At 39.6% G+C, this 72,089-nt stretch overlaps 3 protein-coding genes across 3 annotated transcripts; all 3 read right to left on the minus strand.

Annotated features, from left to right (window-relative positions):
* Positions 1-14,625: 14,625 nt before the first annotated feature.
* LOC129250700 (uncharacterized) lies at positions 14,626-16,032 on the minus strand. Its single transcript, XM_054890303.1, has one exon. It carries the CDS (start codon positions 16,030-16,032, stop codon positions 14,626-14,628), a length of 1,407 nt encoding a protein of 468 aa, XP_054746278.1.
* Positions 16,033-16,967: 935 nt separating this feature from the next.
* On the minus strand, positions 16,968-18,968 carry LOC129250701 (uncharacterized). The gene has a single exon (XM_054890304.1). It carries the CDS (start codon positions 18,966-18,968, stop codon positions 16,968-16,970), a length of 2,001 nt encoding a protein of 666 aa, XP_054746279.1.
* A 38-nt stretch (positions 18,969-19,006) lies between these two features.
* Positions 19,007-19,921, minus strand: LOC129250702 (uncharacterized). The gene has a single exon (XM_054890305.1). The coding sequence runs from the start codon at positions 19,919-19,921 to the stop codon at positions 19,007-19,009; it is 915 nt and encodes a 304-aa protein (XP_054746280.1).
* Positions 19,922-72,089: the final 52,168 nt, after the last annotated feature.

Genomic DNA, 72,089 nt, shown 5'->3' on the forward strand with positions numbered 1-72,089 from the left:
ACGGAAAGGAGTTACCTGTATGCCGCTATGTCTGAATTTGGTATCCCCGCAAAACTAATACGGCTATGTAAGATGACGTTGCTCAACACCAGCAGCGCCGTCAGAATTGGGAAGGACCTCTCCGAGCCGTTTGATACCAAACGAGGTTTCAGACAGGGTGACTCGCTGTCGTGTGACTTCTTTAACCTAATGTTGGAGAGCATCGTACGAGCCGCAGAACTTAATCGCTCAGGCACAATTTTTTATAAGAGCGTACAATTGCTGGCGTATTCCGATGATATTGCCATCATCGGCCTTAACAATCGCGCTGTTAGTTCTGTCTTCTCCAAACTGGATAAAGAGGCAAAGCGAATGGGTTTGGTGGTGAACGAGGACAAAACGAAGTACCTCCTGTCTTCAAACAAACAGTCGGCGCACTCGCGTATCGGCACCCACGTCACTGTTGACAGTTATAATTTTGAGGTTGTAAAAGACTTCGTGTATTTAGGAACCAGCATTAACACCGATAACAATGTCAGCCTTGAAATCCAACGTAGAATCTCTTTTGCCAACAAGTGCTACTTTGGACTAAGTAGGCAATTGAGCAGTAAAGTCCTCTCTCGACGAACAAAAGTAACACTCTACAAGACTCTCATCATGCCCGTCCTAACGTATGGCGCAGAAGCTTGGACGATGACAACATCCGATGAAGCGACGCTTGGAGTGTTCGAGAGAAAGATTCTGCGTAAGATTTTTGGACCTTTGCACGTTGGCAACAGGGAATATCGCAGACGATGGAACGATGAGCTATATGAGCTTTACGACGACATAGGCATAGCGCAGCGAATAAAGATCCAGCGGCTTCGTTGGCTGGGTCATGTCGATGCGGTACCAGCTGGTGGTAGCAGAGGAAGAGGAAGGCCTCCTCTGCGTTGGAAAGATCAGGTGGAGAAGGACTTGGCTTCACTTGGTGTGTCCAATTGGCGCCGGTTAGCACGAGAAAGAAACGACTGGCGCGCTTTGTTAATCTCGGCCAAAATCGCGTAAGCGGTTATCGCGCCAATTAAGAAGAAGAAGAGGTATTAAGGGGGTTGTGAAGCTTAGAAAATGTGATTATATGATGTTTCTCAATATTACGAAATAGGCGGTTCATAAGGCACCAGGAAAATAAATTATTCAACTCAGATTGTAGGACAGCTGAATCATTAGAATTTCTTACATAGACTTTTAGATCATCAGCATAGAGAAGAAAATTAGCAAAGAAAAAACACGAACAAATATCATTAATAAACAATACAAATAAGAAAGGTCCTAAAATATTACACTGACGCTCACCAGAGGTGGCAACGAACTGCTTCGAAGAAACTCCATCGATAACTACAGTACTGCATCTCTTTATCAGATAGGATCGAATCCAATCAAGGAAAGTTGAATGAAATCTGAGACATGCCAATTTAGCTGCTAAAATCGTACGAGAGATTTTATCAAAGGCTTTAGAGAAATCCGTGTATATCGCGACAGTTTGGCAACCATTCGGAAAGCCTGCGTGGCAATCTTCCGAAAAAACGGATAAGTTAGATAACGTAAATCTAGGAACTACAAAACTATGCTGTCTAGGACTAATCAGACGTTTTACACTAAAATATAACTTGCCTTTCACAACACATTCAAAAAGTTTAGATACAGCAGATAACTTGGAAATTGGTCTGTAATTTGCAATATCGCTTTTATTACCGCTTTTGTAAATTGGAGAGATTGAAGTGAAGAGGATATAGAAGTCCTCGCAAGTGGGGAAAGTAACTGATCCCCAATCACTTGGGAGTGACCAGGACGATTCTTCTGCATGCGGTTCAAGCAACTCACAACTTGCGGGATTAACCCAAGTATGCTCTGGGTAGCTTCCGAACACCCGTTCGGGAGTGAACTAACGTGCGTTGTTGTTCTTAATTGGCGCGATAATCGCTTACGCGATTTGCCCGAGTTTAACAAAGCGCGCAGTCGTTTCTTTCTCGTGCTAACCGGCGCCAATTGGACACACCAAGTGAAGCCAAGTCCTTCTCCACCTGATTTTTCCAACGCAGAGGAGGCCTTTCTTCTCCTCTGCTACCACCAGCTGGTACCGCATCGAATACTTTCAAAGCCGGAGCGCTTGTATCCATTCGGACGACATGTCCCAGCCAGCGTAGCCGCTGGATCTTTATTCGCTGCGCTATGTCTATGTCGTCGTAAAGCTCATCGTTCAATCGCCTGCGATATTCGCCGTTGCCAACGTGCAAAGGTCCAAAAATTCAACGGGGAATATCTCTTGCCATCAAGTGCTATTTTGGACTAAGTAGATAATTTAGTAGTAAAGTCTTATCTCCACGAACAAAACTAACCCTTTATAAGGCTCTCGATATGCCTGTCCTAACGTATGGCGCAGAAGATTGGACGATGCCAACATCCGATGACACTTCACTTGGAATATTTGACGGCGGGTATCGTACTATATGGAAAAATGAACTGTATGAGCCTTACGACGATGTAGACGCAGGGCGGCCGATAAAGATTGAGTAGGTTCGTTGGCTGGATCATGTCGTCCGAATAGAAGCAAACGCCCTTGCTCTGAAAGTATTCGATGCGGTACCTGTTGGTGGTAGTAGAGGAAGAGGAAGGCCTCCTCTGCGTTGGAAAGATCAGGTAGAGAAGGACTTGGCCTTGCGTGGTGTGCCCAATTGGCGCCGGTTAGCACGAGAAAGAAACGACTGGCGCGCTTTGTTAAACTCGGCCAAAATTGCGAAAGCGGCTATCGCGCCAATAAAGAAGAAGAAGAAGTGAGCTTCCAATCGTCGATATATATTCCTTCAGCCAAGGATTATTAGTTTAAGAGGATTATTAGATGAGAGCAGTATTTAAACTTTAATAATCCCTCAATGACATCATCATCTTATAGAATAAGCGAACCGAAGTCAACTATAGAAGACAATTTCTTCAAGAAATTATGGCGATTGGCTGCCAAATTTTCTTCCTGGATATCTTCATCAGACACGAAGTTAGATCACTTACAGAGCAGCAGTTACGTCCCTATAAAAAACAGTATTAGGAATACAAGAAGCTTTTTTAATCGATTTAATATTTCGCCAAAAATTTCATAAAAGCGGGCTTCTTTAGTTAACTTTAACTTCTTAAAAAACTTATGCCTTAAATTTTTATGTTGTTTGAGTTCTTTGTGCACCGAAAAGTCTTATAATTTACACGCTTACGGATTGGAAAATGTTTAGAACATACTTGTAGATCTAGCGTTAAAATATTAAATATCTTAAGCATTTTGCAACTACAATGTTGTCTAAAGACACTTCCCAATCGATTTCACGTAAAGCGTTATGAAGAGTTTGTAAATCACATCCGGCAAAATTAAAGGAAGGATGAGCGCTGTCACGCGACAGCCTTGGTGGTATCACATTGGGCCTACAGCAGGCCTAGGTGTGTCAGCCACTACAGTGGGAACCACCAACCTACGTACCTATACGGGCGGATCCAAATTGACTAGTGGAGTAGGCGCTGCGGTATACTGTCCAGAGTTAGATATAACCGTATGAGTTTCCAAATTCTCTCTTCTTCTTCTTCTTCTTCTTCTTAATTGGCGCGAAAATCACTTACGCGTTTTATACCGAGTTCAACAAAGCGCGCCAGTCGTTTCTTTCTCGTGCTAACCGGCGCCAATTTGACACGCCAAGTGAAGCCAAGTCCTTCCCCACCTGATCTTTCCGACGCAGAGGAGGCCTTCCTCTTCCTCTATTACTCGTACCACCAACTGGTACCGCATCGAATACTTGCAGAGCCGGAGCGTTTGTATCCATTCGGACGACATGACCCATCCAGCGTAGGCGCTGGATCTTTATTCGCTGCGCTGTGTCTATGTCGTCGTAAAGCTCATACAGTTCATCGTTCAATCGCCTGCGATATTCGCGGTTGCCACCGTGCAAAAATTTTGCGCAGAAACTTTCTCTCAAACACTTCAAGCGTCGCTTCATCGGATGTTGTCAACGTCCACGCTTCTACGTAATACGTTAGGACGAGCATGATGAGAGTCTTGTAGAGTGTTAATTTTGTTCGTCGAGAGAGGACTTTACTACTCAAGTGCCTACTTAATCCAAAATAGCACTTGTTGGAAAGAGAGATTCTACGTTGGATTTCAAGGCTGTATTCCGGGCTGATGTTTTCACAGTTGTGTAGGCAACAGACCTAGCCCGTGTTTTTACTGAGACCAATTCGAAGGTTAACTTTTACATACCTATGTAGATAGTCAGGCATCCATTAAAGCAATCACATCGTTTAGTATAACGTCCAAGATCGTTCTTCAGAGCAAGGAGGCAAAAAAAACGTTGCTAAATTTCTTATGGGTTGCAGGCCATCCAGGACAAGATGGGAGAGTGAGTCTACTTGCAGGAATGCAAAGATCATATCAAGGGAAACTGTAGAACATCTCTTTTGCGTACATCCTGGGTTATTTAAAAGACGCTTAAAATATTTGAGTTTGACAGATTGGAAGACATATAAGCAGTGGGTTGGATATGTCGCCTTAAATTCGCAATAGAAGCAGCCACCATGCGGGTGTACTATTTTAAAACGCTTAACCAACGAACTACATCTAGTATAGGTATGAACCGAACCGATATAGGCCTGTTTGCAAGTCAACCAGGTCATCCTAACGTTACATTGTTCCATTGGGTACTGGTAGCTTCCTGAAAAGAATACGGATTTTCACGAAACTAGTTTACTAGAAAAATTTACAAATGTCGAAAATGAAATATTTTATATATTAGTTGCGAAGAATCGCAAAATTTTTCGAAGTTCATTTGACGCCCTTTTGAGTAAGTATTAAATTAGTATATTCGATTGAATGTGGTTCTTCAATTGATTAAAAGTGCACAAAAACATATGTACATATATAGTCCCAAAGTCAGAATCTTACTCTGAAACAGGAGTGCGACTTATTTGAATTTTATTGTACATTCATTCAGCCTCTGCATGCCAAACATTTAATATTGAAGAAATCACTGAAGCTTCTGCCAGTTGTATTAAGGAACAGTAATACGCATTCAATGGATGGATGGTTCCATATGAGGAAGTCCACGCAAGTGGGGAAATATCCTGATCGCCATTCACTTGGGAGTGGTCAGGACAATTCTTCTACATAAGGTTCAAACAGATCACAACTTCGGGGACTATCTTAAGTATCCTCTAGGTAGCTTCTCAACACCCGTTCGGGCTTCGGACCCGCCACTTAAAAATTCCCTCCAATGAAAACGAGGCCTCGGATGAGAAATTCTTATATTGATGATGACCCCTGCAAACGAACTGAGGACTACGATTTGAAGCCATGCACCCGGAATGTCCGTTCCCTTAATGGGGAAGGTGCCTCTGCCTGGCTGGCTGATGTCGTCGTGAGAGTAAAGGCTGACATCACTGCCATTTACTACAGCTGCCTCATAAAGGAATGCAAATTTGATATTATATTCAAAGTGGGAGAGAAACTTCGTCGCTAAGTACTGTCGCTCACTCCGGTGGACGAAGCGAGATTTTTCAACATCTCTTTCATTTACGCCCACGCCCCGACAGAAGAGAAGAACGATGCCACCAAAGATTTCTTCTATGAGCGCCTGGAACGATCCTATGAGCACTGCCCCCGCCACGACATAAAAATCGTGTTAGGATGGACAAGGAGGGAATTTTTGGTCCCACAGTCGCGAAATTCAGTCTGCACAATGAAACATCTAGTAACGGACAAATTTCAGCATAAAAAGATCCACCAAGCTACATGGATTTCTCCTGATCGAAAATGCGTAACCAGATCGATCATTTTGCGTTATATGGATGTGTTTTAGATGTACGTCCTATCCAAGGACCCAAATCGACTTGGATCATTACCTAGTTGCAGCGAAACTACGCACACGCCTCTGTGCAGCAAAAAACGTACGTCTACCTACGCAAAGAATGTTCAACATCATCGACTCTCACTCCTGCTCTGAGAGAGAAGTGCCCAACAATCCAGCTTTCACGAGCAATAGAGCATCATATCTCGTTCTTTACGTAACGCCGCTGAATCGAATTCCGGTGACCCCGAAAAAACAGTGGGTACGACGAGAAATGTCATGCTGGTGCAGAAAGAACTGGATGCTGCCTATAGAGCCACGCTCGATCGGCCGCGATGCGAGCCATGTAGGACAGCTACAGCGATTTAGCAAGGAAGAAAGACGTATCGTCAGAAACAAAACACGAGAGGCCAAAGTACGTGAGGGTGAGTAGCTTGAGATACTGGCCAAGTTCGGCAGCTTACAAAAATTTAAGAACGGGGCGTTGTCCTGTAAGAATAAATACGGCGATCTTTTGACTGGCGTTCAGAGCGTACTTAAATTATGGAGGGAACACTTTTCGAACTTGTTACATAGTGACAGCTGCGCATGTCACAGAGAATGTGAAGATCCCGATAAGGTGCATGCACCAGCTCCTATGCGAAATATGTTTGGATGAAAGCATGCCTGCCGATTGGAATTTAAGTGTGCTCTACGCAATCCATAAGAAGGGTGATCCTGCAATGTGTGCGATTTGTTAAGCTCGGTCAAAATCGCGTAAGCGGTTATCGTGCCACTTAAGAAGAAAAATAATAATGTACATTCCAATAGGGACCAAAGCCGCAAATCATTAAATTAAAATTTTTAGTTAGTGCATAATGAATATTTATAATATTGCACATTTATATTCTTAAATAATAAAATTTACGTATCATATAATTATAAACTGTCTCATAGTAAGGATCTAAAAAGTTGCATAAGTAAAGTAAAGTAAATAATTTTGTTGATGCTTCATAATCCATAATTTTTGGGCACAATGTTATGCTTATGAATGTGCGCTGGATTCCTTGGGCATGTTTTGCGAATCGTAATATTTTTCCTGTGCCAAGTGCACGCAGACGTTTATGCAACATATGTATATGAATTCGCATATTTGTACTTTATATGCCTATTTCATCTTGCTGCGTGCCTGTGCGTAAGTTTTTTATGCATATATAAAGGTGTATACGCGTTGGTTTTTGCGTACTTATCTGAAGCATTTCTTTATGAAGGACTAATTTGATTTGGTTGCAGGAATTTAATAAAATTGTACAGGGTCCGGCACTAGAAGTGTAACCAATTAAAAATGCCATAAATTTAGTTTAGACCACCTTTTGCCTTGATTATGGCCTTGAGACAGTCCAGAAATGAATCGCAAGCTGTCCGAATGTGATGTGCAGGTATTTGGGCCCACTCGCGGCAATGGCTTCTTTCAGCGCTTCGAGACAGGTGAATCTTAAGATCGGATCTTCCTCTCCAAAAAGGCCCAAAGAGAATAATCCATCGAATTTACATCTAGTGAATTTGAAAGTCATTGTGTGGACGATATGAAGTTCGGAATGTTGTTTTTAGCCATTCTTGGTTCATTCGAGTTTTGTGAGACGGTGACGAGTCCTGTTGAAACGTCCATGGTCTGCCATCGAAATGTTTGTCTGCCCACGGCTTCAAAGCAACCTCCAGATTACTTTCTCGATAATACTTATTTCACATTTACCTTGACGCCAGACTAGATGGAAACGATTGGAGGGCGCCCATCTGCGGTAACAGTGGGCTAAATCATTACTTGTGTCGGGTGCTGTCTCTTGGTGGCCAATCGATGACTCAAATTCTCGTATGAACGATCGGTCAAATAAACCCTATCATTTTGGGAATTTACGAATTGCTCAGTTTGAAAAATTTTCTTATCAGAAAACATAATGGTGGGAAATAGACCGCTTTCGGCCAAACGAAGGAACTCCTTCGCTCTCTCAAGTCTGACTTGTTGCTGCTTTGGTGTGAGATCTGGGGTGTAAAGCAGATCACCTCCGCGTGGTGAACCCTGGGTAGCGCCAAATGATCTGCGGCCTGAATGGCCTTTCTGACAACCTGAACGGTGACGACCCCTGCATTCGTCTTTGGACTAATCTTACTTTTTTTTACTGACCCCTGTGCTGGTGGTTGCGGCATTATGTCACTTGAGTATGTTAGGGTGATACTTAACAGAAATGACTGGTGGGCTAATGCCGTGACCGCCCCCGTTCCGTTAAAACCCTGACAGTCCTCGGAGTACGTTCCAAACCCGTCGCCATTGGGTTGGCGGTGTAGGTGCGGTTGAGATGACACCCGTCTTTGCTCCAGTCTGGCTCTGAACGCATGCCTCATGAAGGCATACGTCAACCCTCTCATGGCCTCCCTGCCGCGGCGTAGAAAACCCTGGGACCTTTAAGGGACGACTACACTTTACGGGCTTTGGATAGAGGCTTCGAGTGGGGACCCACTTAAAATAAAACATGGATACCAATACTACAATAATACAACAAGCACAACAACAGAACAAACACCAAAAACTTCAGGTGGTAGCGGGTACTCGGAGCCGAGTTCTAAAACCATCCCGAGTCCCAGTCGCCTCCCCGCAAATTCTCGCGGGGTACAACCCCGAGGGCTGAGGCTTTTAGTGGCAGCAAAATGTCGGAATCGACTTATGGGGTAGAACACAAGGGAGACCCTGAGGGGAGGTCGGAACCGCCTTCCAGCAAAAACATGGTGGTCACAAGCCAAGGGTAGGTAGAGGACTGCAGGGGAACCGTCTGCGTTTCCTAACGGAGGGGGTCCTCCCTCAGTTTTCCGGGGGTTTCGGGGTTTTCTATTTGTTACCCCCTGTTAAGCTTAAACGGCAGGCAGGGCAAAGCAAACGGTCCTTCTCCGACCTTCGTCTTGCTACCAAAATCCTTGAGCGCTACGGCGACCAAAATGTCTGCCCAAATAATTTAGCGAAGTCGCTAAACAGGAAAGCTACATCACTCTTGGAGTCATCGACAGCGGTAGGGAGGACGGCGCCATTTCCAGGGAGGAATGGAAGATAGTAGCGTCCGCCGTTTCCGCCGTCTTCATGAAGGTGGTAAGGGAAAACCCTGAGGAAGGCGGTGTGCGCCGGCGCATTGTCGTGATGAAGGGTCCAATTGTTGACGAGGTCGCACGAAGGAGCACTTCTTTGTAAAATGCCGCGTTTACAGTGCTTCCTGGAGGTACAAACTCCTTGTGAACGGTGCTTTGAGAGTCGAAAAAGATGATCAGCATGGTTTTGACCTTGGATTTCGACATGCGTGCCTTCTTGAGTCGTGGCGACTGGCTCGTGTGCCACTCCGCACTCTCTCTTTTGCCCTCAGGATCGTACTCAAAGCACCAGGTCTCATCTCCTCTCGCGCGGAGCAATGTTGACTGCACTGCTGTTGCCAGCGAACTGGGAACGGTTTCTAGTGGAAGGGGAAGGTCCAACGATCATTTTCCCCACCAGCCGATTCGGTCGATCGCTTGGCAGACGCTCCGCGCGGACTTTTCAATCAAACCCTGTAGTTCTGATCCAGGAGCCGTGGTTGAGCAGCAGCGGTATTTCTGGACTCATGACGAGAAGATATAAACTGATGGCATATAGCGGGCTAGATAAACCAAGATCTTGTCTGCTCATCAGGAAGGAACTTAATGCATTTATTTTGTCTAATTTTAGCAATGAAGACATTGTGACTGTAAGCCTGGAGGGCCCTGCGGGAAAGCTGTGGCTGATATCAGCCTATATGGCGCATGAGGACGAGGTGGAGCCACCTCCGATGATGCTGTGGGAAGCTCTGGCTGAAGCGAAGCGCAGGAAAACCGGCGTTATTGTAGGGACGGACTCCCACCACACCTGTTAGGGAAGTACCAACATAAGTACTAGAGGTGAATCACTTTTTGATTTTATTTTAAACGAAGACTGGTTTATTTGGAACAGGGGTAAGGACCCCACTTTCATTACTGCAACCAGGGAAGAGGTGTGGGATATTACTCTGGCCTCCTTCTCACTGTTAAACCGCATTTCCGATTGGAGGGTGATTAACACCCACTTCTTCTCGGATCACAGGTATATTCAATTTTCTCTCATTGAAACCCCCGCTTGGCTTGGGCCATTGGCTCCTTCGGGACCTTCAAGTCACCTGGTCCTGATGGCATCATACCTGCCCAACTGCAGAAATCTGTGGAGGTGTCATGCCGCCGGGATCTTAGAGGGCTGTGAGGGTTGTGTTAATACCCAAGACTGGCAAGAGCTCACATGTCTCCCCTTAGAATTTTAGGCCAATCAGCCTCTCATCACCCTTGAGAGGCTGATTGACCTACATATAAGAAGCAAAATTCCTCGGGGGCGTTTGTCGCACACCCAACATGCTTACTGTAAAGGCAGATCAGTGGAATCTGCCCTGCACACAATTGTTAATGATATTAAGAAATCCCTGTATCAGAAAGAAATAGCAGCTGGCACCTTTCTCGACATTGAGGGGGCTTTTAATAATGTTCTCCCGGAGGCAATCACTAAGTCTCTGGGCAGGCTGGGGGTTGGAGCCGACCTTTCCAGGTTCATCTACAGAATGCTTAGAGACAGAACAGTCGTGGCGGCTCTCTCCGCCGGCAGGTAAGTAGGGGCACGCCGCAAGGCGGTGTTCTCTCACCATTTCTCTGGATTGATAACAATCAATGACTTGCTGGAGGAGCTGGTGAGGAGGGGCTGTAGGGTGATTGCCTACGCGGATGATATGGCATTAATTGTTAGAGGAAAGTTTATAGATACCCTGTACAATTTAATGCAGGTATATCTGAGTGTTGTTCGAAGTGCAGCAGACTGCGGTCTATCGGTGAATCCTCTTAAGACGGAGCTCGTCCTTTGTTAATGTTGTTAATGTTAAATGTGGTACCTATAGACATCGCAGGCAGAATTGCCGCTGTACGTACCGCAATCAGACTGCGGGGCTTGGGCTATAAGCTCAATCTCGCATATATGCACTCACGCATCCTCAGAAAATTTGAGTTCATCCCCCCGTCGACGGATCAGTGTGTGCCCTCGCTAAGTCCAACCGGAACTTTCTCCACCCATATTCCATCACTTGCGTACTGGGCCTGGTTAACCTATTCACGGATGGCTTGAAGGTGGACGGTAGGGTTGTAGCAGGAGTATTCTGCAAAGAGCTCCCCATCAAACTCAAATTCACTTTACCGGATCACTGCAATGTGTTCCAAGCAGAGATGGACGCAATCAAAGAAGCAGCTGACTGGCTACTTACTTGCGTAATAACTTTTAAGGCGGTAAATATTTACTCCGATAGTCAAGCGGCAATTAGAACCCTAAGCTTTATTATGGTGCATTTGAAACTGGTCAGAGAATGCCTGGTCTCTCTCTCTATTGCATCGAAACTCGTCGATATAAAGATAATTTGGGTACCTGGTCACAGTAACATTGCTGAAAACTGCGACGCCGACGAGCTGGCCAGACAAGGGACTTGTGAGGTGGTGTGCTCGCGAAAGGAGAGGAGGCGTTCGAGGGATATTCTGAGGATGACAAAATCTCATCTCTCAAATTTCGTGGGCATCCTCACGGGGCACTATCCGCGGGGTAGACATGCCGTGAGACTCGGAATTACCTCGAGTCCCTTTTGCCATGGATGTATGGAGGATGAGGTGGAGTCATCTCAGCACCTGCTCCTCAGCTGCCCAGCTCTCGTGGGACTAAGATGCAAGCATCTTGGTTCCCACTTCTTTTCTGCGCCTGCTGATATACGAGGTATTGAAAACAAAAGTCTGATGAACTTCATCAGCAACATAAAGAGGTTAACACACCCGCAGACTAGTCCCCGTTCGTAGTCCACAAACACTCAACCTTCCCCATACCTTTCCCTTTCGTCCTCTTTTTCCCTTCTCCCCTTTTCCCCCTCTTGCAATGGTATCACAAAGGATGAACCAAACTTCTTCGTCCAAGTGGGCCCACTCTCTGGGAAACCATCACTACCTAACCTAACCTAACCCTGTGTGAGATCATGCGCCTTTTGGATCTTGTAAAGCTTAACTTTGCGATAATTTTTCAGTATACGGCGGATGCTACGGTCAGATATTCTCAGTTTTTTCGCCATTTGATTGGGACTTCGTCGGCGATTTCGCTCAAGACGTTTCTTCACTTTTTTAGCCATTTCACGTGACGTTGCGGTTTTTTGACAACCACCTCCATGAGGTTTCGCGATGCTACCAGTATCATTGTAACGAGTAATGGTGCGATAAACAAACACTTTATTTACTTTAAGGCGCTAGAGCTCACGAAAAATCGTTCGTTGTGATTTTCCAGCCAAATATTATATCATTCAATCACACTACTACGTTTGGAATCCATTACTGTTTTTCTTTCTTCGCGTTTACTCCCAGCGAAGAGCTTCCGCGCGCTTGTAAACAATAGTCATTTAGTCAACTAGCAGGCAGCTGATGCCCGTGCCTCTTCCCACCTCTCGACCAATTTGTTGATGCTGTTCCACCAAAAATCGTCTGGTCTGGCGTCAAAGAAGTTGTTGAGCCAGTTTTTAAGGGCGTCTTTGTTATCGAAGGTAACGCCCTTCATATAGTTTGACAGGGAGCGGAAAAGGTAGTAATCGATCGGTGCAAGGTCCGGATGCGGAAGGTCCTCGCATTCGAGCTCTAGAGGTGCGCCATTTTTGAACTTTGCAAACCATTTGCGTGCTGTAGACTCTCCTATGATACCTTCTCCATACACGTCGCAAATGTCCCAGGCCGCTTCGGCAGGTTTTTTACCTCGAAGAAAAGCAAAGAAGAGCAGGTTTCGAAAATGCTGATTTTCACCCTATGGTATTCCATTTGTAAGCCTCAAAACTAGTAAAAAATTTAATAACTCAAAAATAAATCTAACATAGTTTTGTAGAGCAGAAAGAGTTTTATCGAATGAATATTTACCCTTTGTCAAACAGCAAAGAAATCGTTTTAGTATAAAAGATATTATAAAAACGCTCTGAACTTATTCCCCAACCCAGTATAGACATAACAAACCTTCCCTATATGGTCTCTTAATATGTCCTCTAGCACTCTATCAAAGATTGCTGGAGAGTTTTTCAATTTAAAAGGAAGGCACGTGGATTCATATTTACTATAATATTTTTGACCGACTTCCCAATGGAAGCCGCTTCTCAAGTCAAGGACAGACAAATACTTGTTACTTCACATCTGCGAGATTACCTCGTTGATTTCTGGGATGGGGTATCTATCTGCCATTTTCAAAGTAGTAAATTTGCTGTAGTCTATAATTTCTGTTTTTCTTTTGTCGTGATGCATCTAGTTTTTTGGGTACAACTCACAAGGGTGAGTTGTAAGGTGAACGGGATGGTCTAATGATTCCATCTTTTAATAATTTGTTTATTTCAGTTTTAACAAAATCTCTCATTGCCAAACAGGTAGGGGTAGTATTTAGTGTATACAGGGTCCTCAATAGAATTTGCAAGAAATGGCTCGTCATTAGGTATCTTTTTGTGACATGGCAGGGTTGGATGTAATTTTTGAGTGACCCAGTATCGATAAGCATTTTAAAGATTTTACCGTTCTTCGTTTTGCATTGTATGTAAGGCAACGTAAAGGCAAGTGAATTTTCTTCAGCGTATGTCTGATTGTCCGTTTTGTTCAGCTGTCAATGCGGCTTCATACTTCTGAGGTTCTTCTTGTTCATAGTATTGATTGGTGTTATACTGTGGGCACTGCTGATAGTCTTGGCTATTCATTTGCGCTCTGTTTATATAGTGAACCGGTCTTGAATGTGAGGACCTATCGACATCCATGGGTTCTGGACAAGGGAGCTGAGGTTGGTAGTTGCAGTAATTATTTATAGGAGCCTGAGGGCGGTGATAATTCGGAACGTTTTGTGCTTGCTCGTGAAGTCTTGGCAACTGGGGATAAAATTCGTTACCATGCGTTTACGTGGTAATGACGATAAAACCCCAACATTTGGGTGGGGTAAGTAAATGTATAGATTCTGCACCAACTTCCATGCATCTAAGTTTGTTTAGAAAAAGGGAGAGATGGGAATGAATGCATTGGTAGAACTCTTGAATAGTGATGTTTCCCAGCCCTAAATAGGTCATTTGTTACTCCAGGGTACCTAAATCTCGCTTATCACCGTAATGGAGTGTTAGGCATCTTGAAATAGCCTTTCAGTTGAATGGTGTGTTATAGGCTTCACGGGCATTGCCCACTACTTTATTCCTTATAACATTAAGGATGCCATATATTTCGGCGTCTCTTTGAGGGGTTCATAGATCAGGAGAATCCGATCTACGCTCTTTTTCCAAAAGTTATCGAGTTCTGTTATATTGCTTAGATCATTTGCGTCAATATACACGATAGTTATGTTAGAAAAGTTAGCATTTGGATTAAGGGCTGTGTTTGAGGAGGAGCTGGTTTGCACCACCTTTGTACGCAATAAGCTTCGAAATAAAAAAGACAAGCGCTAACGATTTCTCCACAACTTTATTACTTGGCGATCGCGTTAGAAGTGACCTTCTAATTTGTCGCAATATAATTTTATGCTATGCTTAGGTATGTTGGTACATACTCATGTATATGTACAATATATAAAAAGAAGTAAAAGGAAATACAAAGAATTTTGGTACATTACAGTTGCAGTTATGATCACGCCATTTAGTGATGCAAATAATTAAAAATACCAATTAGTGATGCAAATACCGAAGATGCCAACAAGTGCTGCTGTGAATACCGAAGATGCCATTTAGTGCTGCTGCGAACATCCTCCCCCCGTTGGAAGGTGTAATTTTCCAACCGCTTCAGTTTCAATAGGGAGCACAGCAATTCTTCCCACAGCTCGCTTGACTAATCCATTGGCAGTGTAGATGATGGCGATACGAGCCACACCATCGGTGCCGCGAATTAAACTCTCCATGCGTCCTAGTCGCCATTTTAGTGGTGGAAGGTTTTCTTCTTTCAAAATGACCATATTTCCAACTTGAACAATCCCAGTTGATTTTCGCCACTTAACTCGTTCTTGCAGCAGTGAGAGATAAGAACTGCTCCACCTTTTCCAAAATACCTGCTGCATATGACAAACACGCTGCCATCGGCTTAAGCGACTGATATCGAGGCCGGTTACGTCTGGTTCAACGACGGATGTAAATGGCGCACCTATGAGAAAATGAGCCGGCGTGAGCACGTTGAGATCATCTGGATTCTCTGAAATTGGACAAAGTGGACGAGAGTTAACTATTGCTCCGATTTCACATACAAGAGTACGAAGCTCTTCGAATGTCAGGATTGAGAGGCCAACAGTGCGGAGAAAGTGAAATTTCGCTGACTTAACAGCCGCCTCCCATAATCCACCAAAATGTGGTGAACGAGGCGGAATAAATTTCCAAGAGATGCCTTCCAAGTTGCATTGATTAGTGACTTCAGTGTTATGGGAATTGCTTGAGAACAATTGACTTAACTCTTGCAACTCGTTTTTAGCGCCAACGAAGTTCGTTGCATTGTCCGACCAAATGGTGTGCGGTTTGCCTCTTGTGCAAATAAATCTTTTCAAAGCTGCCAAAAACGATGATGTTGAAAGGTCCTGAGTAAGCTCCAGATGACAAGCCTTCGTGCTGAAGCAGACAAAAACGCATATGTAGCATTTGATGGGTGGCCTGGTGCGAACTTCCGACTTGTAGTAAAATGGTCCACAATAGTCGATGCCAGTGGTGAAAAATGTTCTGTTAGCCTGAACCCTGTCGGCTGGAAGGCTTCCCATGATGTGCTCATAGATGATTGGTTTCAAACGGAAGCAACGAATGCATTTACTTATAACGCTAGCAACAGTCTTGCGTCCGCCAATTGGCCAATATTTCTGCCGAATTGAAGCCAGTACGCTCTGCGGTCCAGCGTGTAGATATTTGCGATGAAAGTGGTCAATTATTGCGTTTGTGACCGGATGATGTTTTGGCAACAAAGGTGGATGTTTTGCTTCAAAGTCCAATAAAGAATTTTGCAGACGTCCTCCAACACGAAGAAGCCCAAATGAGTCGATAAACGGATTTAATGAGTGTAGCTTACTTGACGAATTAAGTTTCTTGTCAAATCTTAGCGCCTTGAGCTCAGCTGCAAAATGAATTTGTTGAATGTTACGGATTAGCAAATGTGTACCCATTTTAATATTCAGCGGAGTCAACGGTTGGCCATCAACGCGAGTACGGTGCGGTTGGCAAAAGTAGTAAATGTAGGCAAAGATGCGCTGCAACCTTTCAAAGGAGTTGTGGTACTTGCAATCGAGTGTTATGTCTCGTAGTTGAGAAGCAACTAAGACCTTACGTCGCCGTTCGGGTAAATCAGTTAACAAATCCAGGAGATTAGGCCAATCAGATTGCCTTCTTGATAAAAATTGTGGACCACTTCTCCAAAGTTCAGAATTTAGTAATTCTTTGTGAGTGCACCCCCTCGAAAGAATGTCTGCCGGATTCAAAGAAGTAGGCACATGATGCCAAGTCATACCTTTGGTTAGTGTTTGTATCTGGCTAACTCTATTTGACACAAAAATGTTGAAATTTGATGGTTGTTCGCGAAGCCATGATAGAGTGACCATTGAGTCTGACCAGCAGTGAACGGTGTGAGAATGTGGAAAATCTAGTGAAATGGGTGCCACCAATTCCGCAAGCAGCAAGGCTGCCGACAGTTCTAATTTAGGAATAGTTAAACTCTTCAGGGCGAGACTCTCGACTTTGCACAAAGTAAGCATGATTTTAAAATACCATCACACTCCGAACGAATGTATACACATGCACCAAACGCCGCCAAGCTTGCGTCGCAGAATGCGTGTATCTCCCAACTAGAATTAGGCGTCAATACAAAGCGAGGAAATTTAAAGCTGCTTACTAGACCAAGGTGTACGCAAATGTCGTTCCAGGTTGTTTGCAACAACTGAGGCAAGCTTTCGTCCCACTGCAGTTTTTCCTTCCAAAGGATTTGCATGAAAATTTTTGCTTTCGTAATGACTGGCGAAACCAAGCCAAGCGGATCATAAATTTTAGCAATATATGAAAGTATCGTGCGTTTTGTCGTGCGTGCGTTATTACCAATAGGCGAAAATTAAAATAAGAAGTTATCAGTTTTAGGGTCCCAGATGAGGCCAAGAGTCTTTGCAACATCACTTCCATCGTGGAATTTAAGAAGGTTCTCGCAATCTGAATCAAGAACACCTTGCAGCGCGCCATCCTCGTTTGAGCACCACTTGCGAATGTTGAATCCTCCACGCTGAAGTAAACCTTTAACCTGACGTCTGATCTCAACCACTTCTTCTATAGTATCTCCGCCTGAAATGAGATCGTCAACATAAAAGTCTCTCCTAACGATTTTTGCACCTATTGGAAATGACCCTTCTTCATCGTACGAAAGTTGATGCATAGCTCGTATTGCAAGAAAGGCGGCAGATTTTGTTCCGTATGTTACAGTATCTAACTTGTATACCTTTACCTCATCGAGTGGGTTCTCGCGCCATAGAATACATTGCAGATATTCGTCTGGAGATGTCATACGTACGCATCGGTACATTTTGCATATATCTCCGCACAGAGCGAATTTACGAAAACGAAATTGTAAGAGAGTTTTGAACAGCTTTGCTTGAATAGTTGGACCCGCTAGCAAAAGGTCATTCAACGAGTAGCCTGTTGTTGTTTTTGCGAAGCCATCGAATACGACGCGAAGTTTTGTCGTTGTACTGTCAAACTTTTGCACGCAATGGTGCGGTAGAAAAAATGTTTTTGTTGTTGGCCCAGGTGTTGCCAGTGACATGTGGTTCAGCGATATGTACTCACTCATAAAATGAATATATTGAGTTCTTAAGTTATGATTATTTTCCAATTTTCGCTCTAAGCTTTTAAATCTGCGAAGAGCACGATTGTATGAGTCGCCAAGATCGCTAAAACCTGTTTTTGTTGGCAAACGCACTGAATACTCTCCCGAAGTAAGTCGAGAGAAATATTTCTTGAAATGCTGCTCGCACCAGTCATCTTCTTTAGATGGAGGGGGAGTAGAGTCGAAGCAATTCTCTATTTCCCAGAATCGTTTTACGATATCGTTCAATGAGTTATTATGTTGATGTTCAAATACGTTTTTGCTGCAGGCAGCGAGTGAGGATGATTGTTTGTTGGTATATGAAACGCCACCAGCGACAACCCAGCCCAGTCGAGTTTTTTGCAGTAATGGCAAATTACTAGCAATGCGTATTTGGCCAACGCACATCAAATCAAAAAACAAACCCGCGCCGATGAGCAAGTCAATGCGCTGGGGTTTAAAGAATAATGGATCTGCTAGATTAATGTTTGAAGGTATTATCCATTCCGAAGAAAGGCTGAAGTTAGGTCGATAATCTGTAATACTAGGTGTGACCACAGCAGTGAACGAAGTGTTGTAGCCTTTATCTTGCGACTGTGCGAAAACGTCAATCTCTTTGTCGGCAACAAAGTTTGATTCGCCGATACCGGAAATCAAAATTGCAGATTGTTTGAATGGAAGTTGCAGCATATTTGCCAAGCGAGCGGTTACAAAATTTATTTGAGAGGCCGAGTCGAGAATAGCACGACATGGAACGAAGTCACCTGAACGATTTTTGACTGAAAGTATAGCTGTAGCAAGCAACACATTACTATTGGCGCCCGAATTTGGGGCTTGAGCGACTGTACTTGAAGTTAACGATGAAATGAGTGTTTGCTGTGAAGGGGCTGTAGCCTCAATTGTTGGTAGGTTTGAAGACGGGGATATAGACGAGGTATGCGGGTTCATATGGAGAAGCGAATTGTGTTTGCCTGGGCAATGACGACAATGCCCAGACTTACACCGTTGTAAACTATGACCCTTGCGTAGGCAATTTAAGCAAAGTTGCAATCGCTTAGCTTCTTTGTAGCGCAAATTCGGCGACAAATTTAAAAATTTTAAACAGCTATTTATGTAATGTTCTTTCGAATCGCAAAATATGCAAAAGCTAGAGCTACTTGAGGATGCTACCAAAGCGTTTCTCATACCTTTATTTGCATTCGAATGTTTACCGATCTGGTTGCTAAGTGTTTGCGTAGCACCTTCCAAATTTTCCATAATTCGGCACCGCTTCTCCAGAAATGAGGTCATTGAATTCAAAGTTGGCAGTGTCGGCATGGGAAGTCCTCCTCCCACTTCTCCTGCGTCTTCTGATCGAACTTTCTAGTAACGAGATGTATGAGCAAACCATCCGATATTTGTTCTGGTGTTGCCATGGTGTTAAGTGCACGAAGATGGGAATTAAAATTGTCGCACAATTCGCGCAAACGATTGGCTGAACCTTTATCAACACTCTTCAAGTCGATAATCGCCCTAATGTGAGCCTGAAAAATAAGTAATTTATTATCAAATCGATTTTTTAATAGGGCAATGGCTTTGTCATAATTCTCCTCAACCGGTTCTAGCGAGCAAATTGTTTCCAAAGCGGCTCCTTGTAGACTAGCGCGTAAATGTTGGAGTTTCTCCACTTTGCTTAACTCGAGGTCCTTGTCAATAACGCTACTGAACATGGCAAAAAAATTAGGCCAGTCAATGTACGCTCCACTAAATTTTGGTATTTTCAGCTCAGGGAGGCGAGACCTTCTTTGCGATGAGAATAACGTTGGCGGCGATTCTTCCAATGCCAAATGCCTAGCAGTCGATGAATGCCTTACGTTTGTCTTCCGATGCGAATTGAGCTGACGCGACAGCTTTGCTTTGACTTCTAGGTACACGTCGAAAAATTCTGCTCGGCCTACTCCATCTAGTTCGCGTGGATCAGCTTCTTCGAGAATAGAATGCACGTGGTCAAAGTTGTCGTGAATGCTTTCAACGTACTCCATGTGGACAGAAAGTTCAGCTTCATCAAGTTCATCAAGACGATGCGACGACAATGTTTTGTTTAACGCAATTAATTGGTGCTTAATCGACGCACTTTTCCTTTTATTAAACGAAATTGAATCGGAGGTGTTGCTCGTTGCATCGGATGATGTGTTGTCGATACCCCTTTTCGATTTGCTGCCTTTGGGCATTTTGGCAATACGATTAAATGTGTGCAGCACGACAGATGCGAAAAAATAGGAGTAGCTGTATTATCAGCAGATACCTCCGTTATGCGGTTATGTACTGGCGAACGAATTAAAATGATTTACAGTTTCAATAACTGCACTCAAATTTTTGCTTGCACGCAAGTGAGAAAAATTTTATGTAGTTAAAACTCGAATACTTATAACGCGAAAAGACTTGCACGCAATGAGCAAAATTTTATTTAGTTAAAACTCGAATAGTTATAACGCGAAAAGACTTCTAACCCGATCACGTCGGGGTCACCAATGTTTGAGGAGGAGCTGGTTTGCACCACCTGTGTACGCAATAAGCTTCGAAATAAAAAAGACAAGCGCTAACGATTTCTCCACAACTTTATTACTTGGCGATCGCGTTAGAAGTGACCTTCTAATTTGTCGCAATATAATTTTGAAGTGAAACTTCTTTTGTCTCGAAGGATGAAACGCTGTGAGGAGTAAAACCATAGCGTTTCATCTACATGTGACGCTACGCCAGCGCCATCTGTTAAAAGCGTGGCGTGGATGAAACGCTGTGAGGAGTAAAACTACGCTAAACTACGTAAAACTCACGCTATGCCAGCGCCATCTGTTAAAAGACTGGCGTGGCGTGTCGTCGTGAATGTAATGCGGTCGTTTATTATTGCATTCTTATCGAATGTAATTTGTAAATATGACATTTGATTGACGGCCGCCGTAGCCGAGTGGGTTGGTGCGTGATCACCATTCGGAATTCACAGAGAGGTCGTTGGTTCGAATCTCGGTGAAAGCAAAATTAATGAAAACATTTTTCTAATAGCGGTCGCCCCTCGGCAGGCAATGGCAAACCTCCGAGTGTATTTCTGCCATGAAAAAAATCTGCTCATAAACATATCATAAAACAAAATGAAATAAATGTATAAAAAAAAAAAAAAAAATTTTTCTTGTGATTCGAACCAAGGATTTCGGATCGGAAGCCCACATTGCTAGCCGCTGGGCTATCGCGCTGTGCTGTCGCCGCAAAATAATGTATCATAAATCTGTTTACCATACCAAAGACCATACACTTTGCGAACGCATTTCGGTGGAAACAGTTGACAGTTATCCCAAACACAATATTATATTCGTAACGCGAGGCGCGTCATAGAGTGTGTGTGTAGTTTTGAGCAAATCTTACAAACATATTTTGTTTTGTTGATTGATTTCTGTTAAATATGGCATCAAATCAACAAAAACGGAAACCGAAAACAGGTGCTGAACGGCAACGTGAGTATTTGGAGCGTAAAAAATTAAGAGCTACTGTTGAACACCGTGACAGTGAATCCTCCGGTTGTACGATAAGTGATAATTTGTAGTACCAACAACAAGATGCGGAACTACCATTGATGCAGTATTTCATCGATACCTTGATAGATTAGAATGTAGATCATTTTTTACGTATTTCAGTTACCATAAAGCCCTTGTTTCATTTTTGGAAAACGAATCCAATAATGATAATGACAATGCCGAGAACCAAATGTAATTGAGTACAATAAATTCATTTCTTTTTATATTAAAATAAATAAATAATTCTGTTTAATAAAATTCCATTCCATGCTTTCCATGACTTCTGCATGCATTATATTGAAATAATAGTTAAATTATTGATTTGTTGATAAAAGAAGTTTCACTTCAATCGTGCGGGTTCCGTGAACTACCACACACTTTCTTTTTTATGCTATGCTTAGGTATGTTGGTACATACTCATGTATATGTACAATATATAAAAAGAAGTAAAAGGAAATACAAAGAATTTTGGTACATTACAGTTGCAGTTATGATCACGCCATTTAGTGATGCAAATAATTAAAAATACCAATTAGTGATGCAAATACCGAAGATGCCAACAAGTGCTGCTGTGAATACCGAAGATGCCATTTAGTGCTGCTGCGAACAGGCTGCTTGTACTAAGTTTGGTCCTTGCTGTCGAAAAATGTTACTGACAAGTCCCGTCACTGAATTGATCAGTTTATCCTTGTTAAATGGAATAAAACAGTTGGTTGAGGGAGTGGGTTGGATACAGAAAGCGAGGGTGCGTCTGACCCAGGTGAGTGTGCAATAAGCACAGAGGGTCCGATAAGGTTATTCTGGTTTGGCATTACTTAAAAAAAAATATGTTAATTGAAAATTTTTATTCCATGTATATTTTTCCTTTATATTATAATTCTTTGGAGGCTCCCGTGGATTGTGAATATTCGTCGTTATAAGCTAGAGGGTACCACCGAAGGTGGTGAATTGCAGCTTCGAATTATAAAAATAATATTATTATTAAAGATATTATTATTAAATGATAAAAAATATTCCTATATTACTGAGCTTTCTTACTTTAAAATTTTTTGGTTACAACTTATTTCACTATTTTTCAAATCCTTAAGTAAGTTGTTGAGGGTTAATTTATAAAAAATAATATTATTTTATGGGCTTTGCAACCCAGATATTATTATTAAATGATAAAAGATGTTCCTATATTACTGAGCTTTCTTAATTAAATTTTTTGCTTACAACTTCCTTTCACTATTTTTTAAATCCTTAAGCGAGTTTTTTTTAATTAAATTTGTATATTTGCTTTTCAAATAATTCAAGAACTCAAATAACTTTCTATATTTTTTCGGTAACACTTGTTCAATTAATTTTATAACTTCCTTAGTTTTAATAATTCTTAATCCTATCCGTACTGTTAAGCACTTCCCGGTGGGGGTGGATCCTCTTTGCTTTCTTTTGCTACTGGGGCACCTCCAAGTTACACTATTGGAAGCGCACGTTCTTCTTATCGGAATCCAACGCTGGACCGGTCCCGATTCGCGTCCTTGTAGCTTATTATTTGTTATTGCACTTTCGCACAACGCTTTGAGCACTATTTTTACGTGAATTTGTCTTTATTAATTTTAATCCAACTTAAACTTAATTACAATTCTTACTTCAACTTAAAATTATACATGTTATTGGCCACAGTCACGTTGCACTTGCATGTGCCCACTTTATTAGTTATTGGTGACTTCGAGTTTAGGCAATTCCTGCTGATTGCTGTTTACTTGAATTTGTTAACTGCTCATGAAGCGTTCTTTTCTCTTCTAAAATTGTCGTCAAAGCGGGATTGTCCCTTATCAATTTCTGTTCCTTGTTACAACAGCCGTTAAACTTAAGTTTGTCTACCTCCTCTTTCAGAAAAATTTGCACCCAAATTCTTTATACTAAAATCTCTTAATTCCTTCTGAGCCCCTTCTAAAGAATGGTTAAATTTTAAGGGCCGATGTTGAATGTGAACCAGACCTAAATGTCAAGTTTTTTTCTGCATTCCTTTTGACATTTTTCAATTTCAGACTAGCTGGGAACCATGGAAAGATACACAATCGAGCAACGCGTTAAAGTTATTCAGGCTTATTGTAAAAACGGGCGTTCAAAAAATGCATATCGCGCACTTCGTGAAGAAAATCATCTTCAGTGATGAGGCACATTTTCACCTCAATGGATTTGTCAATAAGCAGAATTGCCGCATTTGGGCGAATGATAATTCAAGAGTGATTGCCGAAAAACCAATGCACCCACAAAGAGTGACTGTTTGGTGCGGTTTATGGGCTGGCGGCATCATTGGGCCGTATTTCTTCCAAAATGAGGCCGGTCAGGCAGTTACTGTGAATAGTGTTCGCTATCGTGAGATGATAACGAACTTTTTATGGCCCGAATTGAAAGATATGGATGTGGACGATATGTGGTTTCAACATGGCTCAGCCAATGGTTACTGGCGCTCGCCCTTCTAACATAATCACTGCCGCGGGTAGTACCCACCCCGGAAGCATATAAGTGCTTCAGGAAGGTACTAACGTACCAAGCGTTCACAGTTCAGGATCCTAGAGAGACTGAAGGATAGCAAATAGGGGAGGAACAGTCAGACTCCAAGGCGTGAGCTGAAGCCTTCATAGATAACTCCATATGCCGATGATATTGTACAGGATGGGCCATATAGCGTTTGCTTTTTGAACCACCTATTTTTTTGAGAATGGTAACACAATTGATATGTCAAATGTATTCATAATTTACTTAAAAGCTTGACATTTACGAAATGGGACGCTATACGCTTGAACAAAATTGGGAAATATTGAAAACCTATTTCCAAAGTGGTGAGTCTTCTTCTTCTTTTCTGATTTTTACATCGGTGGCTAAGTCAATAAGCAAAATTGTCGGATTTGGGGCTCAGAAAATCCACACGTTACTGTAGAGAAGCAAATGCATACACAACGAGTCACTGTTTGGTGCGGTTTTTGGTCTGGCGGCATCATCGGGCCATTTTTTTTCGAAAAATAGCGAGGAGCCGCGGTTACAGCAAATGGCGAGCGTTACCGTGATATCCTCAACGAGTTTTTGTTTCCAAAAATTGAAGAGAATAACATGGACGATATTTTGTTTCAACAGGATGGTGCAACTTGTCACACTGCCAAAGTTACACTCGAACTTTTGGCTACCGTTTTTGAAAACCGAATAATCAGCCGAAATTCCGATATCAATTGGCCGCCTCGGAGCTGTGATTTAAGCCCGTTGGACTATTTTTTGTGGGGAGCCGTTAAGGACAAATGCTATGCAAATCATCCAGAGACGATTGATGCTTTAAAACACGAAATCGAAGTTGCCATTCATAAAATTGGAGACCAAACAATCGAAAAAGTGCTTAAAAATTGTGTTGATCGAATGGCCTACTGTAAAGCCAGTCGTGGCAGTAATTTGAACGATATTATTTTTCATTCATAAATGACAATGTTCAATTTTCAAAATAAAATAAAAGTTTGAAAAAATATTATATTGACTAGTTTTTTTTTATAGCCGATTCAAAAATCAAATTTTACATGGCCCACCCTATAGTAGTAGCTATATCGGGTAAGCACCTTCCAAAACTGTGTGATCTTCAACAAAGATCTCTCAAGAAACTATCACTTTGATGCAAAAGTCGAGGACTAGGAGTAAGTCCGGAAAAAACGGATCTGATACTGTACAGCAGGAAACATAAAACACCTGCTCTTAAACAAATATTCCTAGGGGGAAAACCCCTTATAGTAACAGAAAGGGCTAAATAACTAGGACTTGTACTGGATAGGAATCTAAATTGGGGGCTCACAGTTGCAGATAGAGTACGCAAAGCTACGACGGTATTGTACTCCTGCGGAATGCTAATTGGGATAAAATGGGAGTTGAAACCCAGAATGATGCACTGGTTTTACACAGCGGTAGTTAGACCAATTCTCTACTACGGTATTACAATATGGTTGAATGACTTTGAGAAAGTCGTGAACATTAAAAGAGTTTAGAAGGTCCAAAGACTCACATCTGTTCTTATAACCGGTGCAATGTCAACCACACAATCAAAAGTATTATATGCGAAATAAAACTTCCTTCCGGTAGACCTACAGACAGGATACATTGCGCGCAGTGCGGCAATGAGGCTGAGTACTTCGAGTAAATGGTCAAACACAGACTACAGCCACGGTAAAATTCTGGATGGTATATTCCGCCTGCACAACGTTCATGACCCATCCAGTCCATCCATGTATACACAGATGGCTCAAAGCTCGAGGGCAGGGTGGGCGGAGGTGTATATTCGGAACATCTGGGGATCTCCTTCGGTTTTCGGCTTCCCGACTACTGTAGTGTCTTTCAGGCTGTACTGATCGCAATAATGAAAGCCGTGATAGAGCCTGGAGATGATATCGACATCAAAAGCAATCGACAACCTCCAAGGTAGCCATGAAATGCCGCACATATCTTAAGAAGATGGCTGAGTCATTTCACCTAAAGGTAACATGGGCTCGTGGCCATTGTGATATTGAGGGTAGATGCCGAGCCGATGAACTAGTGAGTAGATAGACAATGATAAAGGCATACCCTTAGCACACTGATTTCAGTTATAACCGAGCATTGCCTAATCGGCAGGCACGCCCACGATGGGTGTGCAAACACATGACTCCTGCAGAAGTTGTCTAGATGAAGAAGAGAAAGAGACAATCCCACACCTTTTGTGCCACTGTCCTGCTCTAGTTATCCAGACGTAGACTCACCATTTTGGGTAGACAATCGTTTAATGACTAGGAAGACCTCAGCGAAAGTTGGAATCCGGCAAATGATTCTATTTATGGTTCGCTCTCTTTGTTTTGTTTTTCGTGGCTAGTTTGCAGCACAGCCTTTTGTAATTGGTAGCACTGACACTACCTAAATATGAAGTTATATAATATAAATTAAAAAAGCTTTTGTTTTAGGGATAAATTTTCTGGTAGATTAAGTTTTTGTTGGAGAAATTTTAATGCTAAACCATTAGGCATAAACTTTTACTGTAAACTATTATATTTGTAAACTGCTACAAAATAACAACGCCAAATTAAAAATGTTATTCGTGGTTTTTTATACATATGTGCATCAGTGATTACAGCATGTCGGCAAAAAATACACCAAGCTACGTGACTGTCCCCTGATCGAAAAACGCGGAAGCAGATCGATCATGTTGTGATAGATAGCAGGTAGTGTTTTACCTTTACGCCTATGCAAAATGACGTAGCTCAATGCCAACAGTGCCGTCAGAGTCGGGAAGGACCTCTCCGAGCCGCTTGATACCAAACGGGGTTTCAGACAGGGTGATTTTCATATCATCGGCCTTAAAAACCGCGCTGTTAGTTCTGCCGTTTTCAAACTGGATAAAGAGGCAAAGTGAATGATTCTGGTGGTAAACGAGGGCAAAACGAAGTACCTACTGTCATCAAACAATCAGTTGGCGCACCGGCGTATCGGCAGCCACGCCACTGTTGACAGTTTTGATTTCGAGGTTGTAAAAGACTTCGTTTATTTCATCTATCAGGCTTAAATTTCTACGTAGAATCTCTGTTGCCAACAAGTGCTACTTTGGACTAAGTTGAGTAATAAAGTCCTCTTTCGATGGACAAAACGAACACTTATAAGGCTGTCATAATGCTTGTCCTAACGTAAAGCGCAGAAGCTTGGGCAATATCAGATTAGATTGCGAACAAGATTCTGCGGAAGATTTTTGGACCTTTGTACGTTAGCAAAGGCGAGTATCGCCGGCGATGGAACGATGAGCTGTATGAGCTTTACGACGACATAGACATAGTGCAGTGAATAAAGATCCAGCGGCTAGCCAACGTAATCATCAATTGCCGGCATCAAAAAGTAGTTTATCATGGCGCGATAGCGTTCATCATTTACTGTTACATTGGCGCTAGCCTCGCCTTTGAAGAAATATGAGCCGATGATTTCTCCACCCCATAGGCCGTAGGGATGTAATGGCTGTTCTTGAATGGATTAAGAGTGCTCTTCAGCCCAAATACTTCAATTTTGCTTATTGACGTAGCCATTAAGCCAAATGGGCCTCATCGCTGAACCACCATAAGTTGGCTTAAGCGCGCGATGAACACTTTTCACAGAGCGTTGATTTTCGTAATACAATTGTACGATTTGTAAACGTTTTTGAGGCGTAGGGTTCTACATGATGAAATGCCAATGACTACGAAAAAAAATTATGTATGATATTTAATTTGACAGTAGTCATGCGTGATTTGCCAAAAAACCTCTATTGGAAAAAGTACCTCCAATCTGACCACCCTTTATGAGCTTGCGCATCTTCACCTCCAACGTTCTAGTTGTAATGTTGGTATCCTATCCAAAATAAAATATGCACGTTAGTGCAAGATTAGGAATAAACACGTTTTTAAATGAAATTCTTTGCGACTTTGTCCAATAATGTAATACACATAATAATGCCTTCTTCTTTCTGATGAGTTTAGACCATTCCTTTCTTGCGCTGTAGCAATGCAGCAAAATAATAGTTTCCACCCTCGTCCAGCGCTTTCTTGCTTTTTTCTTAAAGGTAAAATAAATCCATATAATTCACATAATTTTAATAGAATTTGCAAAATACAAAAAAATACATACATCTCCTCCGTTGCCATTTCGTTTATTATACACATACGGTCTATAAAGCAGACTGCAAAAAGTCGGAGAAAACCAAAACTTAGAAGCACCAATTTTTTCATCTTGAAAAACTATATTACGCCGATTTAAAAAAAAATGTTTATTCATTTTACTGGCGGTGCATAAAGCATGTCTTTTAAGCATATTACATTTTGTGCAATAATATGAATACATAATAATATAAATACAATAGCTCCACTTCTAACTAGAGTAATTTGGATTTCATGAAATGGATTTTACAGAAATCGGCATTGAATTCTATAGAGCTACTGTTGAACACCGTGACAGTGAATCCTCCGGTTGTACGATAAGTGATAATTTGTAGTACCAACAACAAGATGCGGAACTACCATTGATGCAGTATTTCATCGATACCTTGATAGATTAGAATGTAGATCATTTTTTACGTATTTCAGTTACCATAAAGCCCTTGTTTCATTTTTGGAAAACGAATCCAATAATGATAATGACAATGCCGAGAACCAAATGTAATTGAGTACAATAAATTCATTTCTTTTTATATTAAAATAAATAAATAATTCTGTTTAATAAAATTCCATTCCATGCTTTCCATGACTTCTGCATGCATTATATTGAAATAATAGTTAAATTATTGATTTGTTGATAAAAGAAGTTTCACTTCAATCGTGCGGGTTCCGTGAACTACCACACACTTTCTTTTTTATGCTATGCTTAGGTATGTTGGTACATACTCATGTATATGTACAATATATAAAAAGAAGTAAAAGGAAATACAAAGAATTTTGGTACATTACAGTTGCAGTTATGATCACGCCATTTAGTGATGCAAATAATTAAAAATACCAATTAGTGATGCAAATACCGAAGATGCCAACAAGTGCTGCTGTGAATACCGAAGATGCCATTTAGTGCTGCTGCGAACAGGCTGCTTGTACTAAGTTTGGTCCTTGCTGTCGAAAAATGTTACTGACAAGTCCCGTCACTGAATTGATCAGTTTATCCTTGTTAAATGGAATAAAACAGTTGGTTGAGGGAGTGGGTTGGATACAGAAAGCGAGGGTGCGTCTGACCCAGGTGAGTGTGCAATAAGCACAGAGGGTCCGATAAGGTTATTCTGGTTTGGCATTACTTAAAAAAAAATATGTTAATTGAAAATTTTTATTCCATGTATATTTTTCCTTTATATTATAATTCTTTGGAGGCTCCCGTGGATTGTGAATATTCGTCGTTATAAGCTAGAGGGTACCACCGAAGGTGGTGAATTGCAGCTTCGAATTATAAAAATAATATTATTATTAAAGATATTATTATTAAATGATAAAAAATATTCCTATATTACTGAGCTTTCTTACTTTAAAATTTTTTGGTTACAACTTATTTCACTATTTTTCAAATCCTTAAGTAAGTTGTTGAGGGTTAATTTATAAAAAATAATATTATTTTATGGGCTTTGCAACCCAGATATTATTATTAAATGATAAAAGATGTTCCTATATTACTGAGCTTTCTTAATTAAATTTTTTGCTTACAACTTCCTTTCACTATTTTTTAAATCCTTAAGCGAGTTTTTTTTAATTAAATTTGTATATTTGCTTTTCAAATAATTCAAGAACTCAAATAACTTTCTATATTTTTTCGGTAACACTTGTTCAATTAATTTTATAACTTCCTTAGTTTTAATAATTCTTAATCCTATCCGTACTGTTAAGCACTTCCCGGTGGGGGTGGATCCTCTTTGCTTTCTTTTGCTACTGGGTCACCTCCAAGTTACACTATTGGAAGCGCACGTTCTTCTTATCGGAATCCAACGCTGGACCGGTCCCGATTCGCGTCCTTGTAGCTTATTATTTGTTATTGCACTTTCGCACAACGCTTTGAGCACTATTTTTACGTGAATTTGTCTTTATTAATTTTAATCCAACTTAAACTTAATTACAATTCTTACTTCAACTTAAAATTATACATGTTATTGGCCACAGTCACGTTGCACTTGCATGTGCCCACTTTATTAGTTATTGGTGACTTCGAGTTTAGGCAATTCCTGCTGATTGCTGTTTACTTGAATTTGTTAACTGCTCATGAAGCGTTCTTTTCTCTTCTAAAATTGTCGTCAAAGCGGGATTGTCCCTTATCAATTTCTGTTCCTTGTTACAACAGCCGTTAAACTTAAGTTTGTCTACCTCCTCTTTCAGAAAAATTTGCACCCAAATTCTTTATACTAAAATCTCTTAATTCCTTCTGAGCCCCTTCTAAAGAATGGTTAAATTTTAAGGGCCGATGTTGAATGTGAACCAGACCTAAATGTCAAGTTTTTTTCTGCATTCCTTTTGACATTTTTCAATTTCAAACTAGCTGGGAACCATGGAAAGATACACAATCGAGCAACGCGTTAAAGTTATTCAGGCTTATTGTAAAAACGGGCGTTCAAAAAATGCATATCGCGCACTTCGTGAAGAAAATCATCTTCAGTGATGAGGCACATTTTCACCTCAATGGATTTGTCAATAAGCAGAATTGCCGCATTTGGGCGAATGATAATTCAAGAGTGATTGCCGAAAAACCAATGCACCCACAAAGAGTGACTGTTTGGTGCGGTTTATGGGCTGGCGGCATCATTGGGCCGTATTTCTTCCAAAATGAGGCCGGTCAGGCAGTTACTGTGAATAGTGTTCGCTATCGTGAGATGATAACGAACTTTTTATGGCCCGAATTGAAAGATATGGATGTGGACGATATGTGGTTTCAACATGGCTCAGCCAATGGTTACTGGCGCTCGCCCTTCTAACATAATCACTGCCGCGGGTAGTACCCACCCCGGAAGCATATAAGTGCTTCAGGAAGGTACTAACGTACCAAGCGTTCACAGTTCAGGATCCTAGAGAGACTGAAGGATAGCAAATAGGGGAGGAACAGTCAGACTCCAAGGCGTGAGCTGAAGCCTTCATAGATAACTCCATATGCCGATGATATTGTACAGGATGGGCCATATAGCGTTTGCTTTTTGAACCACCTATTTTTTTGAGAATGGTAACACAATTGATATGTCAAATGTATTCATAATTTACTTAAAAGCTTGACATTTACGAAATGGGACGCTATACGCTTGAACAAAATTGGGAAATATTGAAAACCTATTTCCAAAGTGGTGAGTCTTCTTCTTCTTTTCTGATTTTTACATCGGTGGCTAAGTCAATAAGCAAAATTGTCGGATTTGGGGCTCAGAAAATCCACACGTTACTGTAGAGAAGCAAATGCATACACAACGAGTCACTGTTTGGTGCGGTTTTTGGTCTGGCGGCATCATCGGGCCATTTTTTTTCGAAAAATAGCGAGGAGCCGCGGTTACAGCAAATGGCGAGCGTTACCGTGATATCCTCAACGAGTTTTTGTTTCCAAAAATTGAAGAGAATAACATGGACGATATTTTGTTTCAACAGGATGGTGCAACTTGTCACACTGCCAAAGTTACACTCGAACTTTTGGCTACCGTTTTTGAAAACCGAATAATCAGCCGAAATTCCGATATCAATTGGCCGCCTCGGAGCTGTGATTTAAGCCCGTTGGACTATTTTTTGTGGGGAGCCGTTAAGGACAAATGCTATGCAAATCATCCAGAGACGATTGATGCTTTAAAACACGAAATCGAAGTTGCCATTCATAAAATTGGAGACCAAACAATCGAAAAAGTGCTTAAAAATTGTGTTGATCGAATGGCCTACTGTAAAGCCAGTCGTGGCAGTAATTTGAACGATATTATTTTTCATTCATAAATGACAATGTTCAATTTTCAAAATAAAATAAAAGTTTGAAAAAATATTATATTGACTAGTTTTTTTTTATAGCCGATTCAAAAATCAAATTTTACATGGCCCACCCTATAGTAGTAGCTATATCGGGTAAGCACCTTCCAAAACTGTGTGATCTTCAACAAAGATCTCTCAAGAAACTATCACTTTGATGCAAAAGTCGAGGACTAGGAGTAAGTCCGGAAAAAAACGGATCTGATACTGTACAGCAGGAAACATAAAACACCTGCTCTTAAACAAATATTCCTAGGGGGAAAACCCCTTATAGTAACAGAAAGGGCTAAATAACTAGGACTTGTACTGGATAGGAATCTAAATTGGGGGCTCACAGTTGCAGATAGAGTACGCAAAGCTACGACGGTATTGTACTCCTGCGGAATGCTAATTGGGATAAAATGGGAGTTGAAACCCAGAATGATGCACTGGTTTTACACAGCGGTAGTTAGACCAATTCTCTACTACGGTATTACAATATGGTTGAATGACTTTGAGAAAGTCGTGAACATTAAAAGAGTTTAGAAGGTCCAAAGACTCACATCTGTTCTTATAACCGGTGCAATGTCAACCACACAATCAAAAGTATTATATGCGAAATAAAACTTCCTTCCGGTAGACCTACAGACAGGATACATTGCGCGCAGTGCGGCAATGAGGCTGAGTACTTCGAGTAAATGGTCAAACACAGACTACAGCCACGGTAAAATTCTGGATGGTATATTCCGCCTGCACAACGTTCATGACCCATCCAGTCCATCCATGTATACACAGATGGCTCAAAGCTCGAGGGCAGGGTGGGCGGAGGTGTATATTCGGAACATCTGGGGATCTCCTTCGGTTTTCGGCTTCCCGACTACTGTAGTGTCTTTCAGGCTGTACTGATCGCAATAATGAAAGCCGTGATAGAGCCTGGAGATGATATCGACATCAAAAGCAATCGACAACCTCCAAGGTAGCCATGAAATGCCGCACATATCTTAAGAAGATGGCTGAGTCATTTCACCTAAAGGTAACATGGGCTCGTGGCCATTGTGATATTGAGGGTAGATGCGGAGCCGATGAACTAGTGAGTAGATAGACAATGATAAAGGCATACCCTTAGCACACTGATTTCAGTTATAACCGAGCATTGCCTAATCGGCAGGCACGCCCACGATGGGTGTGCAAACACATGACTCCTGCAGAAGTTGTCTAGATGAAGAAGAGAAAGAGACAATCCCACACCTTTTGTGCCACTGTCCTGCTCTAGTTATCCAGACGTAGACTCACCATTTTGGGTAGACAATCGTTTAATGACTAGGAAGACCTCAGCGAAAGTTGGAATCCGGCAAATGATTCTATTTATGGTTCGCTCTCTTTGTTTTGTTTTTCGTGGCTAGTTTGCAGCACAGCCTTTTGTAATTGGTAGCACTGACACTACCTAAATATGAAGTTATATAATATAAATTAAAAAAGCTTTTGTTTTAGGGATAAATTTTCTGGTAGATTAAGTTTTTGTTGGAGAAATTTTAATGCTAAACCATTAGGCATAAACTTTTACTGTAAACTATTATATTTGTAAACTGCTACAAAATAACAACGCCAAATTAAAAATGTTATTCGTGGTTTTTTATACATATGTGCATCAGTGATTACAGCATGTCGGCAAAAAATACACCAAGCTACGTGACTGTCCCCTGATCGAAAAACGCGGAAGCAGATCGATCATGTTGTGATAGATAGCAGGTAGTGTTTTACCTTTACGCCTATGCAAAATGACGTAGCTCAATGCCAACAGTGCCGTCAGAGTCGGGAAGGACCTCTCCGAGCCGCTTGATACCAAACGGGGTTTCAGACAGGGTGATTTTCATATCATCGGCCTTAAAAACCGCGCTGTTAGTTCTGCCGTTTTCAAACTGGATAAAGAGGCAAAGTGAATGATTCTGGTGGTAAACGAGGGCAAAACGAAGTACCTACTGTCATCAAACAATCAGTTGGCGCACCGGCGTATCGGCAGCCACGCCACTGTTGACAGTTTTGATTTCGAGGTTGTAAAAGACTTCGTTTATTTCATCTATCAGGCTTAAATTTCTACGTAGAATCTCTGTTGCCAACAAGTGCTACTTTGGACTAAGTTGAGTAATAAAGTCCTCTTTCGATGGACAAAACGAACACTTATAAGGCTGTCATAATGCTTGTCCTAACGTAAAGCGCAGAAGCTTGGGCAATATCAGATTAGATTGCGAACAAGATTCTGCGGAAGATTTTTGGACCTTTGTACGTTAGCAAAGGCGAGTATCGCCGGCGATGGAACGATGAGCTGTATGAGCTTTACGACGACATAGACATAGTGCAGTGAATAAAGATCCAGCGGCTAGCCAACGTAATCATCAATTGCCGGCATCAAAAAGTAGTTTATCATGGCGCGATAGCGTTCATCATTTACTGTTACATTGGCGCTAGCCTCGCCTTTGAAGAAATATGAGCCGATGATTTCTCCACCCCATAGGCCGTAGGGATGTAATGGCTGTTCTTGAATGGATTAAGAGTGCTCTTCAGCCCAAATACTTCAATTTTGCTTATTGACGTAGCCATTAAGCCAAATGGGCCTCATCGCTGAACCACCATAAGTTGGCTTAAGCGCGCGATGAACACTTTTCACAGAGCGTTGATTTTCGTAATACAATTGTACGATTTGTAAACGTTTTTGAGGCGTAGGGTTCTACATGATGAAATGCCAATGACTACGAAAAAAAATTATGTATGATATTTAATTTGACAGTAGTCATGCGTGATTTGCCAAAAAACCTCTATTGGAAAAAGTACCTCCAATCTGACCACCCTTTATGAGCTTGCGCATCTTCACCTCCAACGTTCTAGTTGTAATGTTGGTATCCTATCCAAAATAAAATATGCACGTTAGTGCAAGATTAGGAATAAACACGTTTTTAAATGAAATTCTTTGCGACTTTGTCCAATAATGTAATACACATAATAATGCCTTCTTCTTTCTGATGAGTTTAGACCATTCCTTTCTTGCGCTGTAGCAATGCAGCAAAATAATAGTTTCCACCCTCGTCCAGCGCTTTCTTGCTTTTTTCTTAAAGGTAAAATAAATCCATATAATTCACATAATTTTAATAGAATTTGCAAAATACAAAAAAATACATACATCTCCTCCGTTGCCATTTCGTTTATTATACACATACGGTCTATAAAGCAGACTGCAAAAAGTCGGAGAAAACCAAAACTTAGAAGCACCAATTTTTTCATCTTGAAAAACTATATTACGCCGATTTAAAAAAAAATGTTTATTCATTTTACTGGCGGTGCATAAAGCATGTCTTTTAAGCATATTACATTTTGTGCAATAATATGAATACATAATAATATAAATACAATAGCTCCACTTCTAACTAGAGTAATTTGGATTTCATGAAATGGATTTTACAGAAATCGGCATTGAATTCTATACTTTGGCAAGACTGACAACAACATTGTAAAGTATAGATTATATGTACTTATAAGTAGGAATATGTAAGGATATTTTCGTATGTAATTTTATTATAAAAATTAAATTTTTAACATTATATTAAATTTAATATTTCATATTATTATAAAAATTCCATGTAATCTTTTTAATAAACCATAATGAGAAACTACTCCTAAAGTAAACGTTGTTTGGCGTAACCCCGACCATAAAAGTTCACGATCCTAAAATTTCAGTTGATAATACGGAAAGTTTATGAACGGGCGCTAAATTACGCCCGCTTTGATTGCCACGTCTGCTACGCGGACCTTGCCTCTTGGTTGCGCTTCGAACAACCACGTATTCCTCTGGTGGAGGTCCAACAGGTAGTTGATTGCGACAGCGAATAAGTTGCCATCTATCGTAACAGCGCAATGTGTCCCTCAAAACCTTAATTAATAGGTGCGCTGGTGTAAGGGCCATTGCATTATTGAGGTTCTGAAATGAGTATCGCTTCGACCTCGGCGAGCGGCGTCTGCCGTTCTTCGGCGGTGAGCAGTGAACTTCACTGCCGCCTCTCATAATCCGCGGAAGTGCGGCGGCCGGGATGGTACAAATTCGAAGATGAATCCTTCGCCCGTTGCGTACTTCTCCACTTCTGGCTGTAGGGCCATTAACGCTTTGTGATCGGCGTCATAAAGTTTGTGATCGGCGCCGACGAAGTGGGTGGCGTTGTCGCTGCAAATTTTTGCAGTTTCAATGGAGCTTTTTAAGGCTAAAATAAAAAAAACAGAGGATAAGCTCTTGCTGAAGAGCAGTGATTATTCACTGACGCTTGAGAAACTAAAATAGTCGCGTTGTTTTTTGTTCTTTCCCTATCTAATGCTTTGCCTTCTGGAGAGAGCGAAAGTGGGTATTTGTCAGTTATATTATTATAACGCTTAATGTGTTGGTCTTCTTACCGTGGGATGAGGCTCAAGTGGTGATTTAATCCCATGTTATGGAGATTAACTTACCACGAACTAAGAGGGCAGCTCCATATAGGAATTGGGTATCCACCCGTCCGCGGAACGGGGGAATTGGGGGCTATCCAAGTACTATGCGGAGATTACCGCACCGACAACCTGGCAGGAGGCATAAAAAGCATTTCCTTTCCGTAATGTGGAGGCTAACAAAGGATATTTCTGCACGAGGTAATCCATTTTTGGGAAATCCTCCCGTCGAGCAATCGGTGGCTCGGGCATCGGATGTGCAGGTCAGAACCCCTCATCCCCTTATGACCAGAACTGACACCCAGGGTTTCGGAGGAAGCGCACTACTAATGGTGGAGAGCCGAGTGCGTGTGAGCGATACACCGTCGTCGAAATGATCCGAAGCAACTGAACAAGTTTTGGAGAATGTGGAGATGGCGGACAATCTCTCAGTAGACTCAGATGGATCTCTAGTACCGAGTAAGTCTTTGACAACGGTCAAACCAGGTGCGAACCAGGTAAGTACCGGTAAAAAGACTGAAGATATTGGAGATTCGAACGCAGGTGCTGGTCTATCCGCAAGGCAGATCAAACGAAGAAGACAGAAGGCGAAGAGAGCCAAAGCATTAGCTAAGGTAAGTACTCAAGCTCCGTCAACTTCGACACCAGTAATGGAAATGGGAAAGCGTGGCAGAACAGAGGATTTCTCTATAACGTTGCACTCTTCCGGAAACGAAACGGGGTCTGTGCAAACACGCATCCGTGTTCAAAACAAATACTTTGAAACGATTCTCTGGAGAGTATACTCGCGTACTAGACAGAAATCCGATACCAGTTCGGAGGCGGGTTCCCACCTGGTACTGGGTATCGATCTTGAGTCCCTCAAAGTACTGAAGCCGAAGTACGGAGGCAGTCCTCACCTACATCTAAGGGAATCCATTTTCGTGTCCAGGCCAAGGTGGAGGACAAAGCGTAAATATACTCAGTCTCATGACTGAAGTAAGATTTACACATATAAATCTGCAGCATAGCAAAGCGTCTAGGGCTCTCCTGTGCGGTAGGGATGCGAAACTGCAAATAAACCCACACTTAATACTAATACAAGAACCATGGGTATGTTGCAAGCGTATCTGTGGTCTAGGTGTTATGTCGTGGGGACAAATACTTCATTGTGAAGGGAGTGTTAGACCGCGAGCATGTACTACCATGCTAAGGTTGATCGAACACACGATGTTAAAAGAGCTATGCTTCAGATATATCGTTGTTGCAAAAATAAAGTAGTGGAAGAGTGGGAACAGTGTCGAAGCTATAATAGTTTCGGCCTACCTATCCTACGACTTTTTACAGCCACCTCCTTCGAGGGAGTTACGAGAAGTAGTCAAGTATACAGAATCCAATAATCTGGGGCTAATAGTGGGCTGTGATACAAATTCAACCCCAGAGGTCGCAAGTTGCTGGATTTTATATTGTCAACTGATTTACTGATTTACTCATTCAAAGCACTTCAAACCAACTTTTGTGATTAAAAGGAGACCAGATGTGATTGATTTAATATCTACCAATAAGTCAGTTGGGAATCAAATCACCGATGGCGAGTTTTGGAAAAGGACTCTCTTTCTGAAAAAACTCAAATCAATAGAAATGATTGAAGATGTTACTGAGAAATTAGCGGTGCTTTAATAAATTGCTTTGAGGAATTGTGCCCACTCAAGCAAAGTAGACTGGGGAAAGCGATTCCTTGGAGGAACCCTGAGCTATCAAAACTTGGTGTGTGGTCCAGAAAACTTCTTAATAAGGCCTCAAAAACCCAAACAGAAGAGAACTGGACCAATCATCGACTTAAACAGAGAGAATATAAGAAAAAAGTACCGAAAGCCAAACTCGAATCCTATTGAAATTTCTGCAGTAACGTCGAAGTAATGAGGGAAACAGCGAGACTTTGTAAGGTCCTTCATCTAGATCGCTCAGTAAGGCTGGATTCCATTCGAAAACCTGATGGTTCATACACCAGTTGCAAATCGGAAACGTTTAATACCATCCCAATGGCGACGCGTAAGAGTAGTATTTATTCCGAAACCAGGAAAAGACGACTATTCCCTGGCAAAAAGTTTTAGACCAATCAGTTTGACATCGTTCGTGTTGAAAAGTCTAGAACGAATGGTGGAGAAACATATTCGAGGGGGGGGGTATTGACGAGAAGTCCACTTAATAGAAATCAATATCTTTACCAGAGTGGAAAATCATGTAAATCAGCCTTACACGAACTTGTTAGCAAGATTGAAGCCGGCGATACTCTAAATGCTATGCTTGATTTGCTCCCCTTGGATCTTACGATACAACAGGAAGCAATATGTAGACTCCATAAATATGGTTTCTAGCAGGAAAACGAAACTTAGAAATAGGGTCTGGAGCCGGATGGTACCTAAACGATAGTAATGAGTATCACTATGCTATGGAGAAGTACCAACTGTTTTCCAAACGCTCGGTTGATGGCCGGTATTATTACGGGACACAACCCATGGGGATAGCATGTAACCACCATTGGAATCATTGAGGACCCAGTGTGTCTGTTCTGCTTAGAGGAGGCGAATAGCACTGAGCACTTTCTCTGTGAGTGTCCCGCCTTTGCTAGAGCAAGACTACGGGTTTTGGGTTCCGATGACGAGAGTAATATTCGTTCTCTAAAACTTGGGGATATTTACAGAATTACCAAAGAATCGGGGAAAATTCTCACTGGATTCTTTATCCGTCTTAGCCGTCAACTCTTATATTTCGGATACTCTATTTGTAACAAAAGTCTGTATTACAGATGTATGCGTTTCGATCCAATGCAGAACGGTTTCGGAGTCTGTCTATAAGACCAAATATCACGAGCTGAGGAGGTAAGGGGGCGTATTTTCAGGCACAAAAAACGTGGCAGTGTGGTTGGGGAAGTAGATTCCGATACTCCAGTCGCTGATGACGGAATCGTCGTACCACCTTTCGACCCAGATGAAGTGCGAATAACCATTAGGCGACTGAAGAACAACAAACAGGCTGGAGCCGACAGACTTCCTTCCAAGCTATTCAAACCAGGAGGCGAAGAGCTGGCAAATCGCACGTATCAGCTCCTTTGTAGCATATGGTCGGATGAGAGCATGCCAAACGACTGGAACCTGCGTGCGCTTTATCCAGTATATGAAAAGGGTGATTATACCATGGGCCTTTGCCTTATCAGTGCGGCTTCAGACCTGGTAGGTCAACCATAGATTAGATATTCATAATATGCAAAATCCTGGAGAAGGCCAACGAAAAACAACTCGGCACACACCATCTCGTCGTTGATTGTAAAGCCGTCTTTGATAGCACAGATACAAATAACCTCTATGCCGCTATGCCCGAGTTTTGTATCCAAGTAAAACTAATACGGCTGTGTAAGATTACGTTGAGCACTACGGGAATCTCCGTCAAAATTGGAAATAACCTCTCCGAGCTGTTCGATACCGAACAAGGTTTCAGATAAGGTGATTCTCTATCCTGTAAATTTTTCAACTTTTTACTGCACTGATACTATCTTCCACAAGAGTACCATGCTGCTAGTTTGTACCGATAACATCGATATTATCGATGAAACCAACCGCGCTATATGCTCGGCATACTCCAGCTTAAGGAGAGAGGCAAGCAATGTGGGTCTTGCGGTGAATGAAGGGAAAATAAAGAACCTGCTGTCAACACACGTGAGTCAATAACTTAGTGTTCACAACCAGCAATTTGAACTTGTGAAAGGGTGTGTCTATCTTGGGACCAATATCACCTACAAAAATGATGTCAGACTAGAGATCAAACGGAGAATAAATCTTGCCAACAGTTGTTATTTTGGGCTCAGTACGCAATTAAGAAGTAGAGCTCCCTCTCGACAGACCAAACTGACCCTTCCCAAAACGCTCATCATTCCCGCCCTGCTATAAGGCGCAGAAGGATGGACGTTGTCAACAGCAGATGAGAAAGTTTTGGTAGCTTTCGAGAGAAAGATTCTCCGTAAGATCTTTGGCCTCCTCCGCAAGCTGTATGAAATTTACAGGTACATAGACATAGTTTAACGTGTAAAAAGCTTGGCCATGCCATCCGTACGAGCGAAGACACTCCAGCAAGATGAATCTACGAAACGGTACCCCAAAAAGGAAGGCAAGGATGGGGGAGCGAGCGCAAGACAGAAACCGCAAAAGTAACACTAGGTTGTAGCGTTTCCTAATAATTTATTTATTAATAGTCTAAAACTTCAGTATTTCGTACACACTATGAAATACAGATTAATGTTAAATAATGCAATAAAAAATAAATTAAACTTATAATTTAGTAGTTTCATTGTTATGAATGAAATAAAAGGTAACATTTCTTATAATTTACAGGGATTTACACAGTGGTTTCGTAGAAATAACCGAGTAACTTACTTGAAGCATTCCTTATGGCAAAATTATAGTTTTTACGATTTGCAGTGTATAAATTTTGTGGAACTTTCTTTTCACGGTAGTTTTTCCATTGCCCAGAGCCTTTGCACTATGGAATAGTTAAGAATACGGCAAACGTGTGATTTGAACGATCGCAAACACGACATCGACCCGCTTTGCAAATTGAAACTGCCTCCCCCTTTCACAAACAATTATGCATTAACAAATGATTTTACAAACTCAAGTCTCTGCTGAGAAGAGAGAGTTTTAAAAGTTGGACACGCGGGTGTATCTGAATTCAGCCCTCAATCTCGCCATAATGGCCGCTTACCTTTGGGATAGTTGGTTAGGTTCGGTTCACCTGGCTGGCTGAAAGCCATCACATAGACCTATTGATCTTTAGTGTTACCAGGTGGAGCTAGACCCTTACGTTTCTTTGTAGTAGACATCTTGTAATACGTCTGTGTTTTTTGCGAATCTAAGTAAACTTTGGAGCTCTATCCCCGAGAGGTTTTCTAACTTCTCATATCGTAAAGCGCCTAAGCATTTTAATCTGGTTCTAGCCAATGCAGGACAGGAACATAGAAGGTGTCTTAGCGTTTCCATCTCTTCTGGTTCATTGCAAAATCTGCAGCTGTCGTTGTTTGTGATTCCTATCTTGTATGCGTGCGCCGCTAGCAAATTGTGGCCTGTCAGCATACCTACGATAGTTCTACTTTCTTTTCTAGACAGAGCTAGTACGAATCGGACGTATTTATCTGCATTCTGTGTACACATGATTTTCCCGGTTCTGCAAGTGGCTTAATTATTCCACCTCCTGTCTGTCCGTATTTTCATGCCCGCAGCGATGTCTTTGTATACCGTATTTAAAGGTTTCAGTATGTCATTTTCTTGTTCGAATTTTCTGTAAACAGCGCTTTTGGCAATCTCATCGACAATTTCGTTTCCTGCAATGCCCTTATGTCCGGGTACCCAATAGATATGCAGCCGTCTGTCTGCGGCTATTCTCTCTATGGCTTCCCTGCTTTTTAGAACATTTTTAGATGAAATTCCATATGAGTTTATTGCCTTTATCGCAGCTTGGCTGTCAACGTATATATTTATTTTGGAGTTGATTGATGTGTTTGCGATTGCTATTTCTGCAGCCTTTCCTACCGCAAAGACTTCTGCTTGAAAAATACTACAGTGGTCAGGAAGCTTAAATGGCTGCCTGTTGCCTAGCTCTGTACAATAGGCGCAATATCAATCGGTGACAAGTTGAGTATTTTTTCAACGCTGCCGTTGGAGTAGTTCTCAATGCAACTGTTGTGCAAAGTGCACCAAGACGTTGAATACTTTAGGCTTTTTATATGTGGGTTTTCTTAGAGCATTCCACCACACCAGAGCGCCGTATAGTAATATTGGCTTTACGATGGCTGAGTAGCGCCAATACATTATAGCAGGAGATAGATCCCATGTATTATCATAAATCTTTTTAAGACTAGCCAACTTCTTCGGATAATTTTCATCCGACATTTGGAAAACCTTTACTGTCCCAAAGCTTCATCAGACAGACAGTTAACCAAGTGATCTAATTGCTCGATGTCTGAGATAGTAAAACTGCTGTGCACTAAACTCAGACTCATAAAATTTTTAAATTCCCAATATTCCCTTTAAATTTGCGAAGCAACATGATTGAGAGTCGTCAGTTGTGAGGTGCAATGAACGATGTTCCCACGGCTGACGATGTATTTCTCGCCAGAATGGATTTTAAGACGGACTGGTTTTTCACTCTTAGGAACTCTAACTCCCCACGGGTCATGTCTCGCTTCGTGCTATGAAAGTTCAAAATGGCAAGACGACACTCCAATTCAATCTAACGACATCGTTTTTTCAAGGAGACCCGCCATTATTCGCACTATTTTGCTTTTCGCAACAGTGCACTGGGGCTTTACTGTTTTTAATTTCATTATCTTGGACTTAAATAGACTTGGATTTGCTATCTTTGGCTTGCTCATTTTGTCGTCGAAATAACGAGAATGAAAGAGTGTCTGAAGAGCCTCCACAAAACTCAATCAGAATAACGAAAAATAGCTGTTGGACAAACCACGAAAATATGAGCAAGCATAGTAGCACATTGCTACAAAATTTCTTCCACAAAATAGCGAAAACTCGATTTTTGTATAAATACTTTCCTTGTAAACAATACGTTTCCCTAATAAGGTATGCACTTATTTTTATTTTAATTTGGTATATTACAAGTAAACAAAATCGTCACCAGATATGCAGGCATGTACAAGACGCAAAATTATATTGTATTTCAGGTTTTGTGTAGTTGACATGACTGCTGATTTGTATTTTTATGTATACGTCGTGGTGGAGTCTGGAGTGGCTCGTGCCCCAAAACGTTTCGAGCCTTGGCTGTGGTGACAGCGAGTCTGTATCATTTACTGCCGAAATAGGCTGGTTGTCAGCGGCCTCATTAGTGTCCAATGCTCTGACAGGTTTCAAAATTTACTTCCTTAATAATTTGATACACTTGTGGCGATTCATATGAGATGTTTGGCTTATTTTATACTTCAGAAGCAAGACATATACAGCAAAAGCGGCAGTAAACAAAACCTGTTACTCCAGTATCATTCGAGTTTAGGATTTCAGCAACCACATTCTACGGCATAACACTACCTGCAATTTGTTCCGAAACGAATTATTTAATAAATGTCATCTCACGATAACTACGGTTATTATTATTATTATTATTATTATTATTATTATTATTTATTGTTCGACTTTTTTAAAATAAACATTACATTTCATTTTGAATCATTAACATTAGAACGTACGACAGTGACACTAGGTCGTTTGTCGGAAGAAAAAAAACAAAATCTTACATTTTACACATGTTACTATGGTACTATGTATTGAATTCGTTTAAAATTAATTTTCTATATTCTATAGCATCAGTGATGAACTTAAATAAGTTATTATATTCAGAAGGGCCAATACCATTTAAAATGTCTATGATTTCATCTCGGTTTAAACTAATTATATTTTCCAAAAAATCTTTGACAAATTCTTTTAAGTATCGGGCATTTTCCTAAGAAATGTGTGATGTCTTCTAATTCATTTAAGTTACATAAAATGCAATTTAAATCCCTTTGGCTTCCCAAGTATATTAAATCACATCTGGCTTTCATAATCCTAACTAATAACTAATAACTACGGTTATAAATCTCGTGCTTAATTGTCGCTGATCAATTATCGCCTTCAATGAATAGTACAAATTGAAAAACTAGCAAATGCACCCAATGATCGCTGTTAAACGAATGCATACAAAGGCGAAGGTCTCTAATGGCTCGAATGGTCGCGCCACAAAACGTTTCGAGCTTTGGCCATGGTGAAAGCGAGTCTGTATGATTCATTTCTATATTCGTTCAAGTGAGAATGAATGTGTTGCCGTAACCATTGTGCACAATGAAGTCACAGCTCTCACTTATTACTGAACATTAACGACTGATCATTCCAAGCCCGAGTAAAAAGAGGTGTGGTACGAAATTATTTTTGTTTTTATTTTTACATTTATAGTTTTTAATTAGAAATGAACACAACTATTAATTATTCGCATTCGTTACCTGATTATAATATGTGGGTTTTATGCAAATTTTGACTTGCCTTTATCTCATCTGGATGAGCAACAACAAAACCAACTGCACCAATAACAGCAAAACCGAGCGATGAGGGTAACAGTGATGAGAACGGTAGTGAGCAGAGTTACAGCGAAGATAGCAGTAAATGCGACAGCGGATAGGGATAGCGGTGGGACGACGAGAGGGCGACGACCGAAGATAAGAAGTGGTGAACTGCACTGATTGTTATGAATGTTTTTTTTTTTGTGTTTTGGCAACTGCGTTTTTATTGAGTTTTTTGGCGTATTTTTTTTACTTTACGGCTCGCAATATTTTTTAAGCGTCAATTTACCTTGAATTTTTGCCTTACCACTGGCCGAAAACTTATTTGTACCACTGTAGCTATAATAACCGTTTAGCAGTTTGTATTTTGGTTTATTTTTTAAGTGCAATTCGCTTAGTTTAGAGTTTATTTACCACGACTTTTTTGTTTTTTTTTTTTGGTATGCGGACTTTGGAGGTGGAATCTTCTAAAGATGCGTATGAACCGACTCATACGTATGCCCGATTCACATGCGATATTCCGCAATAGCATCCAGCATAGGGGCAACACCACCCTACTATTGGTTTTTGCGTCCGCGATGGGAACTTGGAGATGATCCCTGGCCACCTCACTGTAAGCAGCCCTCGCGGCCTCGGCTGCCGCACTGGTTGAAGGGCCTTCAACCCCCTGGGCTGAGGAGTTTATCTGCTGTCGCGGCGTCGTACTCTTTGATCGCGCCCTCGCACCCAGCACGATCCTCGATGTCCCGCTCGTGCGCTTTACCGGCCTGTTCAATCTTGGCAATCTTTGCCAGAATGAATTCTGCCCTCAGGTAACGCGCCTTGAGCAGGGCACCAGATGATTTTTTGTTTTTCTTTTTGGTGACCTTGGCAACATTGCATTTACTCCTTGTTTATCTTTCTTTGTATTAAATTCCATTTACTTTTTGGTCCCACGACATGTCCCATGGCACTACCAGCCATGCAGCTCTCGGCACGGGTACCTCAACACCTTAGCTTAAAGTGCTGACAAGGTTATACCGCCTTGTCACCGGTCGACAGAGCCTCGTTACCGAAAACAGGGAGTACCAAGTCCAGGACATCAAGTCTTGGACAGTGGGTAGAGGTTGCCATTTGGAGAGGAGTGGCTATATTATTCGAATCACTTTCCCATCTAACCCCCCAACAAGTCAGTAACAACCAAGGAAAAAAAAAAACAACATCTCAGAAGAAGCAGACAAAAAACCAACAATCACATATGAAAAATACAACCCTACATGTACCAATAACGACTTAGTTATGTTCCTATATGCAGGATTATTCAACACATACCAATTAGTATAAGTACCTTTATCCCCAAACACATCCAGAAAATCATTAAACGCGCAAACAAGTAAACACTAAACACATGCATCCATAGATGGACTTTGGTATCTACTTATATATAACTTTCTTCCAGTGAAATATCCAAGGATTTATAAAAAACAAAAATCGGTTTTGAATATCTAGTAGCAAAACATGACCCTCAAGTCATTCTTCTGGAAGAAACGCACATACAAAACAAAAACAGGCAACTCTTATACCTTCTAAACTGCAAAATATTTCACCCAACAAAAACTACAACTACGCAAGGTCAGGAGTTGCAATCTTCATTAAAAACACGATAAACGCTTCAAATTATGTTCTTAACCCACGAATTGCCACAACAAACTATTAAAATTCATGGAGCCAAAGACCTACCATATATATTATAAGTAAACATACTTGACGATATTCCGGGAATAAACTCAGACCATCATCTTATGGCCGTGGACCTAAATGCCCAAAACGTCATTTGGGGATCACTACAATACTCCAAAAGCGGAATAAGGTGGGAGCAGTTTGCAAACGATCGCAACTTATATATTAAATGATGGATCGCCTACAACGCAATAAATACACTGACATCAGTAAACGTAACGATGGGGACACCTCAGCTAGCAACAACTTTCACATGCAACCGTTTTCCAGAAATCATTGCAAGTGATCAATTTCCAATCATCTTCACCAACACAATTCCAAAAAAACAGGTAAAGTTCACGAGTAGATACAAGGAAAGTAAAGCAAATTTGGATATTTTCAAACAAAAGACTGACATACCAGGTTGGATCGATAAACTTAAGAATATCAATAAAGAGACAGCGCAAATAAAGAAGATCATACGTAAATCTGAAAACAAATCGATGTCAACAATCCAACAGCTAATGCTAGATAACACGCGAGTCTGGTTTGTTTCACCGTCCAAAAAAGCCGGTTAATACTCATTAAAAACAAAGTCTGGAAGAAAGTTAAATAAGTAATAAACACGAACATTAAATTACTTATGCAAAAAGCTATGCGCTCAGGTAAGAGAGCTTGCAAACAAGCAAAACAAGAATCGTGGACAAACTTTCTTAACTCTCTTCGTCCAGACTTAGATACACACACTATGGTGTAAGTTGAAAAAAATCAATTCAAGACTCCGACTTCCTTCCAATCTTAATTTTTTTTTAACCCTTTATTATTATTGTTTCTATTTCAACTTAAAATACTTACAATTTTTCTTTCTTTTTGGGTTTCACCAGTATTTAGAAGCCAATACCTCTATATTGTACATTGATTTAAAAAATTAACTCGTAATTTAATTATATATTTATTCATTCTTATTCGTAAAATTGTGACACCATTTAAATCTGCAGGTCAGTTGGTCGTTTGCGCTTAAGTCTCTTCGTCTCGGTTTCCTCCTTTAAAGGAAGTTGCCGAATTTCCATGTTAGAATGTTCTAGTAGTCGATTTGTCTGTCTTAAGCTGTTGTTGCGTATTTCTTCATGGACTGTTCTTACTTTAAGGTCGCGATGGATATTACCATTTAGTATATACCATTCTGCTTTTGATATTATACGAAGTATCTTATTTTGCGTTTGTTGTATAATTTTTATATACCTGTATATACTGCTCGCAGTTCCCCAGAGCTCTGAGCCATATTTCCATATTGGTGTTATAATTACTTTGTATATTAGTATCTTATTTTCTAGTGAGAGCGTTGTGTTTTTCCCCAAAAGCAAAAGAAGTTGTTTAAACCTAGTCTTGGTTTCGCGTCGTTTTTGTCCAATGCGTAACAGTTAAGTTTAATGTCTATAATCATACCCAAGTACTTTGCCCTTGTGTCGTGGTGGATTTGTTTATTCTTTATGAATATACGTCGAGATATACTGCTTCATACCTATGTTCGTTTTTTATCGATGTCTTCAAAAATTTTGTTTGTCTGTGAATTTGTTTTTGCCTGAATCGAATTGGTGGCAAGGTAATATATTATTTTGTCCGTTTGTATAATTCTGTCAAAAAGTATCTTTTCAAAAATTTACTGCCAGTATGTAGACTTATAGGTTTGTACGAAGTTACTTGCGTAGGATCTTTGCATGGTTTTGGTCTTGCAATAATTTGAGAAATTTTCCATACTTTTGGGAAATATTTCAAGTTCAAGAATTGATTGAACAAGTTCCTTATATACTATAGATAAGCCCCTTCTCTGGGAGTTCTCTTAAAATGTTTCCAGTTATTAGGTCGTATCCTGGCGACTTCTTAGGATCAGTTCTCTTACATATGCATTTTTTTATTTCTTCTAATGTAACATGTTTTGGTTTGCATGGATCTTTTTTTGCGTGGGTCGGGGAAATGTTTAAATTAGGCGTATTGTTGGTGAAAGTACTTTTGAAGTGTTTTACGAGAACTTCAGCCTCGTGAAGATTTGTTCTAGTCCAGCCACCATCGAATTTTCGGATAGGTGGTTTGTATATGGAGGATATGGAGGATGGTTCCATGTGTAGAAGTCCACGCAAGTGGGGAAAGTTACTGATCGCCATTCACTTGGGAGTGGCCAGGACGATTCTTCTACATATGGTTCAAGCAGCTCACAACGTCCGGGATTAGCCCACGTATCCTCTGGTTAGCTTCCGAACACCCGTTCGGGAGTGAGCTAAAGTGAGAAGGCGAAGCATCCCAGCATAGCTGGTTGTGCGCTGGGTTTGGGACCCGCCACTTAAAAAGCCCCCCCAATGAAAACAGCAACAAAGCCTCGGATGAGAACTGCCTTTACTGATGACGACCCCTGCAAACGAAATAAGGAACACGATTTGAGGGCATGCACCTGGAATGTCCGGTCCCTTAATGGGGAAGGTGCCTCTGCCCGGCTGGTTGATGTCCTCGTGAGAGTAAAGGCTGACATCACTGCCATCCAAGAGATGCGATGGACGGGGCAAGGTAAGAAAAACATAGGACCTTGCGACGTCTACTACAGCTGCCATGTAAAGGAGCGCAAATTCGGTTTCGGATTTGTTGTGGGAGAGAGACTTCGTCGCCAAGTACTGTCGTTCACTCCGGTGGACGAGCGTCTCGCAACAATCCGCATCAAAGCGCGATTTTTTAACATCTCGCTAATTTGCGCCCACGCCCCGACGGAAGAGAAGGACGATGCGACCAAGGATTCTTTCTATGAGCGCTTGGAACGTTCCTATGAGCGCTGCCCCCGCCACGACATAAAAATCGTGCTTGGCGACTTCAACGCCAGGGTGGGCAAGGAGGGAATTTTTGGTCCCACAGTCGGAAAATTCAGCCTGTACAACGAAACATCCGGTAACGGACAGAGGCTGATCGACTTCGCCGGGGCCCGAAACATGGTAGTCTGTAGCACCAGATTCCAGCATAAGAAGATTCACCAAGCTACCTGGCTGTCTCCAGATCGAAAAACGCGAAACCAGATCGATCATGTTGTGATAGATGGAAGACACGCTTCTAGTGTATTAGATGTACGTACGATCCGAGGACCCAACATCGACTCGGATCATTACCTTGTTGCAGCCAAACTGCGCACACGCCTCTGTGCAGCAAAAAACGTACATCTACCTACGCAAAGAATGTTCGACATCGAAAAGCTGCAATCACAACAGACAGCCAGAAGATTCGCCACTCGACTCTCACTCCTGCTCTCGGAGAGCACTGCCCAACACACCGGCATGTGCGAGCAATGGAGCAACATTTCTCGTTCCCTACGTACCGCCGCCGAAGAAGAAATCGGATTCCGGCGAGCCCGAAAAAACAATTGGTACGACGAGGAATGTCATGCTGCCGCCGAAAGAAAAGATGCCGCCTATAGAGCCACGCTGCGATCGGGCGCAACGCGAGCCATGTGGGATCGTTACAGAGAGCTAAAAAAGGAAGAGAGACGTATTATCCGACAGAAGAAACGAGAGGCCGAAATACGTGAGTGCGAGGAGCTTGAGATGCTGGCCAACAGGAACAACGCCCGAAAATTTTACCAGAAAGTTCGGCGGCTTACAGAAGGTTTTAAGACCGGGGCGTTGTCCTGTAAGAACAAAGACGGCGATCTGGTGACTGACGTACAGAGCAATCTTAAATTATGGAGCGAACACTTCTCGAACCTGTTAAACGGTGACAGCTGCGCATGTCATAGAGAATGTGAAGATCCCGATACCCCAATCGTTGACGACGGAATTGTCGTTCCGCTACCCGATCATGACGAGGTGAGAATAGCGATAATGCGGCTAAAGAACAACAAAGCCGCGGGCGCCGACGGACTGCCGGCTGAGCTATTCAAACATGGCGGCGAGGAGCTGGTAAGGTGCATGCATCAGCTCCTATGCAGAATATGGTCGGATGAAAGCATGCCTGCCGATTGGAATTTAAGTGTGCTCTGCCCAATCCATAAGAAGGGCGATCCTGCAATTTGTGCCAATTACCGCGGGATTAGTCTTCTAAATATCGCCTATAAGGTTCTAGCGAGCGTATTGTGTGAAAGGCTGAAGCCCACCGTCAACCAACTGATTGGACCTTATCAGTGTGGCTTCAGACCTGGAAAGTCTACCATCGACCAAATATTTACAATACGCCAAATCTTGGAAAAGACCCATGAAAGGAGAATCGACACACACCATCTTTTCGTCGACTTCAAAGCTGCATTCGACAGTACGGAAAGGAGTTACCTGTATGCCGCTATGTCTGAATTTGGTATCCCCGCAAAACTAATACGGCTATGTAAGATGACGTTGCTCAACACCAGCAGCGCCGTCAGAATTGGGAAGGACCTCTCCGAGCCGTTTGATACCAAACGAGGTTTCAGACAGGGTGACTCGCTGTCGTGTGACTTCTTTAACCTGATGTTGGAGAGCATCGTACGAGCCGCAGAACTTAATCGCTTAGGCACAATTTTTTATAAGAGCGTACAATTGCTGGCGTATGCCGATGATATTGACATCATCGGCCTTAACAACCGCGCTGTTAGTTCTGCCTTCTCCAAACTGGATCAAGAGGCAAAGCGAATGGGTTTGGTGGTGAACGAGGACAAAACGAAGTACCTCCTGTCTTCAAACAAACAGTCGGTGCACTCGCGTATCGGCACCCACGTCACTGTAGACAGTTATAATTTTGAGGTTGTAAAAGACTTCGTGTATTTAGGAACCAGCATTAACACCGATAACAATGTCAGCCTTGAAATCTAACGTAGAATCTCTCTTGCCAACAAGTGCTACTTTGGACTAAGTAGGCAATTGGGCAGTAAAGTCCTCTCTCGACGAACAAAATTAACACTCTACAAGACTCTCATCATGCCCGTCCTAACATATGGCGCAGAAGCTTGGACGATGACAACATCCGATGAAGCGACGCTTGGAGTGTTCGAGAGAAAGATTCTGCGTAAGATTTTTGGACCTTTGCACGTTGGCAACGGCGAATATCGCAGACGATGGAACGATGAGCTGTATGAGCTTTACGACGACATAGACATAGCGCAGCGAATAAAGATCCAGCGGCTTCGTTGGCTGGGTCATGTCGTCCGAATGGATACAAACGCTCCGGCCTTGAAAGTATTCGATGCGGTACCAGCTGGTGGTAGCAGAGGAAGAGGAATGCCTCCTCTGCGTTGGAAAGATCAGGTGGAGAAGGACTTGGCTTCACTTGGTGTGTCCAATTGGCGCCGGTTAGCACGAGAAAGAAACGACTGGCGCGCTTTGTTAATCTCGGCCAAAATCGCGTAAGCGGTTATCGCGCCAATTAAGAAGAAGAAGGTTTGTATAAAACTTTATTTTCGATTTTGTTTGTAGCTTTCCATAGTGAATAGTTTGTCGTTATACCATTATACCAGGTCCAAGATTTTCGATGCGTCTCTTAAGTTCCATATTTTTATAGCATTTGCTTGATTTCCTTTGTAGCAGCGTTTAGCTTGCTTTTGTCAAGTGGCAGCCTGGTTATTTGCCAGCGTTTACGTAAGCGGTTCTTGATTTTGATTTTTTCTTGGATGTGTGCAGGTATGTTGTAGCTCGAGGAACAGGTAATTTCTTGTGGAGTGGATTTCATAGTGGCGTTCACTATTGTGTCATTATAATAGTCTACCGCACTGTCGATTTCGTCAAAGGTCTTTAAGCTTATTTTATTGTTAAGTTTACGGATGACTATTTCTCTAAATGTATCCAAGCAAGTTTTTTTGGTATATATGTTCCAATTCGAGGATTCCTTCGTATATGAGCTCAGATATATTTTTATTATTAGGGAATGGACACATGACAGTTCAATTAACGATTTAATTGACATATCTTCGTGGTTGACGTTTTTATTTTTATAGCATTTGCTTGATTTCCTTTGTAGTAGTGTTCAGCTTGCCTTTGTCAAGTGGCAGCCTTGTTATTTGCCAGCGTTTCATAAGCGGTTTTTGATTTTGATTTTTTCTTGGATGTGCGCAGGTACGTTGTAGCTCAAGGAACAGGTAGTTTCATAGTGGCGTTCACTATTGTGTCATTATAATAGGCTATCGCACTGTCGATTTCGTCAAAGGTCTTAAAGCTTATTTTATTGTTAAGTTTTCGGATGATTATTTCTCTAAATGTATCCCAGCAAGTTTTTTGTTATATACTATATGTTTCTATTCGAGGATTCCTTCGTATATGAGTTCTGATACATCATTATTATTGGGGAATGGTCAGATGTCAGTTCAATTAACGATTTTATTGACATATCTTCGTGGTTGACGTCTTTAGTTATAAAAAAGTCGATCAGATCTGGAATTTTCTTGGATCAGTTGGCCAGAATGTTGGGTCATCACTACTTATGAACTTGCTGTTTTTCCTTTTTATGGCGTCCAGTAAATTACGTCCTTCGGAGTTCGTCAATCTTGAATCCCAAACTGCATTTTTAGCATAATCCCCGCCAGCTATGTATCGTTCGCCAAGTGTTTTCGAAAAGTCGTAGTATTGTGATATGGAATTTATATAAAGGGTGGTTAGGTTTCAACGGCCGGGGTTGATTTTGAATAAAATACAATTTTTTGGGAAATTATTGTCATTTCTCTTTTTTATGATAATATTTGTGTGGCTCAATTACGTATGGAACAAAATATCGGGGAAATGGCCGCCGCGGTTTCGGCGGCGTACCTCCATCCGATGGTCTAAATTTTCGATGACGCTGAGGCATAATTGAGGTTCTATGCCGTTAATGTGCCGAATTATCTCATCCTTTAGCTGTAGAATTGTTGCTGGCTTATCGACGTACACCTTTTCTTTCAAATAACCCCAAAGAAAGAAGTCCAACGGTGTCGTTGACGTGTAGGTGTGGTTCACATTCAACATCGGCCATTGAATTTTAACCACCCTTTATTTTGGGGGACAATATACAGCAGAGATTGTTAGTTTGCCGCCTTCGTCTTCAATTTGGATCGACGTCGCTTGTATGCTTTCTTTTTCGCATTTTTCTAATTCAATGCATTTAATGTATTGCCTAATTATTATCGCTGTGCCACCATGAGCTTTGTTGTCAAGGTTGTTTCTGACAAATATTTTATAATTAGGTATTCTTGCAAAGTTTTTGTCAGTGAAGTGTGCAGAGAACGTTAATGTATAGATAAGTCTCACGAGCTACGTGTAGTTTGAATTGTCAAAAATGAAGTGAAACCGCGAAGAATATTTATCTCGCTCAGCTTGACAGCGGAGAACTTCTTAACAGAGCTGATTACAGTGAATTATGTACAAGCAGAGAATGTCCATGGAATGACAAGGTTCAAGTCCTGAATAGTCATACGTTTTTCCTTGCACTATTTCTTTTTTACAATTCAGTTTGGTAAAATTGTTGAGTTTAATTTAATTATAATTGCTTTAAAATACTCTTTTAGGTTTTTTTGAATTTGATATTTAGAAAATTTCTTTTCTGTATAAAATAGTTCATACTGGATATGAACTGAATTTTATTATATATAAATCAAAAAGGAAATATATACATATAGATATGCATATTATTTAAGCATTCCCGGTACTTTTTGATCATAGGGTACACATATGCGGCTTTGCGGACAGAAATGTGTAATTCGCTGGAATTGTTCAAAGAATCTAACTCGCATTCAACTCGCGACTGTCGAACAGTTAGAAGATATATTTAAATACATATAAGGGTGCATACATACATACGGAGCCGCGGCCACTCGGTATGACAAAATTTCAAGATTTATCAAATATTGGCAAATACAGGGTGGGCCATATAACGTTTGCTTTTTGAACCACCTATTTTTTTGAGAATGGTCACACAAATGACATGTCAAATTTGTTCATAATTTACTTAAAGGTTTCACATTTACGAAATGGGACGCAATACACTTGAACAAAATTGGAAAATATTGAAAACCTATTTCCAAAGTGGTGAGTCTTCTTCTTCTTTTCTGATTTTCACATCGGTGGCTAAGTCAATAAGCAAAATTGTCCGATTTGGTTCTCAGAAAATCCACACGTTACTGTAGAGAAGCAAATGCATCCACAACGAGTCACTGTTTGGTGCGGTTTTTGGTCTGGCGGTATCATCGGGCCATTTTTTTTCGAAAATGAGCGAGGGAACGGGTAACAGTAAATGGCGAGCGTTACCGTGACATGCTCAACGAGTTGTTTCCAAAAATTGAAGAGGATGACATGGGAGACATTTGGTTTCAACAGGACGGTGCAACTTGTCACACTGCCAAAGTTACACTCGAACTTTTGGCTACCGTTTTTGAAAACCGAATAATTAGCCGAAATTCCGATATCAATTGGCCGCCTCGGAGCTGTGATTTAAGCCCGTTGGACTATTTTTTGTGGGGAGCCGTTAAGGACAAATACTATGCGAACCATCCAGACACAATTGATGCTTTAAAACACGAAATCGAAGTTGCCATTCATGAAATTGGAGCCCAAACAATCGAAAATGTGCTTCAAAATTGTGTTGATCGAATGGCCTACTGTTAAGCCAGTCGTGGCAGTTATTTGAAGGATATTATTTTTTATTCATAAATGACAATGTTCAATCTTCGAACTAAAAAAAAAAGTTTGAAAAAATATTGATTAGTTTTTGTTTTTTATAGCTGATTCAAAAATCAAATTTTACATGGCCCACCCTATAGTTGTACGGGAAATATTCCAATATTGACTATTTTCGAATGGTCGCGAAAATTGGCATATGGGCGGCTTGTTTTGTGAATGAAAGTACTTTGCTCCTAGAAATATGAGCTCGAACTTATGAATGAATTTTTTTTTGTACCATATAATATTCCAAATTGTTCAGCGCCATATTTTGTTTTTGTAGTCGCTAGGCTTAGATTTTGGCTTTGGACGACATACACATGTTGAGGCATGTGGAATGCGTCGCGGTGCGCTTGCTGCTGCTTTTGCGTCTGTGCTCGCGCATATATGCATGTGTGTATGAACGTGCATGGATGTGTAACATATGGATACAATTATTTTGTAGGAAGTTTAGAAGGCAAGTAGGTATATATGTATATATGTATGGTAGGACATAAAGTGGGTATATATACATACACACCTGCATAGGCCTTAGAGCAGAATTGTTTTTGCACTTGTTAGAAAGAAACTCGAATACATAAACTATTGTATAAATTGACATACAATATAAAATAAGTGTTGATTTATCTTCAACCCTTTTTTTGTGAATGCAAATACCTCCTATTGACATGTACATACATATTATATTGTTACACTATACACCATCATTTATGTACATACATATGTATTTAGTATGTATGTAGTATACGTTCATTTATGTGAGTATGTAATGAAAAACTTCATGAATTACTTTCAGAAATTTATTAAAATTTATTCGCGTCGCGCGAGTTATGTATATAAAACCAAACACTTACATTAGGAACGACCCTATAGATGAATTCATTGCAAATATAATTAAAGACAAAGTGTAATATTAAACCCATTTCCGATTTGTTTAAAGAAATTAAGATTAAATTCATAAATCAAAATTATTTTTTGGTCGCAATTCCAAGAATTGCAACCGTCCCAAATTAACTAACTTCACTGTCTGCTAAGAAAGCAATTTGTAATAAATATTGTCAAATCGGCATTTCCATTCCCACACGAAAATGCAATATTCATAAGTAACACAACAATTTTTTATAAACCAATGTAATTAGCAAGTAAGAAAACAGCATTGTAAAATATACCGAGTAAGCAAATATGTACACATATGTAAGCTTTGATTTTACCTTAAGTGAAATAATAAAGTCAGTCTTGTTCCTCCCATTCATTGGAGTAGTTGTCAAACTTAAATTAAATTGAAATGAAATAAAATAAATAAAGTTTATAAGTAAAATAAAAAAAACAAATCTAGTTTTTTTTTACAACAACCGCGATCCGTTAACGAAATTGGCGCAGCCGGTAGGATCCCTAAAAAAAAATAATAAGGATCCAGTGATACGAATCGAAAAGTGATAAAACTCTGAGTATCCTGCTAAGAATAGGATCAGAGAAAAGTTTTGAGAAAAAAAAAAAGAAACAAAATTTTTACAAATCACTATAACGATAAACTTGATTAATTGACACTGAAAAAAAAAATCAGTGGACACAATTAAGACATGGAAAAATAAAAATCAGCAGACACCAATAAATAAAAGGCAAGCTGTATTCAAAAAGGCAACAAGCATACGACCAACAAAGAAGAATGGAGGAACATACTCACATCGCGTCTGTGAACGTGGCCGAAGAATTGGCCAGAAAAGACCAACAACTGGAACAATTACGCCAAGCGTATATGAATTTGCAACAACAAAATGACCAATTACAACAACAAAGAAACCAACAGCAACAACAAGAACAGCCATTAAACCAATCCAACCTCATGAGGGACAACATTTTTAGGATGGTAAATCATATGCCAATCTTTACTGGAACAGGGGAGGTGACTATAAATAGCTTCTTTAGCAGCATCGAGTATTTGCTTTCGACGATTTCGGACGAAAATCTTAAAAAAGAAGTGGTCCGAATAATATTTTATAAAGTTATCCAAGGACAAGCCAAGGACGTCCTCATCAATATATAATACCTACACCAGACAACTGGAATGTAATAAAGGAGACACTAAAATTAACCCTCTAGTGCCCAAATTTTATTTTTGAATGAAAAAAATTGCTTTGGGTGGGGATTATGGTAAAATTATAGGTTCTTTATCAAGAAAGTGAAATCTTTTTTCCTTGATCCGATTATATAGGGATAAAACCTTACCCCGCCTGCAGGCGGCTTTGGGAAAGAACGCCAAAAAAAAAATCTAAATGAAAAACTTGCAAATTCAGTGTATTACGTACTTTTATTGAACAAAACAGAAAGTTTTTAACAAAAATCAATACAAAACAAACAGTCAATCTTATTTCAAATAGTTTTAGAAAAATGTCTACAAAAGAAAGGCATGCTTTTGGGCATAAATAGGCAGTTGGTGCAAATTATTTATGGTGAAAATTGTGAAAGCAGTCCTGTTGCTGGGAAAAACAAAGATTCAGATTACATTTTCGGCACACGATTTGAGTTTCGGAGGTGCAGCCAGGATATTTGCACCTTTTTTTACCGGTGCGTGATAAAAACTTTGCAAAATGTCCAACTCCGTCGTAGCGAACGTCGTCAGGAGGTAAGTAAGCTTTTCTTCCAGTAAATTTTACTTGAGGAGTTTGTCATGGACGACCTGGAGCTCTTGGTATTGAAGAATATTGTTGTTTGCACAGTACGTATGCGATCTCTGCCCGGAAGCTCGGCAGTTGGTACTGCCTAGCATGCGTTTCAATCTTGTTAATTCTTCTGAACAAAACATAAGCGTTTATCATGGCCATATCAAGCAGGTGTATAAAAAGTCGGTTTGTGTACTTATTGCTCTTTACCGGAATCTTATATCGCCCAATCAGTCCATCCATGAGGTCGACGCCCCCCATATGACTATTATATTCACGGACTACATTGGGGCAATCGACATCAACAAATTTTTTTTCTGAGCGGGCGAACCGCGACACCTTGTTTAGAACATTTGTTTCATTCTGGAAGGGCTTTTCGCCTGCGTAACTCGATGCGAGTCGCACTATTTTATTGCCCTTCCAAACTGATAAAGAAATGTCAACTCCTAAAGCAGATCCACAAAATTCAGTTGAATATCCACAGGGTTGTTTCCTGAGATCAAGATCTGTCGGAAGTTCGCAATTCGGAATTCGATTTGAACGAATAGTTCCCAGCGAATGTATTTCGCGTGATTTTAGATAAACCAGAAGTGGCAGTGACGTGTAATAGTTGTCGAAATATGTTATATGGTTTTTAAAATCTGGAATATTACGGGACAATCGGACCACCACATTCGTTGATGCCCCAAGATCTGGTGTATCAGTCACACAAAACGAAGAGTTTTAAAGCCCATTTATATGGTTTATCTGACAGATATTGACGTTGAGTCATCGGAATGGACTGAAACCTGTTATTGAAATGATCCACGATAGGTCTTATTTTATACAAACGGTCGTAGTCTGGAGCATTTTTATCAGGTAACTTATCGTTATCATTTGGAACGCATATTCACCCCAGTATGAACGGACGTTTGGGTAGCGAAACACGGACATATAAAATAAAATACCAATATATTTTCGTATTTCCAAGTTGGTTGTTGAAAAGGTAGTGCTAATATTCTTTTGAGTGCTATAGAGATTGGTTTGTTCCACGATATGGTCGATGGAACTGTCGCCCAAAAAGTACTCGAAGCACTTAAAGGGAGTGTCAAGACTTTTTATATCATCTCCCAAATCGGGTTCAGAAAAACCAATCGCTGATTTATCTAGCTCTAAGTTCTTCTTTCGCCACAACATTTTCTTAAAGGTCTGCGATTTAGGATCGATATCATTAACTGACCCAACAAACTCACCTGGATCGGTTATGATAGTTTCAATACGTTGACCGACAACCTGCTCACCAGGAGCTTTGCGTTTGCGATTCTGTGATTGCGGAATATTTGAGGAAGTCGAAGTTGATGGGGATAATACATGTGCAAACGACGCGGGACTTCCATTTAAATTGACACACACCTCTGATTCCAGCATAGAATCTGACAAATTTACCACCATGTTAATCACCTCGTCAATTCCAGTGTCGATAGGTAATTCTGCATCGTCCACATCTTCCTCTAAAAGATCTTCCAAATCTTCTTCCACGTCTGTATCATCGTCGATTTCTAGTAAATCCAAAAATTTTGCAATATCTTCATGATTGAGGGATGATAATTTACATTTTTGTCGTTGATCCATTGATCTAAAAAACCAAAACTTTAAGCTTAGTCCCCCTCTACAAATATCAAAATTTCAAACTTACCGCATAGTGTTATTTATTCCGAGTTATCCCAGGACCGCCTCTAGACGGGCTGTCTTCAAAGGTTTATAAAATACAGGAAATATTTTTTTTTGTTATTATTTTTAACTTTCGTATTTTGAACACAACCAGCAACACTATGATAATTTTTATTATAAGCTAAATACACTTCTAATATTTTTATTTAATTTTTAAAATACACCACTTTTGCAGAATAATTAATTTGTCCGCACTTCACTATTTTCCGACTTCAAATGACTATGACGGCTGATTAAAAAACAAGACGCTGCTGCAAATGCACCAGCAATAATTTTGGGACTTCCCCGAATTAGAAAGAGTTTAAAAAGTAACGAAATGGTATTTTAAAAGGGAATAAGCGTGAAATAAACTTAGGCCGTCTACAGGCGGTCTTGGGTACTAGAGGGTTAGATATGGTTTAGAACAGAAAATATATGATTTTCATATTATTTATTTCTTTATTCTTTATTCAAGCGCTTTGGCATAAACAATATTTTTTGTTTTTCTATTTGTTTTTGAGTAAATATAAAATATAAATTGAAAATCAGGAAAAAAGAAGATTGTTTTTAAATTTCAAATCAACGCATATGAATAACTAAGAAACAATCGTCTTTTTTCCTGATCATCCATGAATTTTTCGTTTCAATTTATATGTTTTATTAAGCATTGGAGCTTTTTTAACCATTATCCATTTACATTTTTCAAAAAAAAAAACGAAAAAAATTGTTTTTTCCACGAACACATAATTTCATTCGGATTTCACATTAAATTCTCAAATTTCGTAAGAAATTATTCACTGTTTCAAAATCCACTCCAAAAAAATTCACAAACAATTTTTACATGTTGCACTTACGTTTTTTCCTTATGGCATCCAAATCAGAAAGAAATATTGACACATTGTAACTCACACTGTCAATTTGACAGTTCAGTTCCGCCCCAAGCGTTAAAAAAGTAAGCGGCATTATGGCTGGCTCAAAAGAACGCTGTACCCGTTGCCACTGCTCCGAATTACAACCAAACTTTACGAAACCCATTTTCAATACTTACTTAACAATGTGCATAAGTTTGGTTTAATTCGGTGCAAAGACACGGTGGGTCCACGTTTTGGCATATATTTCGAGACCCTAGTCATCAATAGGTATAAAAGTTACCCCGTATTAAAGCACTTATCAACAGCTTTCATTTGATACCCATATTGTACATACACAACCAAAGGTTACCCGGGTCCACGTTTTGCCCTATATCTCGAGACCCCAGTCACGGAGCGGCATGAAAAATACTCTGATCTAAAGCATTCACCAACAGCTTCCATTTGATACCCATATTGTACATACACATCCGAAGGTTACCCGGGTCCACGTTTTGACCTATATCTTGAGACCCTATCTACCAATAGGTATCCAAACTATACGGAAACCATCTCCAATACCTCCTTAACAATGTGTGTAAGTTTGGTTTAATTCGGTGCAAAGACACGGCGGGTCCACGTTTTGGCATATATTTCCAGACCCTAGTCTGTAGTCAATAGGTATGAAAATTACCCCGTATTAAAGCACTTATCAACAGCTTTCATTTGATACCCATATTGTACATACACAGCCAAAGGCTACCCGGGTCCACGTTTTGACCTATATCTCGAGACCCTATCTACCAATAGGTATCCAAACTATACGGAAACCATCTTCAATACCTCCTTAACAATGTGTGTAAGTTTGGTTTAATTCGGTGCAAAGACACGGCGGGTCCACGTTTTGGCATATATTTCGAGACCCTAGTCTGTAGTCAATAGGTATGAAAGTTACCCCGTATTAAAGCACTTATCAACAGCTTTCATTTGATATCCATATTGTACAAACACATTCTAGGGTCCACGTTTTGGTCTCTATCTCGAGACCCTAGCCACGGAGCGGATGGAAATACTCTGAACTAAAGCATTCACCAACAGCTTCCATTTGATACCCATATTGTACATACACATCCGAAGGTTACCCGGGTCCACGTTTTGACCTATATCTCGAGACCCTGTCTACCAATAGGTATCCAAACTATACGGAAACCATCTCCAATACCTCCTTAACAATGTGTGTAAGTTTGGTTTAATTCGGTGCAAAGACACGGCGGGTCCACGTTTTGGCATGTATTTCCAGACCCTAGTCTGTAGTCAATAGGTATGAAAATTACCCCGTATTAAAGCACTTATCAACAGCTTTCATTTGATACCCATATTGTACATACACAGCCAAAGGTTACCCGGGTCCACGTTTTGACCTATATCTTGAGACCCTATCTACCAATAGGTATCCAAACTATACGGAAACCATCTTCAATACCTCCTTAACAATGTGTGTAAGTTTGGTTTAATTCGGTACAAAGACACGGCGGGTCCACGTTTTGGCATATATTTCGAGACCCTAGTCATCAATAGGTATGAAAATTACCCCGTATTAAAGCACTTATCAACAGCTTTCATTTGATACCCATATTGTACATACACAACCAAAGGTTATCCGGGTCCACGTTTTGACCTATATCTCGAGCCCTATCCACCAATAGGTATCCAAACTATACGGAAACCATCTTCAATACCTTCTTAACAATGTGTGTAAGTTTGGTTTAATTCGGTGCAGACACGGCCGGTTAGCGAACACACACAAAAAGTTGACTTTATTTTATATATAAGATTTTTTTCAGTTTGTGTCCGAAAAATCCAAATACCTTACGGAATCCTATTTTTTTCCAAAATAAAATGTAATCCATGTTACTCGTGGATAATGTAGTTTTCGAATGGTGAAAGAATTTTTAAAATCGGTCCAGTAGTTTTTGAGCCTATTCGTTACAAACAAATAAACAAACAAACAAACAAACAAACAAAGTTTTCCTCTTTATAATATTAGTATAGATAGCCAACCTAAAGGTACACTCGGTAAGTGAACTTATAATAGAGTTACAAAACATTAATTATAAGGCAGACGAACTAATCATATATTACCAAGACGATCATTACATTGACTTATCGAACATAGATAGCCTTTTAGTCAATACCGTGAAGGAAATGACGCAAGGTGTATTGTTGGACAAAATTTATGAGGTGGAAGATATTAATTACATACTTCGAATTTTGACGAGAAGAAGGGTCGAAGATACCTGTATTAGGCAAGAATATTGGAAATTCAAAAGTACTCAATACGATTCAAATATTATATGAACCAAAGCTACAAGAATAAACATAATAATTATACACAAGAACGTATGGAAAACTACAATCGTAATAATTATAATAATAATAATAGGAATAATAATAATTGGAATAATTGGAACAAACAATTTAATAATTCAGGGCAGGAAGGACTCCCTAGGCCAAATTTCAACCAAAATAGATGGAATCAACCTAGGCAAAACCTAAACGAACCCATGGACGTTGATAATATAGAACGTTATGGCATACACAATATCCAGAGGGTCGGGCAGGTAGGACACCCTAGGCCATGTTTCAGCCAAAATCGCTTGGAACAACCTAGGCAAGACCTAAACGCACCCATGGGATCCAGAAATGATGTACAAAACTATAAGTTAAATGAAATAATAGAAAATTCTGAACTAAAAGAATGTAAATACGACGGAGTTCAATTTAAACGAACCCCAAATAATCAAAATCACTTTTTTTGGGAACGACCTCAGATTTTTTACCCATCATAAATATTAAAATAAGAGGAAAAATATATGACGCATTAATAGACACAGGGGTGAGTATTAATTTAATAGACAGTAACATTAAAGATTTTAGAAAAAATGTATTAAAGGAGCCAATAAAGTTTAGTACCATTAACAAAAAAGATTTTATTAGATATGAAGTTGTGACGGATGCACTCGACGAATTTAATATACCCCATTATGCGAAGATTAGATGGAAAGTAGCTGAATTAAAGGGACGAAGATATAAATTTATAATAGGAATCGACTTGTTAAATTGTTTTAAAACAATGGTAAATTTGAAAGACGGATATAACTCATTTAATGATTAAGTAAGACATTTTTCAATAAACCCATATAATGATTTAGAGATTTGTGCATTAGAAGCAATAGAATTTTATAGTGAACTTCAAAACAGAATTCAGTTAGAGCACTTGAATGAAGAAGAAAAAAGAGAAATTTTAAAAATATTAAGTAGATTCCAGAAATTATTCTTTAAAGAAGGAGATAGATTAACTAGTACAATGAAAATACAGCATGAAATTAGGACAACAACCGAAGAAAAAATAAATTCAAAACTATACAGATATCCACCCCAACATGAGACAGAAGTGAGAAAACAAGTAAGGGAAATGGAAGCACAGTGGATAATCAGGAAAAGTTCTTCGCGTTATGCAAGCCCTTTGATAATAGTGCATAAAAAAATCGATAATTCAGGAGAAAAGAAATATAGACTCGTGGTGGATAACAGGAAGCTAAATGAAATAACTGTTGACGATAAATTTCCACTACCAAATATAGATTCCATTCTGGACAAACTGGGCAGGGCGCAATACTTCACCACTCTGGATTTAGCGAAGGGTTATCACCAGATTTTGGTGAGGGAACAAGATAGAGAGAAGACCGCATTTGTGACACCACATGGATTATATGAATTCGTAAGGATGCCCTTCGGTTTAAAAAACGCCCCAGCGACGTTCCAAAGGCTGATGAATGAGACCGTAAGAGAATTCATAAACAAAACTTGCGTAGTATATCTAGATGATATATTAATATTCAGCACCTCATTGAAAGAACATATAAGGGCGAACACGGAGATTTTTACGGCATTAGAAAAAGCTAATTTAAAAATTCAAATAGACAAGTGCAATTTTTTAAAAAAAGAGACGGAATTTTTGGGACATATTTTGACAAAAGACGGACTAAAACCAAACCCTAACAAAATTAAAATAATTCAGGAAATCACGTTACCAAAAACAGAGAAACAAATTAAAAGTTTCCTTGGGCTCACCGGGTATTATAGGAAATTCATAAAAGATTACGCGAAGGTAGCAAAACCTATTACAAAATATCTAAGGCAAGGCATAAAAGTAAACGTAAACGACCCAACATATATAGAAGTATTCGAAAAGCTAAAATTATTGATAGGTAGTCATCCCATTTTGAGATATCCAGATTTTGAAAAAATTCTCACATTCACCACAGATGCCTCCAATTATGCGATTGGAGCCGTTCTATCACAAGAAGGACATCCGGTTTGTTTCATTTCAAGAACCTTGAATAATAAATAAAGAAATTACGCAGCAACGGACAAGGATTTTTTGGCAATATTATGGAGCGTTAATTACCTTAGACCCTACCTCTACGGGAGAAAATTTAAGATCTTAACGGATCACCACCAATTAAGTTTTTACATGCAAAGTACAAAGGAATGGACATGTCGCCAAGACATCAAAGATGGATTTTAAAATTGGGTGAATATGATTTTACGATCGAGTATATTAAAGGAAAAGAGAATAGAGTCGCGGACTTCCTGAGTAGATTGGAACATGTTAATGAAGAAAATGTTCGGAAAAACTGGGATAATGAATCAGATTTTGATATAATAGATAATGTGGAGGACGAAAATGTTTCTATGGCAACAATCCATTCAGCAGATGAAAATTTGCACGATTACTTCTACATTAAGGAAGAAATAGTAAACAAGTATAAGAGACAAATTATATTAACAAACAATAAAGTTGAAGAATTACAGGAATTACATAGAAAAAGGATAATATATATAGCGGAAAGTGATTTTGAAGTAATGGGACAAATATTTAGAAAGTATATCACTAAAGGCAAAGTAGGAATATTTTCTGAGCTTTCAGACAGAAGCTACAACATAGTTCAAGAAAAATTAATAGAAATGTTTTCCAACGATAAAGAAATTAATTTCACTAAGTGTACTACATGGGCTAGAGATATAGAAACAGAAGTAGAAGCAGTCAAGCAAATATCATTGTATCACGTTAGGGAAAGCATGCATTCAGGGATAATCGAAACATATAACCAACTTAAGAATAAAATTTACTATCCAAAACTCATGGAGGTAATTCAATTGGTGATTAATCAATGCGAGATATGCCAAGAAGTCAAGTACGATAGAAAACCAATAAAACCTAAATTTTTAGTCACAGAAACACCCTCAGACAAGAATGAGATCGTTCATATAGACACGTATGTAATGAAAAGGAATTATTTTCTAACGGTAATAGACAAATTTTCTAAATTTGGGGCGGCATAACCGTTAAACGATAGAAACCACGTTACTCTTATCGAGCAATTAGAAGATCATTTTGCCAAAATAGGAGAACCAAAGAAAATAGTGGCAGACAATGGATTTAAAACAATCCGAATGAAAGAATTTTTAGAAAAAGAAAACATTGAATTACATCTAACTAAACCCAATAGTCACACGGGTAATGCAGACATTGAGCGTTTGCATAACACAATAGCCGAAAAATTAAGGATATTATATAAATTAGAGAAAAATATTCCAACAATTGATTCAAAAAGCAATTAGAAGCTATAATGAGCGCTACCACTTAAGCATTAAATGCACACCTAGTGACGTACATTTGGGAAAAATTGAAAATGGTACAGTGAAAAGGAATTTAGATGAAAATAATTGAGAAATTGAACAGATCTAGGGAAGATTACAGTGAAAGTAGGGAAGAAGGATTCATTAAGAACTACAAGGCAGTTAGGCATAAAGAATATAAAAAATCCAAATTAGAAAGAGTGCATCATTGTAACATCAAACGGCCTCTTAAATTTACAGCTATGGACAATACTGACTATACTCTTATGGACACAACCGATTGAAGGAATAATGAATACCAAACGAATTACAGAACAAAAAGGATTTGTAGACATTTATATCAATAGTCAGGAAATAGTTCAGGAGACGGACATAATATTACATATCATAAATTTGATATCGAAACTATTTTGGACAACATGACAGAAAATATAAAATTAATGAGGATTGATCATCATCATTGAGTACATATACGTTGTGGTATGAAGAGGTGTAAAGAAAATACTCCTGTAAAATATATTGAAAATAAATATAAAAAAAAACTATTACAAGTGCGATTTTGCTTGCGTGGGTAAAAGGATTCGCCTACATTTCCACCTCAAAGCCAAATTCGTTGGAAACAATGTAGGTAAATACACATTCAATAAAAATAAATTTGGAAAAGAATAAACTTTTCCAGAATTAAAACCACTCAATTCATATCGGGACAGCTGTCTGTATACAGCAGCTGACCCCGTCTAACAAACATAGGGCAGTGCTTCCATCGATTTTTATAAGTCGATACAACAGTTTTGCCCAAATGCCCGTAAATCGCTCCCCACCACTAGGTGGCGCTGCAAAGCAAACTGATGCCGACATTAACCCAAGTGTGGCTCAAAACAAAAAAAAAAAAAAAAAAATCACTATAATTGCGAATCTGAAATTTTCTTACAAATCAAGATCTCTGAACTTGAAGCAATATGCATGCAACTTAAGCAAGAAATGCTTCAACTTAAAGCTGATAATGCTAAGCTAAAAGATGAAAATCTAAATTTTAAAGGTTCACTAAGTATAGGGACATTGAAAGATAAAATTGTCGCTAATTATGAAACTGATGAGGAAGAACTTAACCGAGAAACCGACTGGATCCTAAAAAAAACAAGAAGGCCAGCTAAAAAGAGAAAAGCTGATGAATCGTTGGAAGACGCTGACCAAACAACTCCTACAGCAAAACCAATAACAGCATTGGTGATGCAAAAATCAATTGCTAAGCGTCCGCCCCCTATAATGGTGACAAATGTAAGTGATTACCAAAAACTATATTCTTATATAAAAGATAACTCGGAAAATGAATTTAATATTAAATTACTAAATAATGATGTGCACAAAATAAACATGTTAGATGTAAATGACTACTGAGTAGTAACCAAAATATTATTCGATAAAAATATATCCTGGTACACATATGAAAATAAGCAATCCAGAGATATTAAAGTTATAATAAAAAATTTGCACCACTCAAATCAACTAAGCAGTTTACTAAAAGATTTAGAAGCGCAAGGTTTTAAGCCAAAAAGTGCTATTAACAAACTAGCTTGGAAAACCAAAAAGCCACTAGATATGTTTCTTGTAAGCTTTGAACCGACCGATAAAATAGAAGATCTACTCAAGATAAATAGAATATTAAATACTGTAGTTAATGTAGAACCAGTTAAAAGTTCGACATTAATACCACAATGTAAGAACTGCCAATCGTATGGACATACTAAAAATTATTGTAGAAAACCACCAAAATGCGTAAAATGTGGAGAAAAGCACCTTACAGTTTATTGTACAAAACTGTCAACTGAAAAACCAAAATGTAGCAACTGTGGAGAAGCGCACCCAGCAAATTATAGGGGATGTGCAGTTGCCAAGGAACTGCAAAAGCTCAGAAATAAATCTCGCAATATTTTAAATACTAAATCGCATGAAAAAGAACCTGAAAATAAAAATTTAGAAACAAGAGCACAACAGACATATGCTACTATAGTTCGATCTGATAATGCACCGCAGCCAACCGAAAACTTTGATACTAGTCAAATCTTACAAAATATTTTGCCAAAGCTATTAAATATGGAAAAAGCTATTACAAATATTGATGAACGATTAAAACAACAAGAACATAATAACGGAAGGTGTATCCAAAAAAAGAATTAAACATATTGAATACCTTCAAAGTAATGCTATGGAATACAAACGGTCTTTCTAAACATGAACATGAGTTACAAACTGTTTTAGACGAAAACAACATAGATGTCTGCTTAATAGCAGAAACACATTGCACAAAACAGTCGTTTATAAAATTTAAAGGTTACAACTTGTATCACACAATACATCCATCAAATTCAGCAAGAGGAGGTAGTGCCATAATCATCAAAGAAACGTTAAAGTACAGTGAAGAACCAAAATATCAAATGGAAAAAATTCAGGCAACACTAATTAAAATTTATACAAAGAAGTACAGCATAACGCTAGCAAGTCTATATAGTCCACCAAAACATGCACTTAAAACAGAAGATTATATTGTATTCTTCAAACATGTTGGAGATCGCTTTATTATAGGTGGCGACTTCAACGCAAAGCACACGCATTGGGGATCCAGATTGACAACAACGAAAGGAGGGAGTTACTATGTGCAATAAACCAGTATAATTGTGAAACTTTTTCATCAGAGAGACCAACATACTGGCCCTCAGATCAAAACAAAGGTTTAGACTTGATAGACTTTTTCATAGCAAAAATATCAGTTGCAACTATCTACAAATAGAAGAAAGCGCTGATTTAAACTCTGATCACTCACCAATTGTACTCACTTTAAGCGAATACTTAATATCAAAAATAAACAAACCAACACTCGTGAATCATAAAACCGACTGGCAAAGTTTTAAGTTAATTCTAAAGGAAAATATAAATCTGAATGCTACCATAAAATCGAGAAAGAAATTAGACGAAGAAATCGAAAAATATATCAAAATTATCCAACAAGCGGCCTGGCAATGCACACCGGAAATAAAAAGAAGACTTAAAGGAAATAGTTATACGAGGGAGATTTTAATGCTAATAAAAAATAAACGTAGATTGAGAAGAAAATGGCAACAAACCAGAGCACCACAAGACAAAGCCAAACTCAATAAACTCTCTATACAACTAAAAGAAGAAATAAAACAACTTAAAAATGACTCCATTAGAGATGCTCTAGAAAATTTAACGAGCGATAAACGTACGGACTATTCACTTTGGAAGGCAACTAAAACCTTGAAAAGGCCTATTATGCATTCCCCACCAATAAAAAATTATGATGGCAGCTGGGCCAAATCTAACGAACAAAAAGCTGAGAGATTTGCCGAATATCTTCAAAACATTTTTCATCCTAACGAAGGAGATGAGTTAGAAAATATACCTCATCCTATAAAATCCCCTCCGGTAAAATCCCCTTGACTTCCTTTAAAGAGGTAAAGGACAATATTAAAAATAAAATAGATAGCAAAAAAGCACCCGGTTATGACCTTAAACAGGGAAAATATTAAAAGAATTGCCCAATAATGCTATTGTCAAATTGACACATTTGATTAATGCTGCATTTCGTTTAGAATATGTACCGCAACAATGGAAAATAGCGGAAGTTATTATGCTTCCAAAACCAGGAAAGCCACCACACGATGTGACATCATACCGACCAATATCGTTGTTACCAATTTTATCTAAGCTTGCAGGTGTCCCGCAAGGCAGTGTACTCGGGCCAGTTTTGTATCTCTTGTATACTAACGATATACCCACATGCAGCAATACAACAACTGCAACATTTGCCGATGATACTGCAGTATTAGCAATTGATGAAAAACACTTAAAAGCAATTCAGAAGTTACAAGCATCAGTAAATGCAATTCAAAATTGGACCAAAAAATGGCATGTCAAGTTAAACGAAACCAAGTCTGTGCATGTTGACTTCACTAATAGAAATATAAATTATAAACCAATATTTATCAATAATACGGCAATACCGCATGCAAATACGGCAAAATATCTAGGAATGATCTTAGATGCTAAGCTGAGATGGAAAGCACGTGTCAAGAAAAAACACGAGGAGTTAATTCTTAAATACAAGAAAATGTATTGGCAGTTAGGCCGACATTCTAAACTCTCTACCTATAACAAAATACTTTTATACAACCAAATACTGAAACCAGTGTGGTCATATGGCATACAGCTCTGGGGCTGCACCAGTGAAAGCAACAAAAGCATCATTCGACGATTCCAAAATGAAGTATTACGCGACATCGTTAGAGCGCCGTGGTACATTCGTAATTGCAATCTACATAAGGATCTTAAGGGGGAGGTAGGGTTTAGCGCTAAAAAAAAAACACTTTTTTTGTGAATTTTTTACAGAAATATGGCTTAAGATACTTTAATAAAATCAGTTACATGTTATTGTACATCTTTTCAATAAGCTTTTAAAAAATATTAATAATAAAATATTGACAAATAAGCCCATGACAGAGTTTTTTTGGAGATATGTTTTTCGAGAGGTGCTCTGCGGTGCCAATCGGCACTCGTCGTAGAATCATCTGAAACTAAAAAAGTCGAATTTTTCAGTTAAAGTATGACGTAATGCTCCCCCCTACATTAATAAAAATTTTTTTTTTTCATTTTTGTAGTTTTGGTGGCAAAAAAACGTAAAACGAGCATTTTTGGCGAAAAATTTCGCCATATTTGTAAGTGAAAAACAACCTTAAAAAACAAAAAATAAAAAAAAAAACAGTGTAGGGGGGAGGTATTTTTGATTTAGAAAACGTGTGCCAAATTTGAAAACAATCGGTTGAATAGTTTCGGAGTTGTGATTGGCACCGACTTTTAAGAAGTCGTTTCGGGAAAAACGCGTTTGAAAAAATGACTCTGAGAAATTATCGATGCTCCGCATTCGAGGTAGAGTGCCTACAAAGGCTATAACTTTGAGAGTTCTGCTCCGATCCACTTAAAATTTTGACACAACATTTTTGAAATGATTTACTATAAGATGAGTGAAGAAAAAAAATTTCGATTTTGTGACCCTACCCCCCCCTTAATATAGACACCATTACGGATATCATAAAAAAATTCGCAAATAAACATAAAGAGAGACTTCAGCAGCACATCAATGATGAATCAGCCAAACTACTTGTAACTGATGACCTCACGAGAAGATTAAAAAGGACGAAACCGAATGATCTCTTTTCATAAACTGTTGTCTTTACTTGAGATGTTTTAACTTAATTAAATATATGTAAAATGAATTGCTTATTAGTTTTGTTAACTAGATTGTAATAGTAATAAAATAAAAAAAAAATGAGGATTGATAATAAAGAAATGCTTAATTTAGAACTAAGTGACGCTAAAACATTATTGCCAAGACAAAATAGGCAAAGACGAGGACTAATCAATGGAATAGGAAGCATACAAAAATGGTTATGTGGGACTATGGACGACGAAGACAGACAAAACATACAAAAACAGTTGTTCAATATTGATGAAATTGTTAACAACAATAATCAACAAATTATTATTAATGACTATTTTAATATAACTATAAATCATTTAAAAATGGTAATTACAAATGGCAGACAAAAAATTCAAGGAGAACTAAATTCTATAAGTAAGTTTGTAGAAATAGAAAATAATAAAAGTAGATATTTAGAGCAATTAAGTAATATACAACTAATAAAGAGTAGAATAAAGCATTTGCAAGACAATGTAATTTCTGCAAAATATGGTTTGGTACATCCAAGTATTCTAACCAGTAACGAAACTAAAAAATACAATATCGATTATAATAATATACAGTGTGGTACAACATTTGTTAATGGTACATACTTAGTTTTAGGAGTAAAAATACTTAAAAATTTCATAATTGTTAAATTAAGAATTATTGTTCCACTACCCAATATTCGCAATAGCGAAATAGATCCTATTATAGAAAAAAGCTTCGAGTTTGAAAATAAAACATATAGATTTGAAGAAAATAAGCATTTAAAAGACCTAAAATTAAGCACTCATTGTATAATAAAAAATAACTGTCAACTAGTAAGTAACAAAGATTTTGAAATTATACAACTAGATATAGACACAATTATAATTAAGAATGCAATGAATGTCAGTGTTAATGAAACTTGTAATTCCGAAAAAATTATGTTAAACGGAAATTATTTAATAAATTTCAATAACTGTTCAGTAAGAATTAAAGACTATTATTTTTCAAACACTATCGAAAATATAAAAGAAAAACAAATTATCGAAAATCCAAATAGAGCTCCGAATTTTACACATAAATTATCTTTTCAAGAAATTGAATGAAAACAAAAAAATAATGTAAAGAATATTAAAGCGTTATATTACACAGGTCTGCAACGTTTTGTCCTAGGAAAGTGTGGGGTCATTTTCGAAGTAATTTTTTGCGTAGAATCCGAATCCGGGGTTTAAATTGCTCTATCATGTCAGGATTTTGAGATATACTAACCTAAAAGTGCAAAAAACGTTGTTTTTGCCCATTTTTGAGGTTATGTAGCTACGCAGATTTAGATCTTCATAAAAAAGTAAACATAGTATTTTAAGGTATAATTTTTCCTCTTTTAAATGAAGT

This window comes from Anastrepha obliqua, chromosome 6 (assembly GCF_027943255.1).
Source record: "Anastrepha obliqua isolate idAnaObli1 chromosome 6, idAnaObli1_1.0, whole genome shotgun sequence".
In the NCBI taxonomy this organism is placed as follows: domain Eukaryota; kingdom Metazoa; phylum Arthropoda; class Insecta; order Diptera; family Tephritidae; genus Anastrepha; species Anastrepha obliqua.

What these genes read in the sequence shown, in the direction of transcription:
- LOC129250700 (XM_054890303.1), bottom strand. Translation starts at nt 16,032, where the DNA reads ATGGGTACACATTTGCTAATCCGTAACATTCAACAAATTCATTTTGCA.
- LOC129250701 (XM_054890304.1), bottom strand. Translation starts at nt 18,968, where the DNA reads ATGGAAAATTTGGAAGGTGCTACGCAAACACTTAGCAACCAGATCGGT.
- LOC129250702 (XM_054890305.1), bottom strand. Translation starts at nt 19,921, where the DNA reads ATGCCCAAAGGCAGCAAATCGAAAAGGGGTATCGACAACACATCATCC.